Genomic DNA, 72,089 nt, shown 5'->3' with positions numbered 1-72,089 from the left:
TATATATATATATATATATATATATATATATATATATATATACATAGATAGATAGATAGATAGATATGTGGTGGTCGAGTACTGATGGGAAATCCTTCCCTTACCTTGTCTCCCAGATACGAGTCAGGTTCTTTTCTCTTTTGGATATCCGGTGGTCAGGAGATAAATACTTCAATGAAAGGGACAAAGATTGGTCAAACAACTTGATTTTATTGAGAATGCGGTAAGGATAGTTTTGGTAAGCCACCGCGCCACTGACCCCTTCAGCTCAATAGTAATGACAAAATAATGCGTCTGATCAGCATAGAGCACAATAGCATTTAACATATAACATACACCTGGTGAGTATAAGGCAGAATAACGATAACATCTTCAATACACATTGTCTAATAAGGCACACTGGTAATCACAGTTACTACTTTCACATTAACAATATCTGACTGGTGATGATGCAATAACCATCAATAATAACCCATCAAGACTCTTGCTTTCACTAAGCTCGCATTTCTATGATTGTGCGATTAAAACTGATGACAAAAAAACCTGTAAATTTGATGGGAAGATAAAATAATGAAGATTCCACTAACTAAATATATTAAAAAAATATACACAGTAGTTCCACTTTCATGATTATAGTTTGTTTATAATGTTATTTTTTTTTTTCAATTAAAATTGTGTGTGAATTTCAATCTAGCCTAGCAACAGTTAAAGAGATTTCAAAGTCCCTTCTTCAGAGTGCTACGAATCCTCCCAACAAATTGAAGAAAGAACTTTTAATCTATTGTAAACTGGCTAAAACCAGAAGCTATAATAGATAAACTTGATTTGGTCTAGGTCAGTGGTTCCCAAACTTTTGCAATTCGCGGCACCCTTAGAGTCTCCATAATTTTTTTAAGGCACCCCTCCAAAATAATTACTGAGCGGTCCTGTTTTAGAAGTAGTTGGGTCAAAAAATTGTAATAAGTATTTAGGTCAGGACAGAAATACTTATTTAGTTGTATGCAAAAATGCCCCCTCTGCTCCCAGACACTCTGCCCCCTCTGCCCCCAGACACTCTGCCCCCTCTGCCTCCAGACACTCTGCTCCCTCTGCCTCCAGATACTCTGCCCCCTCTGCCTCCAGATACTCTGCCCCCTCTGCCTCCAGATACTCTGCCCCCTCTGCCTCCAGATACTCTGCCCCCTCTGCATCCAGGCACTCTGCCCCCTCTGCATCCAGGCACTCTGCCCCCTCTGCATCCAGACACACTGCCCCCTCTGCATCCAGACACTCTGCCCCCTCTGCATCCAGACACTCTGCCCCCTCTGCATCTAGACACTCTGCCCCCTCTGCATCCAGACACTCTGCCCCCTCTGCATCCAGACACACTGCCACCTCTGCATCCAGACACACTGCCCCCTCTGAATCCAGTTCCTCTGCCCTCTCTCACGCTGCCCCCTCTGCCCACTCTCACGCTGTCCTCCTCCTCTGCACGCTGCCCCCCTCATCTGCCCTCTCTCATGCTGTCCCCCTCCTCTGTCACACTGTCCCCCTCCTCTTCCCTCTGTCATGCTGTCCCCCTCCTTTTCCCTCTGTCATGCTGTCCCCCTCCTCTGTCACGCTCCCTCTCACTCTGCCCCCTCTGCCGCATGCCAGCCATAGAAAAAACAAACAACACAAAAACTTACCAATCTGTGCGGTGCCGGGACCCAGCATCTTCCTCCGCATCTTGTCACTGAATGTCGATATTCAGTGACAAGCTGGGTGAGAGAGGAGGGTGCTGGGTCCCGGCTCCACGCGGATTGGTAAGTTTTTGTGTTGTTTGTTTTTTCTATGGCTGGCCCGCGGCACCCCTGTGACAGCGCCGCGGCACCCCTGGGAGCCGCGGCGTGCACTTTGGGAACCGCTGGTCTAGGTAATTAGGACTGGAATCTAACAACAGCTAGACATCCATATGGAAATTTAGATGGACACTTGAAACAGGTGAAATACAGGACAGCGACAGCTTTGGACTTCGAACCTGTCCCTCTCTCTGACATGGTTGAAGAGTAACAGATATGAGAGACACACAGCAGAACAATCTGTATCCAGAAAGGTCTACTACAAATTTTTCCCCTCCAACTACTAGTGTATAAGTGGATGGCTACAGAGACACTATATAATATATTTATAACAGTATATATGTATATATACGTGCCCAAACACAGAGAGAAAATAGATATATATCTATTACACAAGTTAACCCGTGCATGATACTCATGCATTCTAGTCAAATCAAGCTACTTAAGGTATTAAAAAGGTTCTTGTCATGCATTTGGGCCTAGCCCAGGCCTCCTCAGGGGAAGAGCGTTACTTCCCGACGCAAGCGCCCTTTTTTAACGTGGTTTTGTCCACATGTCACCACCTCATCATTTTTCTCCATCACCTCATCCTTCATCTTCATCGCCACATCCTTCATCAAGCTACTTAAGGTGTTAAAAACTCCCCACTGTCACCCCCGGCAACCACAACCACTCCCAACTGTCACTTCTCCTTCAAGAAATATATAGGTCAGTGTATAACTCTGCCCAGCAGGTGGCGCTGCAGCTTGGTTTTTATTTTTCACACACACCACTAGGCATTTATATAGTAGATAGGAAGAAGAGACAGCAAAACATTCAAGCTCAACATTCAGTTAGACAAATCCTCCTATACTAAGATAGGCAACTGAAAATGTATTCTCCTTTTCGCTGTCTAGATTGTAGATTAAACCACACTTTGTAGCAACGAACCAGATAGTAAATCCAAAGCAGTTGTAATAGTATTTTCCAAACACCTTCCTCTCTTGGAACCTTCAATACATATATTGAGCGACAAGGAAGTCTGATAAATGTTAAGCTCATTTATTCAGTTGGCCAACTGAAGTACCTTGTGATGATCTTGGAACAAATTGAGTCCCTTCAGGAGGGGATTTTGGATTGGGTGTTAGATCCCACGCTAAATGCATCAACCAAAGCCCCAAGATACCCCTTTAAGGAACATAGAAACGTTAGACTGCATGATCACAAACTGTTCAACACGTGAAGGACTCAACACATTGACTAAAGGGATTACATTTTCTTTTTGTACTTGCACAACACATACACTAGGATTGACTATTTTCTTATTGATCACCATTATTTACCTTTAGTGTGGGATACTAAAATATGTCAAGTAAGGTCAAACCGTGCCTCAGTTTTTTTGGAGACTCCTTTACCGGATTCCAACCCAGACAATGGATTTGGAGATTAAATGAGACCATGGTACAGGATACATAGTGTAAAGCACAAATTGAAACCGCTATAGAGGACTACATATTCTTTAATGATAATAATGACACCTCCAAAACTGCAGTTTGGGATGCTCATAAATTTGTGATAGAAGGAAAATGCATCCAATTGGGCTCCCTGCTCAAAAAGAAAAGAGAGCCAGAAACAATCTGTCAGGCTTGGCTGTAGGCTACAGATGGTCAGGCTCCACTAACCGGTATTAACGCCACTGAACTAGCGGGTACGGAGTCTAACATGCACCTGGTATTCACCAGGGACCCCCGCAAGGAGGTTTGGGTTTAGATGCACAGGGCATGCAGGTCGCGGCCCCACTAGCCAGTTGACGGTGTAGTGGTTAAGAGAGGTCAAACGGTCCGGGTCAGAAAACAATCAGGAATATAAAGAGCCAAAGGGTAATCCGAAGAGTAGCCAGGCGGATGGAGGTCGCAGAAACAGAACGAGGGCGAAATCCAAGAGAATAGTCAACAAGCCGGGTCACAGGAACAATACCAAGATCAGGAGAATGGTGAGGGAAGCCGGGTCACAACAGGAACAGTAAACAAGTAGGAAACGCTAGAGGCAGGGGACCTGATACTCTGGCACCCTAATGGTGTAGGAGGGCTAGGATAGGCGGAGGAACGATGGGGTGGTCAGACACGCCGGCCGCCGGATAGGAAGCGTCCCATTGCCGGGCAACAGGACGCATCAGAGCGTGCACGCCCGAGAGTAAGAGGAGTGAGAGGACGGACGGGGACGCTGCGTGCCTGTTGCTTGGCAACAGGACGCCCCCACCCAATTCTATCAGGCGACTGTCCCTGCACAACTGAGGGACAGTGGGGATGGCGCCTGACACAATCTCTCTTGGCTGATACACAATCAGAGCTGGCTGAGACAATGACATCACTTAAAAAAGAGTTGGCTGATAAGACAATACTAGCTGTCATGCTGCCTAGGGGCTTCATTTGATTTAAAATACATCTCTTGTATAAAAGCAATATAAATTTTCTCAGCATAAAGCTGTAGTAGTAGTTTAGATCTTTTTTTCAGGGATAGTAAGTCCTTTAGCGTTAAGCGCTTTTAATCACAATTTAACAAATTGTAAGGGTATCTAAGACAAAACTTTCAGTATAAAAGCGGATTCCTCTATATGACTCCCGTAAGATCGCTGGGCATGACCAGGATCTACAGTAAGTAACAGTAAGTGCAGACAGCGATGGGGGGAAGGGGTAGGAAGAAAAAATTACTGTAAAAAAAAAAAAACAGTTCTGTAAACATTATACCGCACATAAGAATCATGGGCTGAAAAACTACACCCATAATCAGTATCTATGGGGCAGATTAAATCACTCGGGAGGTTGAGTGATAACAACTGTAACTTGTAATAAAAAGTGTTTTTAATCATTTCTGATAACAACAATATAATTCACCAAAACTACTTAAGATAAACTATATGTAATATCTCAACAGTAACTTTATAGACTCAACATGCGATATAGAAATAGTTATAGAACTAGAAATACCATCCCATAGCCAAGCACAATGGTCTGTGACAGTAGGGCCTGTCATGGACAACTGTATTGATGGGTGGATACCGAAATAGCGAATGCAATAATTTCAACAAAAGTTAATTAGACATTAAAATGCCGAACGCGATGATAGTGACAGATAGAAAATGCAGACTTACCTAAAAAGTAGAGATGGACGGGCTTGGTTCCCCAAGATCCGAATCCATCTGAATTTCGCCTATCTGAGTACTGAGCCGAGCAGGATCGGTACTCTCCCGCCCATTCGGAATCGAAATCGAGGCAAAACGTCATTGTGGCGTATTCGTATTTCTGAGCTCGGTTCTCGCGAGATCTGAAAAGCATAAATACCCGCCTCCACAGCAATCCATCGCCATTTGACAGAGAGAGAGCAGGGTTAGGTCAAAAGCTGTATTAGCGCAGGAACAGAGGAATAATTGTACACCTTATTCTTTCTATTATTCTTTCATTTCGAATCTATTCAATTCTATTATTAATTCAAATTCTATTAGCAATTGTTAGAGCAGGAAGAGAGGAGGATAGAGGAGGCTTGTTTTTCAATTTTTTTCACTACAAGTGCATTGGGGTCTCCCATATTCCCCAGTGTTTTAGACTAATTTTTCTGGGTGTCAAAAGTCATATTTGTCAGCAGTATCTATCAAATACAATATTTTGCACTACAAGTGCTTTGGGGTGTTCAATATTCCCCAGTGTTTTACACTACTTTTTCTGGCTGTCACAAAAAGTCATATTTGTCATCAGTATCTATCTAATACACTATATTGCACTACAAGTGCTTTGGGGTTTTCAATATTCCCCAGTGTTTAACAATAATTTTTCTGTCAAAAAAAGGTCATATTTGTTAGCAGTATCTATCTAATACAATATTTTGCACTACAAATGCTTTGGGGTATCCCATATTCCCCAGTGTAAAAAACTAATTTTTCTGGCTGTCAAAAGTCATATTTGTCAGCAGTATCTATCTAATACATTATTTTGCACTACAAGTGCTTTGGGCTCATTAAAATGGGTTCAAAACAGTCCACATATGAGCAGAATCAGCAAGCAGGTGCTGGCACCAGTCCTCATGGTAGTGTTCCCAGTACGTCATCTGGTAAAGCCGATGTAAAATTACATAGTCTTTTTAAATCAGAGAAAAAACACACACCAAAAAAATTGACTGTGTTGAAGCGAAAAAGAAGTGTAACTGAGGAAAAGTTAACTGCCGATAAAAAAAAATTGCTAACATGCCATTCTACACACGCAGTGGCAAAGAAAGAATGAGGCCTTCGCCTTTCTCTATTAGTGGCAGATCAAAAAATGTTACGGAGCCTTCTTCTTGTACGGTCACTCGTGACCAAGCAAGACCAAGTAATTTGGAGTCTAAAAGTGGTGCACAACTACTGTTATGCGTCAAAGTCGAGCTGCAAGAAAACAGTAAGGCATTACAGGATAATGTATGCTCTGAATCAGAAATGACAACAATCCCTGTGGAGAGTCCATCCACCAGTGGTATGTCTAATAGTGAGCATTCTGTTAGTATACCCATAAAGAAGGGCCCTTTCAGCAGTTCTGCTGATGTGTGCCTGAACAGCCCGAGTGTAGCCGGTGATACACCAATTAAGGATGCCACTTTGGAAATAGAAGAGGATGAGGGGGAGATTTGTGTAGGCGATGAGGGCGCTAATGAGGATGTTGATGAGGATGAGGTTGTTTGTCTAAGTCCTGCACCAGTGGCAGCAGTTCTGGCACGTGACAAGAAAAAGGCCATTGTCATGCCAGGCCATAAAACAAAAAAATCCACTTCTTATGTGTGGAATTATTTCTACCCAAATCCAGACAACAGTTCTATGGCCATTTGTAGTGTATGTCAAGCCACAGTCAGTCGAGGGAGGGGCCTTAACCATCTTGGAACCTCGTCTATATTACGCCATTTGATGAGAGTTCATGGCAAAGCGTTGAGAAAAGCTGAAAGTTCTTCCAAAAAAATTACAAGCACTCCATCATCAGCTAGGACCCTTCGGTCACCGACATCCCGACGGCTACAAAATACACCCACAACACCATCCTCATCAATATCCTCAGTAGCGCTCGGAGTTAGCCCTGCATACCACTTAGTAAGGCTGGATGACTCCTGCACTATAATTGATTCCTCTGAAGAAAGCGTTAGTCCCACTGCTGCTGCTGTTGCTGCTGCTGGGGGTGAATCGTCAGCCCAGAGAAAGGCCAAGAAAAAGAGCAGTCCTACATTTCAACAATTAACTATGACAATCATTTGCTAGGGGAAGCAAATATGACAGCAGTCACCCAGTCGCCAAGCGAATCACAGACGCCATGGCTGCCATGTTAGTGTTAGTTCTGCGTCCAATATCCACAATAAACGCAGCTGGTTTTTCACAGTTAATTGAGGTTTTGTGTCCGCGTTACAGAATTCCATTGCGACACCATTTTTCCCGTAAAGCTATTCCACAACTATACCAAAATGTGTGTACAAATGTAGAGATTGCGCTGAAAAATGCCATTCTGCCCACTGTCCACTTAACCACAGATATGTGGACAAGTGGAAGTGGTCAAACCAAAGACTATATGACTGTGACAGCCCACTGGGTTGGTCATTCGCCTTCACCAGCAGGAACAGCAGCAGCATGTACACTACTACGTAACATTTGTCACAGGCAGGCCACTCTTTGTATCACCGGCTTCACTAACAGGCATACAGCTGACAATATGTTACGCAAACTAAGAGATGTGATTGATACATGACTTATACCACTTGGACTCTCCCCAGGATATGTAATTTCTGATAACGCCAACAATATAGTGCGAGCAATACAGCTGGGTGAGTTCCATCACATTTCCTGTTTTGCTCACACCATCAACTTGGTGGTGCAGAGCTTCCTAAGAAATAACCGTGAGGTGCAGGAGATGCTTTTAGTGGCCTGTAAAATTTCAGGCCATTTCAGGCATTCTGCCACAACATGTAGGAGATTGCAGCAGCTCCAAGAACAGTTTAACTTGCCCTGCCATCAACTTAAACAAGAGGTGGTAACTAGGTGGAATTTCACCCTGTACATGCTTCAGAGGATGGAGGAACATGGCAAAGCGTATTGCACAAGCCATGACATTTGGAAAGGAGGGGGGGTGTATTTCACTCTTGCACAGTGGGGAATCCTTTCAGTGCTGTGCAAGGTGCTGAAACCATTTGAAGTTGTGACGTGTGAAGTAAGTGCAGACTCTGCTAGCTTGAGCCAAGTTATTCCTTTAATTAGACTATTGGAAAAGCAGCTTGAGAAACTGAAGGAGGAGATGAAAGCAAGCAATTCCACAAAGTATGTTGGCCTTGTAGATCAAGTACTTAATTCGCTTCACAATGATCCTCGAGTTATTAAAATCTTGAACTCGTATCACTACTTTTTGGCCAGTGTGCTTGATCCAAGGTTTAAGACCTACATTGAGTCTTTGCTTCAAAATGACCGAGATGTGAAATTTTGCAAGGAGCTATTGCTCAGCATGTTGGCCGCTGAACTGGACCTTGGTTTGACGATGTGTCCTCCTTCAGTTTCTCAAGCAGCTGCTGCTTGTAAAAAATTAAATTTTCCAAAAAGAAGCAGGGAAGACGCAGGGGGCAGACCAGAACAGTTTAACATCTGGGCTGGTTTGAAGGATTTTTCAATAAAATGTGTGGCCTTTCCCATAACTCCATCCAATACAAGTATTAACATGCAAAGGATGGTGGAGGATTATTTTCAAGAGGTAACTGATATGGAAATGTCAGACAGTCCCTTTCCTTACTGGGAAGAAAAGCAGGCCATTTGGTAACCCATGTACAAACTTGCTTTGCAATACCTAAGCTGCCCACCCTCCAGTGTGTACTCTGAACGAGTGTTCAGCACAGCAGGGAACTTAGTCAGTGATCGCCGTAGAAGGTTACTTCCAAAAAATGTGGAGAAAATGATGTTTATAAAAATGAACTACATCTTCCACGAGGAAGGCCTTCACCATCAAATACATCCAAGCACTGACTGTTTTCTAATGGCGGATTCAAGCGGCGATGAATTGATAGTCTGTGATGATGACGTACACACTGATGAGGGTGAGGATGAAGTTGAAGATGATGACGATAACATCTTTTTAAAACTTTCTATTTAAGTGTAGGGTGCAATCTACCACCAAAGAGGAAAGGGACTTGGGGCATTTCTATATCACGTACCGTCTTGAAAGGCTGCTGTTTTGGCAATTTCTCATTAAGGGTAGGGTGTCATACACAGACTGACCCCAAACTGGCTTTGTCCATTTCAATTAATATTGTACAGTCTATAACGGCTGAATTTTTTAGTATTTTCTACAAGTGGACAGGGGCCTATAGAGACAGAAACCAAACTGCCTTTGTCCATTTCAATTTATATTGTACAGTCTATAACGGCTGAATTTTTTACTATTTTCTACAAGTGGAGGGGGGCCTAGAGAGACAGAAACCAAATTGCCTTTGTCCATTTCTTTACATAATTAACTATAAGTGTAGTGTGTAATATACACCCAAAGACGATGGCTGCATTGCCAATATGCATAGATGGAGAGGAAGACAATCTGGTTTGTGTGTAGAATTAATGACGGCTTACCAGGAATTAAACTGTTTTTTTTTATAATTTATTAGCTTTACAATTACATTACTTATCCAAGAAACAGGTGGAACACTAAATTCGGGTATTTTATGCCCAAAAACATTGGTTTTTAAACAAATCTGCAAAACAAAACCAAACAAAACAAAAAAAAACACGCAAGGGTGGTTTGGCAAAACCAAAACCAAAACCATAACACAACGGTAATCCAGATCCAAAACCAAAACCAAAACACGGGGGTCAGTGAGCATCTCTACTAAAAAGCGGCATGAATGATTTCCAACATGCCTGGGATAAATAGTGAAAGATCAAAAGCAGTATGCTAGAACATACTTGCCAACCTTCAGCAGCTCCCTTCTGGGAGCCTGCCAGTGGAGGTGGGCGTGAGTGGGGCGGGGCTGCCCAAATCTTGTCAAACGCCGCGATTCATCAGGGGAGTCGCAGCGTTTGGGACCTAATTCTGCCCACTTCACTAGGAAGTGGGGCACTTCCTAGTGATTTGGGCAGAATTCGGGAGATTGCCACACTCACCCGGGAGTCCGGGAGACTCTCGCAAAATGCCGGAGTCTCCCGGACATTCAAGGAGAGTTGGCAAGCATGTGCTAGAATTGTGTACTGATCAATTGGGTATCAGAAAGTGAAGAGTAGTGGCTACTAATTCTTATAATATAAATAGTTTAGACATTTGAACTATTTAGTGGAGAAAAACCAGGGTACTGTATGACTGAGCAGCACACCCTAAAAAACAAATAGATATCTTGCTTTTAAAATTCCAAGTGTTTCCAGCTGAATGCAATGATCTGACGGGCAGTATCAGTGACATCTTTAGAACGTTGCCAAAAAACAGGGTGTCCTTTGATTCTGAGCACCATCCCCCAAAAAAACAATATAAACATTTATAAGAACCAATTGTTAAAATTTGAATTATATTGTGGAGCAGTGTTAGAGGAATTGTAAGGTAACAATCCCTCACTTTCCTAGGAGTTTATCTGGAGAGGTGGCAGCTGCAATTAGATCTAACTTTAAGTAACATTACTCCTCGGCAACCAAGTGTAGAGATAGTGTAAGAAAACATGCTCAAAATCCAAACATTGTTTGTCAATTTCAAAGAAAACATCAGCTGTGTAAGGATAATGAGAGAAATTTCTGATGAATGTGGTGATTTGTCCAAAAAAAGGAAAATAGCTAACATTCCATACACCACCCGCATGGGTAAGAAAAGGATCAGACCATGCCCACTTTTTGCTTGTAGGGACTCTACTACTGCTGGTACACGTACTAGAATGCCCTGCGCTGGTCATTGTTGTTTTGCTGCCTTCCCCTTTGGTTTGTCTCCTGATTCTCCTGTGGTTTTGGACTTCATATCTCTACTCCGGATCCCTCTTCATCTCACCATTCCTACTGTATCTGCAGTACTCCTTGCAGCCTGTCCAGTCATCTCTGATATTTCTGTGCAGTTTGGTTCGTACTATAATTTGGTTCGTACTATTTATCTACATTTTGATTAATAAACACCTATATTCTTTATCTTATACTGGGCTCCATAGCTGTTACTTACTTTGAAGCGGACAGTATGACCAGCCAAAAAGACAGCTTTGGAGCCGTGTGACGATCCTGTTTCAGATTTTCTTCTGGGACTCTTTTGCAATTGCTTTTCATTTGTTTCCTCTTGCAACATGTCTGCCTCACTAACTACTGAACTACCATTGCTACAGACTCTACAAGCAGACATAATTTTACTACAATCTCAGTTGGCTAAGTTTTCTGCCTTACTTATGGACCCACTAAGGAGACTGGTCCGAGGTCCCAGCCTCTGCCTCCTGCTCGGAGGTCCCAGCCTCTGCCTCCAGTTCTGAGGCGCCGGCCATTGCCTCAGTTCCGAGTCGCCAGTCGCTGCCTCAGTTCTGAGTCGCCAGTCGCTGCCTCCAGTTCTGAGTCGCCAGCCGCTGCCTCTGTTCCTGAGCTACAGCCTGCTCCAGAGAGGGTGCTGACTCCACAGACTGCTCCAGAGAGGGTGCTGCCCCTACAGCCTGCTCCAGAGAGGACCCTGCCCCAAAGACATTGTGTCAGAGAGCTCACGAATAGATGAGTGAGATCCTGTTGTCTCAGTAGGAGTTGGCTAGACTTCCCTAGAGGCGCAGAGTTTAACAAGGTGGAAGGTATTCACCAGAGACTCCCGCAAGGGAATTTGGGCTTCAGCGGCTTCCACCCTGCAGATGGCAGCCCTCTAGGAAAGTTCCCAGTGAGACAAATGGAGAATACTTGATAACAGAAGAAATCCAATTCGGACATCAAATGGTGATAATAACGATTACCACTTTATTGTAAAACATAATACAAAGTTCACTGAAGGTTAAGTAAACTGTAGATGACTATAACAATAATAGAATAGGAACCATCAATGAAATTAAATAATGCAGACTGAAGGCTAATAGCAAATCACCACTATACCACTGAGGAGTGAAACATAATACAAAGTTCAATGAAGTACTGGAGATGAACAGTTCAATGAATCCAAATGCAGCAGCGATGAGTAACAGCTCACTATAAGGATGTCAACAAGCCTGCATAGACAACAATGTAGATGACATAATTAGCAAATGTTCCCACGGGTAACCGCCACAGGATGATAGAACAAAGCAGGAGTAGTGAGTATTGCAGGCCGAATAGGTAGCAGATGTTGATCACGGTAATTACCACAAGTAGTGGAACTGGTACACAGAGAACAGCAAAGTTCAGAAACACACAGCAGCGATGAGTCACAGCTTACCACAAGATGTGGAACGAAACAGCAGCAATCAACGGTGCAGACAAGATGATTAGCGAACGTTGAACATAACGATTACCACAGCAGTGGAACTGATGTACAGCAATTAGCAAAGCCATATACAAACAGCGATGAGGCACAGCTTGCCACGAAGATGTAAAAGACAGCAGCAGGAGTCAATGGTGCGGACCAGGTGGACAATTGAAGTTGATCACAACAATTATCCGGAGATGTAGAACATAACAGTAGTAGTCAGCGGTGTAGGCTGAATAGGCAGTAGATGTTGATCACAGCAATTACCACAAGTAGCGGAACAGAAATGTTAAGATCAGCAGAGTCCAAACACACAGCAGCGAAGAAGTACAGCTTGCCACGGGGATGTAGAACATAACAGGAGAAATCAGTAGTGCAGGCCAAGCAGGCAATGGATGTAGATCACAGCGATTACCACTAGTAGCGGAACAGGTACGTTGAGATCAGCAAAGTCCAGACACACAGCAGCAAAGCAGTTCATCTTACCACGGAGATGTGGAACACGGCAGTAGTAGTCAGTAGTGCAGGCCGAGTAGGCAGTGGATGTTAATCACAGCAATACCACAGGTAACCAAACCGATGTGTAGAGGTCAGCATAGTCCAGACACCCAGCAGCATAGAAGCATGATCCACAGAGATATAAAACACAGAGGAGGCATCAAAATCAGGTCAGGTATGACTTGAAGAACCAGCAATGCACAGGTGAAAGGAGGGACCTTATAAAGAGAGACTGACCAATAGCAGAACTGACCAACACACAGGTGAACTAATCACAGATACAAGGCATAGCTGACAGCCTGTACTAAGAAGAGAGATTTAAAGTGACAGTCAATGTTTAGGGGCTCGAGTAGAGACACACGGGGAACGGAGTGTGACACATTGCCTGTTAGTACGGTTCAGCCCGAGTTGCCACTTAATGCGGTTCAGCCCGAGTTGACACTTAATGCAGTTCAGCCTGAGTTGACACTTAGTGCTGTCCGCTCTGAGGCTTTTCACAGTGCTGTCCAGTCTGGGCCTCCTACCGAGTCGTCCACCCAGTCCGGGCCCCCTGCCGTGTAGTCCATCCAGTGCGGGCCCCCTGCTGTGTCGTCCGCCCAGTGCGGGCCTCCTGCCGAGTCGTCTGCCCAGTTCGGGCCCTCCTCCAAGTGTGCCCAGTCCGGGTCCTCCTTCAAGTGTGCCTAGATCCCAGGGACCACTCGGGCTGGACACCCTCGGCAGGAGACGGCTCAGACTGGGGACACTTGGAGGAGAGTCTGGACTGGGCACACTTGGAGGATGCCCTGAACTGGGCACACTTGGAGGACGGCCCGGACTGGGCACACTTGGAGGACGGCCCGGACTCGGCACACTTGGAGGACGGACCGGACTGGGCACATTTGGAGGATGTTCTGGACTGGGCGCACTTTGACCAGACAACACTGGGAGAAGCCTTGGACCGGGCAACACTGAGAGAAGCTTCGGACCGGACAGCACTGGGAGAAGCCTCGGATCGGACAGCACTGGGAGAAGCCTTGGACTGGACAGCACTGGGAGAAGCCTTGGACCGGAGAGCACCATGTAATAACTCGGGCTGAACCTCCTCAAGTGGCGACTTGGGCTGCACCGCCTTGAATGGCGACTCGGGCTGGACTGTATTGACTAGTAACTCAGGCTGAACCATAAGGAATGGCAACTTGGGCTGAACCATATTGACTGGCGACTCGGGCTGAACCATATTGACTGGCAACTCGGGCTGAACCGTATTTACTGGCAACTCGGGCTTGACCATATGGGACTGCCAACTCAGGCTCGACTGTATTGACTGTCAGCTCAGGCTCGACCACATTGACTGGCAGCTCAGGCTCTACCGCATTGACTGGCAACTCGGGCTGAACCGTAAGGACTGGCAACTTGGGCTGAACCGTATTCACTGGTAACTTGGGCTGAACCGTATTCACTGGTAACTCGGGCTGAACCATATTGACTGGCAACTCGGGCTGAACCGTATTGACTGGCAACTTGGTCTGAACCATATTGACTGGCAACTCGGGCTTGACCGTATTGACTGGCAACTCGGGCTTGACCGTATTGACTGGCAACTTGGGCTCGACCTTATTGACTGGCAACTGAGGCTCGACCGTATTGACTGGCAATTCGGGCTGGACCGTATTGACTGGCAACTCGGGCTGGACCGTATTGACTGGCAACTCGGGCTGGATCGTAACAAGTGGCAAAATTTCTGGAGTGGGCTGGAGGGAGAAGGCCCCCTCTGGAGAGGACTGGAGGGACAGGACCCCCTCTGGAGCGGAATGGAAGTGCAGTGCCCCCTTGAAAGCAGGCTGTAGGAGCAGCGCCCTCTTGGAAACAGGCTGTAAGGACAGTGCCCTCTCGGAAGCAGGCTGTAACTCAGGAACTGGAGACAGAGACTGGCGTCTCGGAACTGGAGACAGCGGCTGGCGACTCGGAACAGGAGACAGCGACTGAAGACTCGGAACTGAAGGCGTCTCGAGACAGGCAGCAGGAACTGGCATCTTGGGACTGGCAGGCGAAACTGGCACCTCGAGACAAGCGGCTGGTACTGGTACCTCTGGACTGGTGGCCGGAACTGACATCTCGATACAGGCAGCTGGGACTAGCACCTCTGGACTGGCGGCCGAAAATGGCACCTTAGAACAAGCAGCCGAAACTGACGCCTTAGGACAGGTGGCTGGAACAGGCGCCGCAGGACAGGCGGCTGGACCTAGCACCTCTGGACTGGCGGCAGAGACTGGCGTCTCAAGGCAGGCAGCTAGAACTGGCGTCTCAAGGCAGGCGGCTAGAACTGGCTCCTCAGGACAGGCGGCTGGAACTGTCAGGCTAGGCCTCATTCCGGGGAGCAGAACAGACAATAATGTGAGAACAGGAAGTGAAGCGCAAACAAATCCAAAATGAGGAGGGGAATAAACAGTCGGTTCTGTAGGTTGTCGTGGTATGCGGAGAGGAGATTATTGTAAAAACTGTATATCACTGGCACAGTAGAGACATAATTTATTAGTTCTCCTGCGCCGCCACTCCTCTTCGGTCAGATGGAGGCGTGGACCACCTATGAACCTGGAGTTTGTTGCACCATAGTTCATGGTAAGCAGTAAATTTGTAGCAGCACTATTAAAAGATGATGTTTGCACTAATTCAGCAGCAGGGACGGTTGGTTGTGGCAAATCAACAGTATTAGAATTGTGAGAAACAAAATCTAACAATCTCCTGAATGGGTCCATAAGCAAGGCAGAAAACTGACCTCTGGTGAACAGAGGTACTGCCAGATAACATAATAAAACAAGTTCAAGGTCCTGGAGGCAGGAGCTGCTAATAAGCAGCATGTGATGCAGAGGGCTGCATGCAGATCATCATTATCATCATTTATTTATATAGCGCCACTGATTCCGCAGCGCTGTACAGAGAGCTCATTCACATCAGTCCCTGCCCCATTGGAGCTTACAGTCTGAATTCCCTAATATAGACACACACTCACACACAGACAGACAGAGAATGGGATTAAGAAGAGTACGTTTTACAAAGTTGTCTGTGAAGCAAGCGTTTGAAAGAGAAGCCAAGTATGACAGTCAGCATCATGTTGCACAGAGGATCACTAAAGCCATGACAAGTATGTTAGCATTGGATTCCAATTTCCAGCATAAAAGCTACAGGTTTTAACTGATTAATTGAGGTCATGTGTACACGCTATCAAATTCCATCTAAATTCCAGTTTTCCCAAACAGCAATTCCTCAGTGTACAGGGAAGTTAAACAAAAAGTTATTCAGTCCCTAGAAAATGCCATTGTACTGACTGCCCACTTAACTATGGATATGTGGACAAGAGGTACTGGTCAAACAAAAGTTTGCATAATCATGACACCCCACTGGGCAGGTGTATCCCCATCAGCAGCACCAGCGCCAGTAGCTTCATCATCCTCCTCCTCATCTTTTCAGCATAATAGTGCTAGCAACAATGTTAGGTCATTCATAGGTTAGCAACTGTCTCTATCGCTGGTTGCACAAAGAAACATACATGTCAATCGGAAAAACTCATGAATGTCATAGCAAAATGGCTAAATCTGCTAAGACACTCCTCAGGATTCCTCATTGGCAATAATGGAGCGAACACCATATGTGCATAACGACTGTGCAAAGCATGGTATGTGTTAAAATTCATCCACACAATAGACTTGATGGTGCAGAGTTTCTTAAAAAATGAGAATCAGTGCAGTAGATGCTGTCCATAGCCCATAAAATTTAATTCAAAAGACTTTCAGCAACCACATGTAGAACATTGCAGCAGCTGCAAAAAATATATTATCTGCCATGCACCAACTGAAGCAAGGGGTAATACCAAGGTGGAATTCCACACTTTATATGCTTCAGTATCACACACCCGGCCCGCCGTTCTTACGGCCGGGTCCCGGTTTACCTGCTCTCCATGTCTCCTGCTGCTCCTCGGTGTATATCGCCGCGGTCCCTGACCGGTGCCATGTTGGAATCAGATCCGCAAATTCGTAGATCAATCCTTTAAAAGCTCCTATTCCCTTCAATTGGTCGGCGCCCTCTAGTGGCCACAGTATTAATTTCAGTCAATTCATTCATTGGATTGTCAGTTCTTTTGTGTCTCTCTACCTGTGCACACGTGATTCCTAAATCTCTGCATTTCCTGTTAATATTCTCTCAACCAGCTCCTCTGCTGACAGCACTTCTGGAAATCAGTAATAACTAGCCGCAGACCAATGCACCTTGACGCTCCTGTTCCTGTGCTTCCAAGCACTACTAGGACTAGCATGCAAACTACCGCTGCCATTGCTATATTCTGATCCAGTTCCTCTGCGGTCAGCACCTCTCAACCTTAGCAACTATTAGCTGCAGACAATCGCACCCTGACGCACCTGTTACTGTGCTTCCAAACACTACTAGGACTCTCGTGTAAACTGCTGCTACCATTGCTATATCCTGATCCAGTTCCTGTGGCGTCAGTACCTCTGGACCTCAGCAACTATCAGCCGCAGACTATTGCACCCTGTTGATTGCATTCTGGTGCTTCCAAGTACTACTAAGGAACTTCTTGTAAACTGCAGCTGCCATTGCTACACTCTGATCCAGTTTCCCTGCTGCCAGAACTCCTGGACCTCAGAAACAACCAGCCGCAGGCTATTGCACCGTGTCTCTATCTCTATCTCTGCTGTCTCTCATTTGGATTTTGCTTAGTACCGACTGGGAGAACTGCGACCAGCGACACAAGAGCAGCTAAGACCATATTCCCTTGCAGGGGTCACTGGTGAACACCTTTCGTGTTGTTAGACTCCGAGGCCTAAACTAGGCAGATTCAGAAATAAGGATCCTTTTGACCATTGCGTTGTTACATTCAGCGACTAGTGGAACAGCAACAAGCTATCAAAACCTATATATGAAGCCATGAGAGAGGAGGAACATGTCTCTCCATCAAATTAAAGAATCCTTTCTGTTTTATGGAAACTACTCAAACCACTTGAAATTCTAACAAATGAAGTGAGCTCAGACACTGCCAGCCTGAGTCAAATCATACCCCTAATCAAACTAATGGAAAAGCAGTGGGAGAAGCCAAAGGAGTAGATTAAACCAAAGTATGTTGGCCTTGTAGATCAAGTTCATTATTCACTTCGCCAGGACCCAAAGGTTTGCAGCATCTTTAAATTTGATCATTACATTTTGGCCACAATTATTGATCCTAGGTTTAAGTTATATGTATTGTCTTTCTTTCCAACTGACACAGGTGTAAACAGTTGCTTGTGAGCAAGCTGTCGGCTCAAAACACACATGAAATGTCTCCTGCTTCAATTTCTCATAAAAATAGTACTGGCAGAAAAAGATTTTCTAAGAGTCACACTTATGATGACTCAACAGAACACACCAATGTCAAAGGTTATGACATCTGGTCAGGCTTAAAAGAAATCCCCAAACATATTGACACCTCTACCGTGTCTCAATCTGATGCACTTTGTATTAGTAGAATGGGGGATGATTACTTTAATGATAATGTAGAAATTACATCTCAGACAATCCCTTTGAATTCTGGTAGGAAAAAAAGGTAATTTGTAGTCCTTTGTACAAACTAGCTATGGTGTACTTAAGCTGTCCACCCTCCAGTGTGTACTCGGAAAGAGTGTTTAGCACAGCTGGGTGCACTGTGATTGATCGTTGGAGAATACTTCCCAAAAATGTAGAAAAACTGGTATTCATCAAAATGAACTACAAATTATATGAGGAATACTGTTCTTGCCGCCAATTACAAGGCGAACCTGTAACGCTAGATTCCAGTGGCGATGAACTAATATTGTGGGATGATGATCTTAACATCAGTGATTAGGATGATGATGAGGATGATGACATTGTCAACAACATAGATGAAGATGACCACTTAGTAATTTGTTAAAATCCCTATCTATTATCCAGTTCATCAGCCAAAAAATTAAAATGTGGGGGGCCCAAACAAATCAAGCACTTCATCCACAAAAGTTGCAGTCATTATTGCTAAACTACTTGGTTTGTTAAACTACGCATATCCTTTTTATCATATGGATGGGTGGGTGGGATGCAGTGGAGATCCGATTTCGGATCTTCACTGCACATTGAGTGCATCAGCTGCCTAGCGTTTTGAGATAGTGGCATCAATCACAACTGCAGGTGAATCTGTGTTCCATCTGTTTACTGTCCGGAAGGGTAAGCTGTCTGCACTCGCTGTTGGTTACAGTGAGAGCGAGCGTGTTCATTCTATGTGACTGTATACGTGACAGAAAATTGGGCTGGCTTTTGTGGATGATTATCAGCTACCAGTGTGGGTAGTAGAAGGAATAGATTGTTTACCATTTAGCTCTGTGAGGTGGGTGCATACTTTGCCATCACTTACATCACAGTGTGCCTTCTGCTATCACTCTATTGACCTGGACTTCATTTTCAAGTGTATCGATGGTCAGAGAATAATTGTTTCAGCTTAAAAAACTGTTACTAAACAGACTGTTTAGTAACAGTTTTTTAAGCTAACATAAGTTTATCATATCTTATAGGAGGATATTCGTGTATTTTCCTGATTGGTGACAGAAAAATATGTGTCATATAGCAAATTAATATTTATTTGATTTGATATAAATATATACATGTGTATTTTTTAAGGAAATATAAATAAATATATTTTGTTTATCTGTGTTGGTGTTTGAAATATAATTAATATATAGACTGCTCTCAGTGCTGTGCCGTTCTTCCTTTTCTGTTTGTTTGCGTGTTATATACTAGAGTGGTCACTCTCCCTTGGATTAGCAGCTTGTCATTTTGATTACTTGGATATAATTATTTTTTCTATTTTATTATTTTTAGGATTGTGAGGTCTCATTTTTATTTATTTTTTTATTTTAATTGAAGACTAGACATTCATTTGGTCGATATTCAGAACGTCGACAATATTAGGTCTACAATTCAGGTATCGACAGTAGTATTAGGTCGACAATTTTAAATACCGACAGTATTATATAGTTAATGTTAGAGTTAGGGATAAGAAATGTGTTAGGGATAGGGATATAATTGCCAACCTAATAATACTGTCTACATTTGAATTGTCAACCTAATAACACTGTCTACATTTTGATTGTTGACTTAATAATATTGTCATTATTGTCAACTTTCCAATCCTGTCTACATTAGGGTGTCCACCATACAAATGTCTATCATGTAACTGTCGAACATCTGTATCACACCCAGGTGGGAGGGCCCAAGTACAATTCCAACTTCCACCATTTTACATTATGATCTTGGTCTATCATCACCTGTTAAATGTCTACTGATGCTGCTGTCTGATTAATGAGCTCTGATACTGCCGCTGCTGTAGCTCTCCAATGTATCTCTCCTGTCCTTCTCCAATGTGTCACACATGCTGCCTTACGGTTACCTACCTGGTGTATCTTCTTTTGTAAAATGTAATTGATCTAGACAACTGTAGTGAGGATAATGATGAGAGTGATGACATTGTCACCATTGAGGAATACGAAGACTGTTAGCCAATTGGCCATTATCAAATTGTTGAAATCCCTATCTATTTTCCGGTTCAACAACTAACATTTTGGCTTTTGTGGGGGCCCAAACAAATGAAGCACTTCAGCCGTAAAAGTGGCAGTCCCTGTTCCTGAAGTGATTGGTTTATTAAACTATGTACATGTTCTTTTTAACATATGGGTGGGCCCAAAGTCAATTCCTTCTTGTACTATTTTACTTTTATTTTGGCCTTGGTCTATCATCTTGTGTAAAATGTCTACTGATGTCGCCACTGTCTGTCTAATGAGCTCTGATTACTGCCTCTTCACTTTCCATGATGCATGCTGTCTAATGTAAAAATATAGTGTTGTTCTCCTTCAGACCCCATCTCTATCAGTAATGGCACTTGTCAAGACTGTCCCCTCTCCCTCTATTTTTCAACCCTCGTCATAGAGCCTCTTGCAGCTATCAGGGACTCCCTGGATATATGGAATGTGGACACGGGGGAAAGCAAACTATCTTCTATTGACCTTTTACATTTACCTCCCCCTCCAATGCAACATGGCTTTACCCAGGTGCAAAGTTACTCCATTTTTATGCTTTGCTTTCCTTAATGACTCAGGCCCGTAGTCTTCTTCACTTCACTTCCTGAACTACCTCCCGAATATTCTAACCATCCCATCACTGTTAACTAGTACACCAAGTTATACCTCCCTTTTCTTCTCTCGCCTCTGGCACTTATAATGCCCACTACTCCCTACATGTGACAACGACCACACCCGTTTTTCCCCTTCCCCCACCCTTTGCCCTTCTAACATATTACATTTGTATTGTTTCATGCTTCAGTTTGTGCATATTTGTTTAATTAACTTACTTTATATGACTTATCACTGTGATAAACTAAAAGGGGCAGGTGGCTTACCATATATTTGCAAATGTGTGCAACTGAGATTTATGCATTTTTATGTACAAGTAGAAATAGCAGCTCCTTTACTGGTTATAGCAGTGTGGTTGTGAGATTGTTATCTGTATTTGTTCCTTCCTTTTTGGATAACCCCACCCTTCCAAGCACCTTCTAGGAACCTACAAATTAATTGAGCAACTTCCACTTCTGTATTGCTTGTTTGAGAGGCATTTTTGGTATCAGTTGCTGATGCTGGTGCTATATTGTAATTTGAAGGCTTTTGGGGTACCTCATGGTAAGTTAGCGCTCAATTTAGAAACACATATGTAAGGCCCAAAAATAGGCACTCTCATTGTTTAGCATTAGGACCACCGTAGTTTAGGCTATTTGTTCACACTATTAAATTCTATCTCGATTCCATTTCTCACGAACAACAATTCCTCAGCTATTCCAGGTGGTTAAATAAAACGTTAATCAGTCCCTGGCATTGCATTGACTGTCCTCTTAACTACAGATATGTGGACAAGCGGTACTGATCAAACAAAAGACTACATGACCGTGACAGCCTACTGGGTAGGTGTATCACCATCAACAACAGCAGCGCCGGTAGCTTCACCATCATCCTCCTCCTCATTTCAGAATAGTAGTGCTAGCACACAATGTCAGTTCATTCACAAACAAGCTACTCACTGGTTTCACAAAGAAACATACCAATGTCAAGCTGTTGGAAAAGCTCAGGAAATGTCATAGCAAAATGGCTCACCCCGCTCTCCTCAGAATTCCTCTTGCCAATAACAGAAAGAACATTGTGTGTGCATTATGACAGGGTGAATTTCAACATATACCATGCTTTGCACACACAATAAACTTGGAGATGCAGAATTTCTTAAAAATTAGAGGTCAGATGCTGTCTGTGGCTCATAAAATTTGTGGGCAGTTTCGGCATTCATCGAATGCATGTAGATCATTGCAGCAGATTCCAAAAATATTACCTGCTATGCCACCAACTGAAGCAAGGGGTAGTATTCCACACTTTTTGCACATTGCTGTGCCACTATGTTTCAAATGGATTGTATCTTTTATTAACCTGATATATTTGTGCCGCTGCTCTGTCACTAATTTTAGCCAGCCAGTTCGCTGCAGCCTTTGGCCAAAACATTTTGACAGTTGTGAAGAAATCATTAGAAAATAGACTGTAAATGAATTGTAAAGCTATAAATAGTAATATAGGAACAATTACAGCTCAAAATCACATGATTTTACCTATTTTTGACAATATTTAATTAAATCCAAAACCAAAACACATTAGGATTTTTGGCCTAAACGAACATACGAAAATGCGTGAAGAAGCACATGCCCAATCACAGGAAGCTAGTGGGCAGAACAGGACACCAATGGACAGGCAAACACCCAGTCACAAGAAACTGGTGGGCAGCCTGGTCCCCATACATGGAGACCTGCTGGTTGTGGGCTCACCCACATATTTAGGATTGCTGAGAGTTTTTCATATTTCTTCTATAGCAATAGTTGTAATAAAAAAATCACCAGCTAGATGAGGAACAGGATGGCTCTGAGAAACATATGAATGAGTAAGTAGAGTATCTACTCTTGTGTTACTCTTTCTTTAGCAGATCAGTGGCACACAATCTAAAATCTAACATCTAGTCCTGGTAAAGCTAAGAATAGGCATTTTCTATTAGTTGTGCCTAGTTAGTATTTTATTCACCAAAATAACCACACAAACTCTGTATGTTGTGAATGCGTTTTTTACTGAAAAATCATTCATAAATTAATAAATATAAAAATGTACAAACACATAAGACAACAATGCAATGGCATTTTTTCTGGTATTTTAAATCAGCACATACTATGTGAGCAGCGTCAATAAGCAGAACACTGCCATCTCTGGACAATATATTAAACAAAGGCATAAGTAAATGTGCAGCTCTTTGCTGTATAAATAACCCAGGACATGACCTGCAACCATTCAGTAGAAATGTACCCAGCTTTGCCCTTTTATATAGACCCCATAGCATCATGACAACTGATCTATGGCTTGTTTTAGCATTGTGACCTCTGCTGTACCAGGACAGGCTCATGACACTCTGAGCTGTAGTGAAAATTTTGTGACTCTAGCGTTTCTGTGTTTTTATATATTCAGCTGGCTTTCTAGTTAATTTATCATGTTCCACCTCTAGCGGGGTAGCATCGCTGCAAGTCAGGCAACTGAAATATAAAATAGCACTAGTAGAATGCATAGGCTGTAATCTATAGGTACCAGTAATATATTGGATAATGTCTTCAATATATGACTCCTACTCTGTGCAGGATGTAGAAAAACATGTTATAAAATAACAAACCATTCAATAATAATAATACAGCAGTTAAACAGAAATCATTCAACTGTAAAATTAAAGAAACACAGGGAAAAAAAACACAAAATATACAGTTAACATGAGAAAATGTATGTCACAATATGACATCTGCCAGACCCAAATCAGAGTTCAATGTAAAGCTATGTTATTATAAAGCACGTTTAACAAATATAAACTGCTGTTTTTCAGGACGTATTTTCCTGATGAATGGACAAAAATACTGATAGTTGGATTGTGAGTTTTGTTCATAATGCCTTAAACAACTTACGTCCCCTTAGAGATCTCACATTATATGTAATTTTTAATACATTCTTTATAAAAAAAAAAAAAAAAGCACCAACTTCCAAATTTAGAATGCTTTGTAGCAAAGAAAAATGGACACAGTCATAACCACAAATTGTATGATGGTAACACAGTCATTAACTTATAAGGAGCTTTTCTTGTGATACACACATAGTAGGTGTTTGCCCAATTTTTGCTTCGATATCCCAAAGATGGGCTTTAAGAAAATACATCTGATTTGGGTCCTCTGTCAATAGTGATTCACCTGTTCAATTCCATGTCAAATAAAGTGTCTAGCTCAGAAGTATTGCAAGATTTAAACTTCAATTTTAAAAACTAAACATAAATGCAGTGAAAAAACTAAATAAAATTATATATACACATCTCAGATGTTCATAAAATAAAACTTACCAACTGTGTCAAGGGCCAGTCTTGCTCCTTTCATCTTAGCTGATAAGAATCCCTACAACAAACTGAGGCCATTCACACTTACTACAGAAGGATCATTTGCCCAAGTATATTAAAAAATAATAAAAATAATTTAAACATTTAAAAAAATATTACACAGTGATTGTATAAGGCAAAATAAGGGGGTGTCCACTGAGAGAACACATAACATACACACACTCCCTATCTCCCAGAATTCCCTGCTTCTGAAGAGAGATAGGGCTCTGTGTTAATCTTATGCTTACAATCAGCCAGGGCTATCTTTTAAACCATTATTTTGGCATTGTATCCTCTGGGGAAATATGGCTTCATTTAAATAACAATGAGATTTCTGGGGCCGGGAATCAGGACAAAATACCATGCTCTTGGCATGAGTATTGCTAACAAGGTAGATCTTATAATCACATTAATGATTATATAATGCATTATAAAGTGTAACACATAATATTTTCAGTCTGTAGAGCCAACAACATCACATTTGCACAGGCCAAGTAGCAACCAGCTTCATTAAAGACTTGTCAGCAGTTGGTTAGTAAGGAGAAACACTGGTTCTTCATGCTAGGTTACTGGTGTTTTAAATATTGCATTGTTAACTGAAAAGCAAAATTTGTTTCATTTCTTTATCAGAAACGGCAACACATGAAAAGCTACCAAGGAACTAGCTGCAGGAATGCTCAATCCAGGCACCTTAGCCCTTTCTATTGTAACACAGCTGTGGCATAGTACACACACATTTTGAATTGACTGAATGTGAAATATGTTCCTTTGAACAAACTTAATCATACATGCCAACACTCCCGGAAAGTCCGGGAGACTCCCGAAATTCGGGTCAGTCTCCCGGGCTCCCGGGCAAGCTGGCATTTCTCCCGCATCCCAATCTCACATAGAATCGCGTCATTTGACGCGATTATCGGTGAATCACGCCATTTTGGAGGGCGGGAGGGGGTGGGACGGGGCCAATCGCATCATTTTGGCCCCGCCCCCGCGACGCAAATTACGGTTTTGCGGGGGGGGGGGGGGGCCAAAATGACGCGATTGGCCTCGTCCCGCCCTCCAGTCACGCCCCCTCTCCCGGAAACAAGTTTCCGGGAGTTGGTAAGTATGCACTTAATAATCAATTATTGGGTCCCATTTATCTATAAAACTTGAATTCCAGCCCAAAGCACCTGGCAGATGACATTCTAGAAACAAACAAGAAATTTGAACACGTTAGAAGCTGGAAGTAATTGCACACAATACTGTCTTCTGTCACCGGGGATCCGAATACAGGAGGAACATACAATTCTGAACCCAGCATTTCATAAGCAGCCAAGTAAACAGGAAATGAAGATTATTTACACCAGCACTTCTTTAAGAAGTGATAAATATCTGCACATATTGCATCTCTATATATACCTCTTTATACTTCAAGCAGAAAATAATCAGGAGACAATATTTGAAGAAAGTGTTTGATCTCATTAAAAGACAGCTGCCTCATGGGTCTTGTAGATCTTCAGTGAATGTTGTGTTAATGGCAGCCAGCTCTGAATTGAAAGCAGCAAGGAATAAACACATAGCTTCACCATGCCAGACCTCAGTCCCAACACATTGACAGATCTACAGAAACCTTTTTTCTATTGTTCTGGACTGATGAGAAAATCCTGTGGAATTGCTCTCTTGGCTCGATAGATGCAGAGGCAGCAAGTTCTCCACAACATCTAATAATCATTCACCAGAGCCAGCTCGGGAGTCAGATCTACAGTAATGTTTTTATACAAAGCATCATATGTGATATTCGGGGAGTAGTTCAGGTTATTTAGCCCGTCCATGCTTTGGCGCTCTTTTGATCTTCTGAGCAAAGCATAACTGAGGGTAAAAAAAACACAGATCAGAAAGTGCATTTGCATAATGATATATTTAGATCATAATTTAACATTAATATTACTGATAATTGCAACACAAACAATGGATATTTTAGTAATCACAGTGACGTAAAGCTCAGGACATGAACAGTGTATATTTCAGTGATTACAGTGCCACAAGGCTCTAGACATGAACAGTGTATATTACAGTGATTACAGTGTCACAAGGCTCTGGACATGAACAGTGTATATTTCAGTGATTACAGTGTCACAAGGCTCTGGACATGAACAGTGTATATTTCAGTGATTACAGTGCCACAAGGCTCTAGACATGAACAGTGTATATTACAGTGATTACAGTGTCACAAGGCTCTGGACATGAACAGTGTATATTTCAGTGATTACAGTGCCACAAGGCTCTGGACATGAACAGTGTGTATTCCAGTGATTACAGTGTCACAAGGCTCTGGACATGAACAGTGTATATTTCAGTGATTACAGTGCCACAAGGCTCTGGACATGAACAGTGTGTATTCCAGTGATTACAGTGTCACAAGGCTCTGGACATGAACAGTGTATATTTCAGTGATTACAGTACCACAAGGCTCTGGACATGAACAGTGTATATTTCAGTGATTACAGTGCCACAAGGCTCTGGACATGAACAGTGTATATTTCAGTGATTACAGTGCCACAAGGCTCTGGACATGAACAGTGTATATTTCAGTGATTACAGTGCAACAAGGCTCTGGACATGAACAGTGTATATTTCAGTGATTACAGTGCAACAAGGCTCTGGACATGAACAGTGTATATTTCAGTGATTACAGTGCAACAAGGCTCTGGACATGAACAGTGTGTATTCCAGTGATCACGGTGTCACGAAACTCCGGACATGAACAGTGTACATTTCAGTGAACACAGTACCACAAAGCTCCAGACATGAATGGTGTATATTTCGGTCATCACAGTCCTGAAATGTTCCAACCATGATCTTCCTACAATCAGCACTTCATGTTAGAAATACAGGTAATTATCCTGTCTGAAGAGAAAACCTATAACATAATCTCTTTATTTAACTGGTTTACAACAGCCTGCATTGTATCCGCATAGGCACGGTCGGCTCATGATCCAAACCTAATGTCAACAGTGCTGATGTGTTCAGGCACCACTAACAGACCAGGACAGTCTGTGACCATTTGATTTGGTTCATGGCCTCTCAATTATCTAAACCCCAGGAATTATTTTAAAACATTGGTGACTATGTTCTAACTTTAATATGCCTATATGCAATCCATGAATTTAGATTTAATGGAAATATGTTACATTAACAATGTTGGAATTAGAGAACAGGAGGCCTAGGTCAATCTTTTTGTTCTTACACCCCTCCCCTCCCCCCATCACACAGAAACACACAATTACCTTCAAAAACAAAAATAGGGGATAACAGGCACTTCCTTCGCTCTATACTAAGGGAAGCAAACAACCACAGTATAGATGATACACAATGGAACAAACAAGATCTCCACAAGAGGGTCTGAAGATAAAAAAAAATGAGTGGTGGAATCCAAACAACATAAATAGTATTAAATCAAAGGTGGTAAATAACAACAGCATAAAACAGTCTTCAGAAATAAATATCCATATATTTATTATGGGTTTAATGAGTCTTCCTATGGGTATGGATAATGGAATAACTCTTAACAACCCTATCCCCATGTGAATCTACTTACAAAATGCAGAGTAGAATCAAATTCAATGAACAGGGTAATGCTGATGTCTTGTTGTAAGTTGATATATTTTTTCTTCCAAGAAGTAGAACGCCAATATTAGGTCACAATGTACAATAGAAACGAAACCCGATGTGTGATCTACATTCCCTCGAGAGCCAAACGAAGGGAAACAGAGACTTCCAATCGGAAGCAGGTGTCAGGTCCTCCGATTTTGTTCAATACAAGGGGAGAAAGAGCGAGATACACATAGCGTAATACTGTCTAATGAAAACAACTGATTTTATTCATGACACACATTGTTAAAAACATATAAAATTGTGTATAAATATATGGAGCTTATGCAACAGTGATCTCTGTGATTTGCACCAGGGGGCATATTTAAGACCCATCACAAAATATGAAAGTTAGTATTTAATCCTCCTCACACTGCTAAGGATGGAACTAACTTTCATATTTATTAAAAAACATTCACACGAACAGCAGTTCCGAACTACTGTTACAGTGAAGTGCAAAACTTTCACTTGCCTCTTCTCTTCTTCTCCCAAGCGATGCTGACTGTGATGATGTTTCCTCTTTTCAACCTCTGTGCGCATTCGCTGACCGAAAACCTCGGGCATGCGTACAGAGATCCTGGACTGACAGAAGGTGAGTCATGTGACAGGGAGGGATCACATGATCCCTTTACACATGCGCTGTGCAGCTCTGCTCTTCAGAGCAGAGCTGTCTTCAGTGAAAGTTTTCAATTATGTTAATTACAGTAGGTAACGAGCGTTAACAATCAGCAGGCAGTTAACGCCCGGACTGAAGCTGAAAACTGCTTAAATGCTATGCTTCCTTCACAGATATCCGCTTCGCATAATATCTGCTCAAACAACAGGTGTTTGAGCCAGATATTACTATGCGAAGCGGATGTCCGTGAAGGAAGCATAGCATTTAAGCAGTTTTCAGCTTCAGTCCGGGTATTAGCTGCCTACTGGTTGTTAAAGCTCGTTACCTACTGTCATCTGGTACGAATCACAGAGATCGCTGTTGCATAAGCTCCATATATTTCTACATTTTATATGTTTTTAACAATATGTGTCATGAATAAAATTAGATGTTTTTATTAGACAGTATTACGCTATGTGTGTCTCGCTTTGTGTGTTCTCTCCTTTACTAACAACCACATAAAACAAAAAATAGTTTTCAATCCTTATCGCATTGATATATTTCTCATATTTCTGAAAAAACTTCAGCAGGGACAGCAGTCAGGATAAACTGCTGTCCCTGTGAAGTTTAACACTTACCTTTTCACTGCCTGGCCACTGCGAAGAAACTTGCGATGCCGGCATCTTCGTTGAACTTCATACCAGACCGAAAGTATAGGGCATGTGCACAGAGACTATACTAGCGAGGAACTGTTATCATGTGAAACGGAGGGATCACATGATCCCTCCACACATTCGCTGTTCTGACAGCAATGAAAGTTTTCAGTTTCAGCTGGCGTACATTAACATAACAAGTTTACGAAAATTACTCATTTTCCAAACGAATTAGATTGCGTTAGTGAGCAGTCCCCATACTATTTTATGGGCACTGCTCAGAAAACGAAATAGAATGCAAAGCAGCAGATGTCCACGATATTTGCTGCGATGCAACAATCATAAATTTGAAGGATCACGGTATAGGTCCTTTGGGGACATTACACTGCTTGTAAATAGGCCGCCTTGTATTGAACTAAATCGGAGGACCTTACACCTGCTTCTGATTGGAAGTCCCTGTTTCCATTTGTTTGGCTCTCGAGGGAGTGTAGATCATCGTGCAACACACATCGGGTTTCGTTTCTATTCTACATCTTGACCTAATATTGGCGTTCTACTTCTTGGAAGAAAAAATTGATCAACTTACAACAAGACATCAGCATTACCCTGTTCACTGAATTTGATTCTACTCTGCATTTTGTAAGTAGAATCACATGGGGATAGGGTTGCTAAGAGTGATTCCATTATCCATAGGAAGACATTGAACCCATAATAGATATATGAATATTTATTTCTGAAGATTGTTTTATGCTTGTGTTATTTACCACCTTCGATTTAATACTATTTATATTGATGGAATTCCACCACTAATTTTTTTGTCTTCAGACCCTCTTGTGGAGATTTTGTTTGCTGCATTGTCTATCATCTATACTGTGGTTGTTAGCTTCCCTTAGTATAGAGCGAAGGAAGTGCATGTTACCCCCTATTTTTGTTTTTATGTAATAGGTCAGCATTTTGGTGTTGCTGCTTGGGGTTAAGACGGGCAGCATCCTTTTTGGGTACCTGTTGAGACTCTTTGCCATTACCTTAGGCTGTAAGCAGACCCACTTCCTTCTTCCACTGGTTACATATATAAGGTTTACTTTTAAATGTATTAGCTACTGTCTCTAATGAGTAGTTTTCTAGTTTTCAAAATTGTCCATAGATGCTACTAGATGCTATTACTTCATTTTAAGAGAGTATTTAAACTGTGATACAATTGAATATTGAAAAGCTATATGCATAGTCATACGGTGTATTAGATTCCACACCAGAGGCAGCAATGTGATCCCTAAGAAAACTTTGTTAGGTGTGGTTGGGATCATGGGTGACATTTGATGGACTGGGATTGTTTAATCTTTTGTGTCTTACATAGAAACATTTTTTGATCAGCCCTGGAAAGAATCCGTACCATTTATCTATGCTTAACACTGTATAAAAGGACTACTAAGCACAAGAATGACTTATTTAAGCTCCCTATCACAAAACACCCATCCTTATACTTACTGGGAAACATATTTTATCGACAAAGTACATTGCAGCCCCATGACGTAGCTGTAAGAGTGGGAGAGGGACCTTACAGTGTAGTAACAGTCTGATACTCCGAACTAGGCTCACTCAGTAAAAATATGTATTGTGATTCACTGTGAAATCTGACCAGCCCGTGCTGACAGCGTAGGGGGCACAACACACATGTGATGAGGTTACTGTTCAAGTATTCCTTCCGCATACTGCCAGGTTTAAAAAACATACTTGCTTGGTGAAAAAAGCACCTCACAAATAAAAGGAGTAGAGTGATAGTAAGAGACAGAAGGAGGCTACTGCGGCTCAGGAATTATAAAGGAAAATTGCTGTACAAAGTTTCTAAAGTTCAGCAGAAGCATGGTGATTTTATATATATATATTATATAATATTTCTATATTCAACAACACACTTACCGTCCAAGAAACTGGACTTCACCTCGATGATGGTGGGGAATAGACTTGTATTTTCCAATATCCCCTTCAGGCCGCGTTACAGTGTACCCTGCATATTGCACCCTAGTGTTAGATAATAATAGTACTCATTAGTGATATTGTACTGTTGTAGCTCTGCCGTCCTACTTATGCTCTGTACAAATGTGTATGTAAATTTGTGCATTTCAGTTCTACCTCCCACCACTTGGAATTGAGACCTCACAGCAGTGACTGCCAATGCCAGCCCAATGGGTTGCTGACACTAAAGATTCCCCATTTATTACCTATTCCAGAGATCGTCATCTTCGCCACCCCAGCCCCAGAATGCATTGGGGAATCCATTAATTTTATGAAACTGCTCCACTGTTAGGCCACTGACTCCTCCAAAGAACTCTTTGTAAGGCAGCCTGGAGACAAAAAGTTAAAAGAGTAATTAGCATAAATGTAAACTAGACAGATAGGAAAACACATTCACCCTCAGGTATAACATGATTTATCTCTTGGACAGCCTTAGAGAGCACATTGTGGAGCCAATAAAAACTCCCTTAAGTGAGAAAGATAATCTGTCATAATCATATCCTGTCTAGTGATAGATCAATGTGTTATTACAGGGCGTTTTATAGCGGATGGGATCTGTGTGGCACAGTCTAGAACTATATGCTTTATCTTTTTGTCATATGATAAATGAAGGGTATTTCCATTAAACAGATATGAAATAAAGCAGATGCTTACTCTGGCATTACTACAACTGCCATCATGTATATATTTATTCCCCCTACTGCTGTCAGCGGCTAACAATTTACATGAGGATTGGCAGTGAGATGTGACGGATATGAAACCAACTTACAGGTACATGTATTTGTCCAGCTTGGCTGCAAAATGTCGTGGCATATTTTGACAGCCATAATAGTTGCGGTCATTCTCAGGGATGTGATCGATGTCATGAAATATCAAACAGTCCCAGTCCAGATCCTTCATTGCTTCCATAAAGCCGACATTAAAGAGCATTGCTCGATTAAATGGCTGACTTCCGGCCTGTAAATACAACATAATATGAAAGAAATTTAATTTTGACCAAAAATAGAGCAATATGAGATATTTGTCATCTACTGCTAGATGAACTATGCATCCTATGATCCTCTGTCAGATGCTGCTGAATTAGAGCTCCTATAATTCCTTCAATTGTTGAACTACAATTCCCTAATCTTCTTTCAGATGCTGGTATACAAATCTCATAATCCTCTGTCAGGTATTGCTGGACAACAGAACCCATCATCCTCTGTTAAATGCTACTGGACAACACACACCATAATCCTCAATCACATACTGCTGGACAACACACCCTATAATCCTCTGTCAGACACTGCTAGACAACATACCCCATAAAGCTCTGTCAGATACTGCTGGACAAAACAGCCCATAATCCTCAACCACAAACTGCTGGACAACACACCCTATAACCAGACACTGCTGGACAACACATCCCATAAAGCTCTGTCAGATACTGCTGGACAACACCTCCATAATCCTCAATCACATACTGCTGGACAACACACCCCATAATCCTCTGTCAGACACTGCTGGACAACACACCCCATAAAGCTATGTCAGATACTGCTGGACAACACATCCCATAATCCTCTGTCAGATACTGCTGGACAACACACCCCATAATCCTCTGTCAAATACTGCTGGATAACACATCTCATAATCATCTGTCATATACTGCTGGACAACACCTCCATAATCCTCAATCACATACTGCTGGACAACACACCCCATAATCCTCTGTCAGACACTGCTGGACAACACACCCCATAAAGCTCTGTCAGATACTGCTGGATAACACATCTCATAATCATCTGTCATATACTGCTGAACAAAACACCCCATAATCCCCTGTCAGATACTGCTGGACAGCACACCCCATAATCCTCTGTCAAATACTGCTGAACAACACATCTCATAATCATCTGTCATATACTGCTGGACAATTTATCTCATAATCCTCTGTCAGATACTACCTGACTATACACCCATTAATCCTCTGTCAGATACTGCTGGACAACACACCCCATAGCCTCGGTCACATACTGCTGGACTATATACACAACATAATCCTCTGTCAGGTACTGCTGGACAACACGCCCCATAATCCTCTGTCAGGTACTGCTCGTCAACAAGAGCTGCTGGCCGATCCCTGTGCATTTCCTATTCACTGCACATGTTCAATATAGATGGCCCAGAAAAATAACATCCAGATATAAGAAAAGTGGGATGACAGGTTTCAGCATGCCCACAGACCTAAATTAATTACATAGGACCTGGCTGCACACTTTGCTGTATTTTCAATGGCTGGTCATTATGTGATACATTGGCCAACTTGCTGTTTCACACCAAAACTACCAACATTATGGAGGGATCCTTGCTGAAGAACTTGTCAAGAAAGAAAGTGTCCTATATATCCAAATTCTGAAAGAGATCCCATTGGTCCAGCAAGGCTGTATAATCCCCTATATAAAACAGGGCATGAATGAACTTTGTTTAATCTAGGTCCTGGCTGGTTGTTTTATTAATGAGGCAGGTGGAGTGGGTATCTCCACTTTGGTGGCTATGCCAAAATTTTAAAAAATACAAGTAAGCATCAGCCAATTCAGCTCTAGGATATCTGTGTAATATGAAAAGGTACAGAGGGACGCCAGCCTATTGCACCATGGCCTACAAGGAGGTAGTATGACCCCTCACCTCAAAATCAGCCCTCTTCAACCTAGGCTCACAATCCCTACCATGATTCAGGGAGATCTTCGACATGGGTTCCCTTAACCACTAGGGCCAGTATGTCCCCTCATACTTAAGGAGCCCTGTAGCAGTGGTTTCCCTAACCAATAGGTGGCAAAGCCTCAGTACAAAGGCTCTACCAAGTTACACTGCTGCCAGTAGTAGGGTAGTTAATGGGATCACCTTAGAGGTGGCAGCAATGCAGCTTGCCATAGGGAACCTGTGTAATGATAAAGGGGTTCTTGTTTAATTGCATCTCTACAGGTATGCCCACACAAGCGGTTTCTCTTCAAATGGAATGCAACGCATTAAAAAAGCGCTTGCAAATTAATGTAGGATATAGATCAAATAATTCCCATCCTACACTATTTCAATTCCTCATATTTAACAATACAGTTTTTGAGGATCGTTGTCCTTTAAGAAAAGGGTGCTTTGGGTTCCTTACAAGGTACAAATACATACTGGGAAATTAAATGGCTTCTAACTTAATTTCCACTGTGCAATTGCTGTGCAGTAAGCCCCACTGAATATGTAAACATTTCCTGTGCAGCACAACGTAATATGTTGGTGCTAAAAAAATAAATAAAGGTTAAAAATGATGTAGCAATAACACTAATCATTCTCCAAAACAGACTCTCCCAGCACTACATTTTGCGGAATATTGCCAACCAATCAGAAGTGTGGACCTGGGTTCAAAACTGTAGGCCCTTGGCTCACATTTTGAACTGGCTGAATCAGGGGTGCCACTGCTGAACGGTGCCTACAGATATTTTCCCTAATTCCAGTGAATGCAGCCTCACCAGGACACAGAAAGGTATACAACAGCAGAGGGATCCAATGCCTTTTTAATAAATAGTAAACTGGAACTTGCAATGAGCTAGAACCATTTTTTTAAGATATTGTTTGGTAAGATTAACAACATTAATGGGAAAATCTTCATCAGAATTTTGTAAACTTTCTTGTATACATGACACTCAGAAATAGCGTTTTCTGCGTATATGACAACAGGTGGATTGTGGATAAAGACACAGTTATGTGGGTAACTGACCAGCAGATGTCCCTGTTGTTCTATTCATTTTTGGACAACCCCCCTTAATTCTATATTTGCCCACTGCGTATAAAATGTGTAGGAAATAGTCAGTCCACACTGTTTATGTGTCGTTAGCTGCTGCGGTTCACAGTGTAGAAAAGGATTATTTTTCCGGTCTTATTCAGCTACTCAGATCTGTTTTAACTAGGTATGGAGGAAGAGAGTCATCTTGCAAGGCAAGCCACAGCATATTTACCCCTAAATGCAGGTGACTAGACAGGGGGAGCAGAAACTCTTTAAAAAACCTTTACATACATTGAATGTAAAGTACTTACAGCTAATTTAAGGAGAATTCTAACATAAAAATACTATTTATAATAATAATAAATGCTGACTACATTCACACAACCCATTATTGCAGCTATTCAGGGGTAATGTAGTTTTCTACACTGGAGCACAGACCCACAAGTGAAAGGAAAAATTAGACCCCTCTCTAGAGAGACACTAAGGGGAATTATTGCAAGAAAATATGTGGCTACTCACAAACCTCCCTGTTTAGAGCAAGCAGAAAGTGTACTGAGGAAGCAGGTATTTTACACATGTCCTATGTAGGAGCAAGACCTTGAATCACTCACCTGTTCAATAACATAGAATGCAAACTGCAAGCGCTGACTCTGGAGCATTGGGATGAGGTGCTTGAACAGAAGTGGGAGGTGCTCATGTCGATTTCGGAATGGGATGAGAATAGCCACCTGGACAGACAAATACAATGGAAACAGCTGAAATTATATTTTTATACTTATATATTATTTTCCATTGCAATTTCTGCTGTTATTTTGTTATGGTAAAAATCTTGGTTCTAAAATATAAGGACAACTTGTATTTTTAGTATGAACAACAGTCAAATAAATCATGCAAATTCCTATTTGTGCTCAACGGTTGTGTTAGCACCAACTAGTGAGAATGGGCCTGGTTCATTAAGGAAAATTAAGCAAAAGTATGTAAGTAAGGCAAAACCATGTTGCATTGGAGGGAGAGGTAAATTTAAAATGTGATGGCAGATTTATATTTGGGGAAGGGCATGTCATAGATCAACTTTAAATTTCAGTGTACAAATAAGCTATCAAGTATTTGTGTGCTACATGAAAAATCAGAAAATTTACTAATTTTTTTGCTTAACTTTCCTTAATGAATCAGGCCCTATATCACTAAACCATGCATGGACAATCTTTACCTTCCACCGTGGAATGCAATCAGTCGGCTTCCAGTGACCTCCCATTCTGATGGAGTCTTTAGCAAACAGCTGGTGGACGTCACTCATCTGCACTTCACTCACGTTCACGTCTATAGGGCCTTCTAAATATGAAAAGAAAAAGAGTATCAAATTAGGAGCAGTCTTCCAGCAACATAATCTGCTCAGACATCCCATCTTCAGGGAAATCAGTATCTCCTTTCAGACTCTATTATGATCAAATGTCTCAGAAAAACATAATTATTTTTTTTACATGTTGCTCAATGAAACCAAAGTTATGTTCCAGCATATAGCAAATCATGAGAGATGAAGACTAAGTTTTATCATGCATGGCTTCTGGTCTTCATAAGAAGTGCAGGAAGCCAAGTATTTTTAATGGTAGTTTTCAATGTCCCCGCAGATGGGTTATCTAAATTAAAGAGCAGTAACTTTATCTTAATGATTTGACATTGTCAGTCCAAATCATATTTACCAGATTAATGTAATGCTGATAGACTGATTAACCCTTGTATTCGTAAGTAGACACTTGCACTGTGCTCAGAAGTCAGACAACACGAGTTTACTACAGCAGCAGTAGAACCAAGGTATCCCTCCTTGATTGATCTAAAACAATGTGGAGTGTCCCATCCGCGCTCGTGGTAACTATACACAAAGTGGGATATTATCTAATCAAGTATTGACCTACATGGGCCGAAGTCCTAATACAGACACACCTATGTATGAATCAGTCCTAAACATCTACAAACACACATAACATTTATAAACCATGATATATAGCGAATCTAACATTAATTAATATAATGTAAACAGAAAGGTAAATGTCCCAAGAAATGTGCACTGATATAAAGGTAATGGTCCAAAATAATAAAAAAATTAGTGGTCTGAAATGAAGGAGTTGGATGAATCACTACTGTTGAGATAATCCTAAGGTCAAGTATCGCAAATGTCCCAATGGAGGATTGTTGTGAACTATTCCTTATGATGTTCTATAGTAAGTGCACGTTGTGTGTTCATACATCTCATGGAATGCTGTACGTTGGATGTCCAAAACCCTCAAAACAAACAAATATAAGGGTCAGAAGGCCCAATCAATACAATAAGGAGTAATTAAATCGTGCAGTAAATAATCCAATATGAATATGTCAGCTGATATGGATATATGGCACCAAATGAAAAATCTGATGTTCAATATCAATTGAAAGGGCTTGTAGTTTCACAACACCTGGGGTGCCACAGGTTAGCCAAGCCTGATATAGGGTAACCACATATGCCTTAGAATGAACAAACTCCATTTTGCACAAATGACCCAATTAGGGATGAAAGACAAGTATTTAACATAGTGCATTATGAGACCTATTCACCCTTGAAAAAGTCTCCATTATGAGATGAAACGCGTTGGTGCGATACAATCTTTTTGACCCTCCATCTATTTCATAATCAGGAAGTGAGACGCATGCGATCCACTGTGAAACGCACACGACCTGCTGATTCTCTTGAGGTATACCGAGTTTGTTGAGATCTGGGCTCTGAACATACAGTTTGATAGTGTCAGTAGTCTACCACCATATTTCCTTCTGTGTTCACTTTTTCTTGAGCCCATTTTTGTATGACAAATTGCCTTTATTATTGATATGTTTGGTGATGTTCTGTGTATATTAAAGTTATTTCAATTGATATTGAACATCAGTGCACATTTCTTGGGACATTTACCTCTCTGTTTACATTATATTAATTAATGTTAGATTCACTATATATCATGGTTTACACTTGTATGCGTACATGACTTACTCATGGATGGAAGACGTTCCGGGCATTGGAAGTGAGGGGAGTAGGTGAAGTCTTCAGGAAGGAAAGTGGTTGTCTGAAGATATGACTCATTGTGATTAAAATAAATAGGATATTCTAAAACGAAAGGAGAAAAAGTGACATCAGGAACAGAAATATAGACTAAATTGAGCTAGAAGAAATATCAGTATATAAGCCAGTGATGGAAAAATCCAAGCCACAATCTCCTCCCTTATTATCCGCTGTCCAGAATGCCCCCCCTTCCCCCCACAACAGGCTGCCTATTACCATTTAGAGTTGGTTCCCATGCACAGTATTCCTGCCTCTGTAATAGCACAGTGTTACAGTATACTGTGCATGGGAGGCATTAACAACAGAAAGTCCTGATCCCTGGCTTTGCCATTAGTGGTAGTGGTGGGGGCTATATTTTAGTGCACATTCTGTGGGGACTGAAAGCGAGTATAATATAGGCATAGGCTCGTAAATGTGTGGAGCACAGGCAGATATGTGTAATGGCACTCGATTGGTGCAGTGTTTTGGAACACAAGCTGGTAAATGAATATGTGGCATGTAACTGGTACGTTATGTGTAGGGCACAATCTATTATATTCTGTGTATGGGCACATATTTTGTGTAGTGTAGTGGTCATAAACTGGTAAATTAATTTGTGGGCAAAAGACTGGTATATTATAACTGGGGAACAGGTTAGTATATTCTTTGTGGGACACAGGGGTGGTGCAGTGTGTGTGGGGAATTCTGTTAAATGAATATATGTGCATATGACTGGTAAGTTATGTGCAGGGCACAGACTGGTATATTATGTATGGGGTACATGAGTGGTACATTGAGTGGGGGCACAGGATCGTAAATTAATCTTTGGGCACATGACTGGCATGTTATGTGTGGGAACAGGTTGGTATGTGTATGGGATACAGATGCAGTGGGTGGGGGCACAGGCTGGTAAATTAATCTATGGGTGCATATGTCTGGAATATTATATGTGGACCACAGGCTGGTAAATTATCTGGGGGGCCCATGGTGGTGCAGTGTGTGTGTGCACAGGCTAGTAGATTAATATGTGGATATAGACTGGTATGTGTAAGGGCACTTGGTTGGTTCGGTAAGTGTGAAGCACAGGCTGGTCAGAACAGTTGCTTCGTGGTTAGCACTTCTGCCTCACAGCACTGGGGTCATGAGTTTGATTTCTGACCATGGCCTGTTTGGAGTTTGAATGTTCTCCCGTGTTTGCGTGCATTTCCTCCGGGTACTCCGGTTTCCTTCTACACTCCAAAAACATACTTGTATGTTAATTGGTTGCTATTAAATCGACCTTAGTCTCTCTCTGTGTTTATGTTAGGGAATTTAGACTGTAAGCTTCAATGGGGCAGGGACTGATGTGAGTGAGTTCTCTGTACAGCACTGCAGAATAAGTGATGCTCTATAAATAGCTGATGATGTTGGGCAATGGTTGGTACAGTGTGGTGAGAAAATGACTGGCATGTATGGGGCAAAGGCTGAAATTTGTATTAATCTGGTGCACGTTAAGTAAAGTATGGGGGCACTGGCTCGTATATTATGTGTGGGCACAGTCTTGTAAGTGTATGGGCACACAGCTGATAAATGTATCTTGAGAACATGATTGGTATATTATGTTTAGGTACATGACTGGTACATAATGTGTGCGGCACAGACTGGTAAGTGCATAGATGTATGGTTGATGCATTCTTTGGTATATTAAGTGTAGGTTCATGATATAATGTGTAGAGCACGAGTGGTATGTGACACTGATTGGTATGTGGGGGTGGCACAAACTGGTATGTATATGGGCACATGGTTGTTCCAGAATGACAGCCACTGGCTGGTATATTATGGGGCTATAGCTGATTCAGTGTTTGAGGGCACAGGCCGGTAAATTGATCTGTGAATAACATGGCGGTTATAATACTTCCTGGTATATAATATATATGAGCTAGCCTGAAAAAATGTCTTGAAAAGTTAGGAGCCATCACATTTATAACCAACTATCTATTAGTCATGGTAAACCTTTTAGGGGTATAGAGATGCAAGACGATAGCTAACAAGCCTTAACAGTGATCAGTCTAAAATTGGGGTATTTATTATTATTATAAATATTAAAGTGAATATTAAATTCAAGTAAATTGATTGCAGTAAATACACCATCTCATCAAAAGAAATATATACATACAATGAATCACTTGGTGTATATAATGTATATCACTAACTGTGTTTCTCATCCCGTTTAGGATTCCCTGCTTACTTGTGAATTCTAGCTCTGTCCGTCAGTGACATCATTAGTATGCTGACACTCCATAGCACTGCCTATTGAGGTATTTCCATGTCAATGCTGTCAGTCATGGTGTTGTCACACAGTAGCTCCCCCTCTATTATCTCAAAGGAAATTCTCCACCAATCACAACCAATGCTCTCAAATGTCTAAGTCTGAATGTGTAGTTTAGGAAGGAAAGAGATTGCTAGTGATTTGTGGAGGGACATCCTTTCATGTAATGAAGGGGAAGTACTGTTTGAGCAATTTTTCATGATACATCATCACAAATAAATCACACTCAGTGCCCCATCTCATAAATAATGACTCCAGCTGCCTCATCATTCAATAATCTGCTTTGTAAAATTAAATCTTGTTTTTGTACAGCTCAGCAAAAATAGGTGCACCTATTCCATACTTAGCAAGGTACGCCTTCATTCCATCCAACGCTTAACATCTGCTTCTCACAAATGCCATCTTGCCCCATAAAAACATGCCTAACTGTGGATATATAGGTGCACTTGCACAAACATTTTGAGCTTTCCAAAAACTGGTTCTGCAGAAACCTTGCATATACGTAGTCAGTTGGTGCATGTACCGTATTTAAAGTCATGTTGATATAGGACACATTGGCTAAGCATGGCATACTCTTATTTTTCCAAACATTCCACACTCTTGTGTTTGCAGAGTATTTCTGCTTCAGACACTCTAACCCCAAAAGGTCCTAGGGGAATGGAATGTATATGATAGACACAGTTTTATGTTTTATCAATATGTGCAGGTTAAGAGCAAACTCAGAGATTTGAGTCTGTTTGCTTGATGTTGGGTCTCTGGTACCCCCACTGACATTACACTCTGTCTCCAGTGATGTCATAATTGTCACAAACCCACATCCACACCAGTTATTAACAGTATAAATAAATAAATACCCCTGAGTAATGGCTCGGCACTATGTACATACCTGTGTCATTAATACTGCTATTTCGCCGCGCATACGCTCCACGCACCACCTGTTCGTAAACCTGTGCTCCTATTGTCCGCATATTCTCTCGGATGAGGATACCATGAGCTTGCATCATGAAAAGGTAAGTGTTTACTGTGGAGACACAACAAGGATAGATCATCTACTAGCATGCAAACATATTTTTACTATTCAACTGTGTCAACAAAAGTGAAAATGGAGCTACATTTTACCTGCAATCTGTTACAATGTAATTAAATGAAATGTGATGTGTGCATTATTTGGGGAACTTTGTGCAGCTACAAGATAATAAATAGAAGCTAACCACAACATTGACTGTGAGGTGAAGTTACTCATGACACTTTACAGAAAGGTATTACAACCTATGACATTTTATTTGATCTCTGTATATATGGATAGTAGAGAGAAAACTTTTAAAGGGATTATAACAAGTCCCTTCCAGACCTCATAACGGTGATGTCATCACTGTCCAACAATAGAGGACATCTCAATGGCTCTTCTTCTAGAACTGAAATAGAAATTCCCAATCTCTACTTTCATGTCATACCTCTTATAAACCTTAACTGCAGTGCCTCTCTTTCCTTCTATAATATCCCTATATTGGCTCCCCAATAAATGACCCTTGGCTGCTGCCCATTTTAAAGGTCCACCACGAGTGAGCCCAAACCTAAGGACGTCCTGTGAAAAAATAAATGTGTATGGCTGGAAAAAATATTGTTATTCTGCAAATATAGACGCTGACCTACACGAGTACAGATCATAATGCACTTTTATCAGACATTGCAAAACCCCAAGTTATAATTGTAAATATATCACTAAAACAAGCAGCATATTCCCCATAGATAATATAACTAGTTGGTAAAAATATAAACATAAAGTGAGAAAAGGGAGTAATGAATATAAACTACCACACACTACCATTGATGCAATGCACCAGGGTAGAGAAGGTGGAGCAGTGACCTGCACAGCTCTGTAGTACTGAGGTGTTTCATGCACAGGCAGGAACTCCTCAACAGCCTCTGCTATGCTCTGATTGGCTGATTGACATCACACGACCCCTACCTACACTGCCAGAACCAAGGAGGAAGCTGGAGGCAGGTATAGCAGGAAGAGGTAAGTGTGTGAGAGATTGAGCGTTTGTGTATAAAACAGAGGCGAAATGTGTGAATGTGAGTGTATGGGAGAAGGAGTGTGAGTCAGATTATTATGCAACTTTAATAAATATGTTTTGTATGAGAGCAGTTGCCCTATTTTTCTGGGTCTTTTCCCTTTCTTTGTGTTTTTTAATATATATATATATAGTCAAAGCAACATTCACACGAATGTCAGGACCCAAACTTTCCCAGCAGAACATTGCCCAGAGCATCACATTGCTTTCTTCCGATAGTGCATCCTGGTGCCATCTTTTTCCCAGGTGAATGATGCACCCGGTCATCCACTTGATGTAAAAGAAAACACGATACATCAGACCAGGCCTTCTTGTTTCATTGCTGCCTGGTCCATTTTCTGGCACTCACATGCCCATTGTAAGCCCTTTCGGCATTGGACAGGGGTCAGCATTGGTACTTTGAACGGTCTGCAGCTACGCAGCCCCATACGCAACAAGTTGCGATGCACTGTGTGTTCTGACACCTTGCTGTAATAGCCAGCATTAACTTTTTTAGCAATTTGTGCTAGAGTACCTCTTCTGTGGTATTGTACCAGATTGACTAACCATCACTATCTCCACACATAAATGAGCCTCAGGCGCCCCCATGACCCTGTCGCCAATTCACTGGTTGTACTTACATGGACCACTTTTGGTAGGTACTAATCACTGAATATGGAGAACACCCCACAAGACCTGCCGTTTTGGAGATGCTCTGACCCAGTCGTGTAGCCATCAAAGTTTGGGCCTTGTCAAAGGCGCTCAGATCCTTATGCTTGGCCATTTATCCTGCTTCCAACACATCAACTTTAAGAACTGACTGTTCACATGCTGCCTATCATATCCCATCCCTTGACAGGTGCCATTGTAACAAGATAATCAATGTTATTCACTTCACTTGTCAGTGGTTTCAATGCTGTGTGGAGTTTTAGCTGCAGGGGCCCCCACAACTCTTAATCTAGCACTGAAGCGAGATGGCATTAGAATGGATACAGATACATTTGTCTATAACACCTAAGAGACATTATATTCCGAAAAGTTTCTGGATTCTACATGTCAGGAAACGTATTGTAAAGTGACAGTAACTGGACCTTAGAGGTTGTATCATAATCCTCCTCTATTACCCCAAAGACACTGATAGACACAAGGGATTGCACAACATAACAATGGAAATTTGCTTCGAGGACACAGACCAAGGCTGACAGTCTCCAGAGAAAACCTATCCTTTTAGTGTAATCCCACAGCTGTGATTATCCACCTGTTTTCCAGGATTCACACAACATAAAAAACGGAGCTAGATAGACTACGGAAAGCACTACACCTATCTAACCAACATCTATTTTACCAGATTTCTAACCACTGAACACTTTTTGCTGGCACCAGGAGGTTACATACTTCAGAAAATTTCTCCAGATGCGATAGCTTTAACGACTGACAGTCCAGATCAGCATGCTGATTCATGCGTGACTCTGTAAACTCTATGGAGATCTGCCTACACTGCTGGTCGTGAGTACATACACAAATCAGAATTGCCGGACATTGTTCCACTGTTCATAGTGATTTTTAGTCAGTTTATAAAATCAAATCAAGTGATACAACGTGTTTTGGCATTGTGGGACTGTACACACTAATGCGATATCGGATCGGTTGTTTATCGTGTAATTGGCACAATAATCAGGTGAAAAAACTGTAGTGTGTATTGCTTTAGAATGACAAATTAGTCACCCCCTGAGTTTGGCATGGAGTTAGAGAGTAATTATCACTTGTCTCTTTTATATCACCGTACACATCAGCTTCAGAGTGGACACTGTAGATGGAATTATACCACCACATTGGAAGTAAAAAAAAAGATCAACTTAGCACCAATAGAGACACATAAAGCAAATCGTGACCTGGACCAAAAAGGATCTATCACAACATCAGAATACAATAATGTAAGAAGATAAACAGCTTTCTAAAACAATTACAACAATTTGGTCCATGTGAAGGGTCAAAAAAGCTTAACCCTTCACATGTTCATATAAGCTTACTTTCAGATGCTATATTTGGTGACCCATAACAGAAGTGTCTACGGGTTAAAGGAACCATTAAATCTGCTCTGCAGGCAGATGGGAAACTACCATATTAAACTGGCTATACTAACAAATGTGCTCAGGATATGCAGCTGCAAATCAGAGCACATACATAGCAATGTGTGGTAACCTTTCTTCCTGCACTTGTCCATTATTACTGGACCCTGTTCTTACCCATTGTTTCAACCACTGCACTGTGTGGCATTAAAAGGGACCCTCCGCTGCCACCAATATTAATGACCCCACCTACCTCTAAAGATAGATCCTTGACAGGGATGTTTTGCAAACATACAAAGTCACACTGGAGACAAAATTATGTATATGAGAGTTCATCTAATAACATGGGCATAATAGGTCACTGTAATCATTGGCTCTACCTTATGACATCACTCAAACTAACCCAGTGAAATATATGAGTGATGCTCTATGTAATCTGCCTTTACAGCTTCAAAAGACCTCTAGAATGTTAAGCGAGGCCATTTTAGCTGAGGGCACTTAAAATGCATGGATTATGTTTTTCAGGCCCTTACCCATTCGGGGTTAAAGTTGTTTCATTCCCAGCCAATAGAATCCATGGGGAGTGGTTTTAGTCACCTCATTAGGAACTCCCATGGATTTCTAGATCTTTCCTTCCCGCAATTTCACGGATGCCTCCCCGCCCACCCAACTAGTAATTTGTTTGAGTCTAACAATGATTTCCCACAGAGGAGGCGCAGTTGATGGGAGAGCAATGCAGTCAATGACTAGTCACAACGGTGGTTAGGATATTTGGCCGCACGTCACTGCCCCTTTCAAGTAACATTACTCTTGATCCTTCTGAGTGGAGGATCCCTTGGCGTGCTTTGCGTGGCCGTCAATGTTGAGTCCAGAAGGGAGCAGTCATGCTGACGCCTGTTTAACACCGGCCAATGGTAAGGGAGTATTCCTTGGTTAGTTTGAATGCTATTTGGGCATTGCAGTAGTTGGTTAGATGATTAGTTGTTTAGTTGGCTGCAGTTTGCTCTCGCCACCACCAGGTGACTTTCATTTAATTGGTTCATGATTAATAAAAACTGCGACCTTTTGCCAAAGTAGCTATACGTGTCTGTGTCTTTATTTCATTAGTTTAATGTTACACTTTTAAGGTACGAAGGTTGGTAAGGTGCGTGAAGGAAAGGACATTAGCCATATGCATTTTATAAACACAGTTATAAAAGTTGCTCCTGGAACTTTTTTTTATAAACATATACTCATCGTTACTTCACAAATAAATACACTGCTTGTAACAAGTATTACAAGCTTGCAATACCAAAGACAGATCAAACGGTTAAACATGACACAGCTGCTTATATATCCAGTCAAAGAAGAATATCTTAACAGCTTTGTGGGGTCTTGCATCAAAGATCTGTATTACAGATTCTGGAACCATATTTATCACCAACTATTTCCCTTTGTTAAGTACCCTTATACATACTTGCCAACTTATGGCAAGTATGATCCGGGAGCCTGCCGGTGAAGGTGGGCATGCAGGGGGCGGGGCTCCGAAAATCGTGTCACTTTGGCCCCGCCCCGTGAGGCAATGACGCAAAACGCATCATTTTACAGCGGGGACAGGGCCAAACGCCACGATTCCCAGTGAATCGCTGCGGTTTGGACCTAAATCTGCCCACTTCACTAGGAAGTGGGCAGATCCGGGAGATTGCCACACTCTCCCAGGAGTCCGTGAGACTCCAGCGAAATGCGGGAGTCTCCCGGACATTCCGGGAGAGTTGGCAAGTATGCCCTTATATGTTACAGAGAACAAAAGTTATTGGCAATTACACCAAGCATAACAACGAATTTTGGGAATTGCATGCAGAACAAGTAGTATTGTGACATTGTCCATAAACAGAGAATAAGTAGAGATACTAAGGGAGAAAGTCAAATAACCGCAAAGTGCCGGGGGAGCCTCGCACGATGTGCTCCTGTACACACTTCCAGGAAATATGGTACTCAACGATTTGTTTATTTTTGTTCGCACTGCAAAAATAAGTTTTAGGCCTGGCTTCCTCACTGAGGCAGTTCGCTACTAATTAATATACCCTCTTCTACTTATACCAAGCTAAAAGAGGAAAATAAGTGGTACTGAGCAACTACTGGATGCTAAAATAGTCAAAAACTGCCCAGCACATCTTTTTAAATAACAGAATATACTGAAAATAGGGACTATTGGTAACTATACGTACTGTAGTGTTCTGGTGTGAGGATTTTAGCATCCACTCACTGACTCATCGGTTATTAATTCACAAAACGTCATGTTTGAAGGTCTTCCAGAAAGCTGACGTCAGTGGAGCAGACAGGCCAGCAATCTGCAGAATATTAATCTGTTTAATCTGCCTCATGAAAATGTCCAAATCAATTCTGTGAAGGTCACATTTCATATTACCATATATAGTAGTTAGCTTAAATCATATATATAACAGAGAGCTAACACTAAACTTCAAAAAGTTTAATCACTATGGAAAAAGAATGGTGGATGTCAACATCTCTACCCATAAACGTACTCTCTGTCACAATTTATTTTTTTAAGGACACATGACATTGTGAATGCAAATTTTGAATGCTCTAATCAATAAGACATTGTGCAACCAATCACTTGAGGATCTACACTTGCAAGAATTGGGACTTGCTGTAACCACATAGCAGCCTCTTTGTATGGTAACATCGTAGCACACATTTCTTTATAAACAGTTATTTCAGAAAAGACAGCTCATGGTTTCATCATAAGGCAAAGTTGCTCATAAAACAGTCCACCAGATTCAATATTACCAGCTCACATGTAGTTTACCCAATGGTTAACAAAGCACAGCAGGATTACAATATGGATCAAATGAATGGATCACCACTATGCTCTGAAAATCATGGTCTCGGCCTAGATAACACTTCAATGACATAGATAATATTCTCTTGGGAGACCTCCTTGTTGAGATTTTACACTGGAAAGGCTGATTTGACGCAAATAGCTGATAAAAGATGGTGCAAAAGTTGAACTTCTATTGTATGCTAAACCAGAGAAAAAGACTAACATGTTCAGTGGCGCACGCAGGGGGGGGTTCTGAGTCTCTAGAAACCCCCCCCTGCGCTAACTAAGTGGCCACTGTTCTATACAGCAGCCGCGGCGCTGTCAAAGAAGCGTCCGCGGCGGTGCTGTATTGTATACAGCACCGCCGCAGACGCTTCTTAGACAGCACCGCGGCTGCTGTATAGGACAGCGCTGGCGAAACGGAGCTGCTGCGCATGCGCAGCAGCTCTCTCTGGGTTTTGTTGTTTTTGGTTTTTTTGGGTCGGCAGGGGGAAACTCCCCCCCCGGACAATCCTCTGTGCGCCGCTGATGTTACCCAACTGTATCTCAAAAGGGTGTGACACATATGTTCGACAGTTACATGATAGTCATTTACATGGTCGACACAAATATAGGCAGAGTTGGAAGGTCGACAATAATGACATCAACATTATTATTAGGTTGACAATTCAAATGTAGACAGTATTATAGGATTAGGGATATATATATATATATATATATATATATATATGTGTGTGTGTGTGCGCGTGTGTGTATATACATATATATATATATATGCATATATATTTATATATATACAGTTTGCATCATCTCGTTGTTATGACCCTAGTCACATCATCAAGTCGGGCCCCCCACCCTGCTATGACACCACCCTCCAAATCTCCTGAATGGACATCTCAAAAGTTGACAGTTATACTAGATATAGGATTTTTGGACATCCTTTTTTTAACTTGGGGACGAAAAGGGACTTATAAAATTTCTGCATTTTATGGGTGGGATGCTTTTTTAATTAACAAGTGGGTATAATGTGTATATTGAGATTAATAATTATAATACAATTGTATAGTAATGTTAGTCAAAGCCAGATTAAGACGCCATGAGGCCCTAGGCAGCATACTGGTCAGGGCCCCTTTCCTCCTCCATTTGTCAAAAAAACCCATAAAAACGGGTGATGGTAATCTGGGCATTTCACACAAGTTATGCCACAATCACTAGTGCAGGTTTGTTTCCCGAAACAGCGTGGCTGAAAGGAGAACAGCTGTGGCATCCCCCTATTACTGACCCAGAATCACCATATTGTGCATGAAGAAGGGGATTCCAGCTCTGGCAGGACTCCCAGTGCCATCGCAAAATTGAAAGTTTTATACATATTGAGTAAGTGAGCAAGGTCCAAGTGGCCATTATTAAAAAAAATGGGTCACTGTTCTTTAGGAGGGGAAAAGTGGGTAGTAAAATGAGCATTGTGATATTGCACCATGGTAGGGGTGAATGAGTAGGGCACTTCTATTTGGGAGGGAGCGCCCTAGTATTTAAACAAGCATTGTGATTTTGCATGTAGAAAGGGTAAACTGAGCATTTTCTCAGGTGTGTGTTGGGGGGGGGGGGGTGAGAGAGAAAAGGAGGGGTGGTTAGAGAGAAAGGTGGGGGTGGGTGGGATTTAGAGAGAAAGTCAGGGGGGAAATGGGGGTAGAGAGGGGAGTCCCACAGAGCGAGATCTGGATAAAAATTTTAAAGCTGCAGTACTAATATAAAGACAAGGTTACTACTGTCATGTGATGTGAAAATGCTGTCAAGTAATCAAAGTTATAAGACGATTAGTATGATGACCTGGGGGTAAATGTATCATACTCCGGTTTCTTCAAGTCGCCGGAAATCGGCGAGATGACAGCTAAAATTTAAAGCGGCGCTGCCTTGTAAACGCAAGTTTCCCTTTACAACTCAGCGCCGCTTTAAATTTTAGCTGTCATCTCGCTGATTTCCGGCGACTTGAAGAAACCGGAGTATGATACATTTACCCCCTGATGTCCATTCTTTCTTAAGAGGTAATTGTGTACCGCTCGCTACACTTGCTGTATCTGCATAACATCCTTCTCCTGTTATCTAAACTGCATGTGCAGGGACACCTACAGCTCTGCTTCTATTAACATTATTAAATGTGCAGAGCTCCACATCTAGTAATATTATAGACAGTATAAAATGCACAAAATGATATAGTAATGTTATAGATAGTATATAATTCACAGAGCTAGTAATATAATAGACAATACATAATGCCCAAGGGTGCACATCTAGTAATATTGTACACAATATATAATGGATCCTGAGGTGGAAGAGCCTGAACTACTGATATGTGGTTGACTCAAGAATACTACAAGGTATTAGTTAAGGATAACACAATAATAATACCATCCACCCATCCAGGCAAACAAGGGTTACTCTGTGTTTTAAAGCTCACTGTATGCTTCCTGATTCATTTAAACACGATAACCACAAACAATTAAAGTGGTATTTTGAAAATCATTTTCCAAATGGGACATAATCCAAGTGAAAATGCCAATGATTAAGGTAAAACGAAAAACAATGGTTTATATGCATTTTACAAATGTTAAAACGAACTTAAAAAAACAGCAGTGGATCTGAGGCCTAAGTCATCATCGAGCTTCTCTCTGGTTGATATGGAAACCAGCAAAAAGCTCTATAAAACAGCACTCCCCCCCCCCCCCCTCCCACTGATGTAAGGTGATTCCACCTGCCTGCGCAAACAGAAGTTGAAGTTAACAGTTTGAGTTCTGTGACACTTGGTATGATATCGCAGTTGGTGGCACTGACTTATACACTGGAGGAATTGCTGGTTATTCATCCTGTTAATAGTCTAGGCAGCTTCCAGTACCTGTCCTATAACCTGAATTACACAATGAGGCCCCTGCGCTGCAAGTTGGTAAATGCAGTAGAACTAATCCTACATTTCCTCAAGGTTCTTGTATTTTCTGAGAGGTATAAAATACAATGTAAGTGCACTGAAAACATACTATTATAAAATTAACAATAGAGTAGGGAAAACAAGAAAACATTATATATAATATAAAAGTATTTTAAGTGTCAAATATGACAGGTAGAAAATATTATAATGGAAATATTAAGCCAACTGCACAGAAATGCTGTGTACCGTCTGCTAACCAGAGCGCTGGACCAAGGTATCATCAGGGTGACTTCCCCAGGCGTTTCTCAGAATCCACACCACAACCCTCCCTCCTATAGCAATCTGACACCTTGCAGGAGGCAGATATATTGTATACGTCAAAATGACACTGGCAACAAGCTGTATTATACCAAATGTGAATTTAGTACAGAAGCCTTCCGGCACTGAATCCATTTACTCTCCCCCCCGCCCCCTCCCCAACCAGGGGTATCTATTGCAAGTGCCTAGACACCTGCTGTAATATCAGTCCGGAAAGACATTGACATATATCCAATGCCATCACCTCTCTAGACATTTACAACATTATATTCCAGAGTAGACATAGGGTGGAGTATGACTGGATTAACCACAATGGACATGACATTGAACTTATAGTGTTGAGGAAGAAGAGATAACAAGCAATCACTGATGGTGATTGAGGAAAGCTGAAAAGATCCCTTCATATCTACAGCTTCATACAGAGGAGACTCCCATCCCCCTCTATGAGAGAGAATGTCATTCCATGGATGCGTGTACCCTGCTAACTCATGTGTAATATCCATTACACATCACTTTGCAGAGGAGCTCTCATTAGTCTGACAAGAGATCCCTGCAAGACCCCCCCCCCACCCCCGCCAAAAAAAAGTATAAAATAATAGTATAAAATGCCCAAGACTGCACCTCTAATAAGATTATGGACAGTATGCAATTTAAGGCCTCTACATCTAGTAATGTTATACAACATACAATGCCCAATGCTGCACATGTAATATTATATACAATATATAATATACAACACTCTAGGTTATGTAATATTATAGACAGTATGTAATGCACAGGACTCTACCTCTAATATTATAGAGAGCATAAAATACACAGGGCTCTAAGTCTAGTAATATTTCAGACAGCAAACAATGCGCAGGGCTCTACATGTTATAGAACATATATAATGCACAAAGTTGCAAGTCTAGTAATATTATAGACAGTATGTAATGTGCAGGGAGTCTAATAATATTGTACACATTCTATCATGCACAGAGCTCTACGTCTCGTAATGTTGTACGAAATGTATAATGCGCAGGGTTCTATGTCTCGTAATGTGGTACACAATCTATAATGCGCAGGACTCTCAGTCTTGTAATATTGTACATAATTAACAATGCGCAGCACTCTTCGCCTAGAAGTATTACATGCAGCATACAATGTGCAGGGCTCTACATCTAATAATATTGTACCCAATAAACAATGGGCATGGCTCTGTCTCGTAATGTACACATTCTAATGCACAGGCCTCTAGGTCTAATAATATTGTACTGAATCTATAATGCTCACAGGTCTGCATCTGGTATTATAACAGGCAGTATCTAATACGCAGGGCTCTACATCTGGTAATGTTACAGGCAATATCTAATGTGCAGGGCTCTACATCTGGTAATGTTACAGACAGTGTATAATGTGCAGGGTACTACATCTAGCAATATTACAGGCAGTGTTTAATGGTCAGGGTTCTACATCTAGTAATATCACAGGCAGTGTATAATGTGCAGGATTCTACAGGCAGTATATATTGTGCAGGATTCTACACCTAGTAATATTGCAGGCAGTGTTTAATGGTCAGGGTTCTACATCTAGTAATATGACAGGCAGTATATAATGTGTAGGATTCTGCATCTAGTAATATTACAGGCAGTATATAATGTGCAATATTCTACACCTAGTAATATTACAGGCAGTATATAATGTGCAATATTCTACACCTAGTAATATTACAGGCAGTGTTTAATGGTCAGGGTTCTACATCTAGTAATATAACAGGCAGTATATAATGTGCAGGATTCTGCACCTAGTAATATTACAGGCAGTGTTTAATGGTCAGGGTTCTACATCTAGTAATATTACAGGCAGTGTTTAATGTTCAGGGTTCTACACCTAGTAATATTACAGGCAGTATATAATGTGCAGGATTCTACACCTAGTAATATTACAGGCAGTGTTTAATGGTCAGGGTTCTACACCTAGTAATATTACAGGTAGTATATAATGTGTAGGATTCTACATCTAGTAATATCACAGGCAGTATATAATGTGTAGGATTCTACATCTATTAATTTTCCAGGCAGTATATAATGTGCAGGATTCTACACCTAGTAATATTACAGTCAGTGTTTAATGTTCAGGGTTCTACACCTAGTAATATTACAGGTAGTATATAATGTGTAGGATTTGACATCTAGTAATATTACAGGCAGTATATAATGTGTAGGATTTTACACCTAGTAATATTACAGGCAGTGTTTAATGTTCAGGGTTCTACATCTAGTAATATAACAGGCAGTATATAATGTGTAGGATTCGACATCTAGTAATATTACAGGCAGTAAATAATGTGTAGGATTTTACACCTAGTAATATTACAGGCAGTGTTTAATGTTCAGGGTTCTACACCTAGTAATATTACAGTCAGTGTTTAATGCGCAGGGTTCAACACCTAACAATATTACAGGCAGAATATAATGTGCAGGGCTCTACACCTAGTAATATAACAGGCAGTATATAATGTGCAGGATTCTACATCTATTAATATTCCAGGCAGAGTATAATGTGCAGGGTTCTACTCCTAGTGATATTACATAAAAAAATATAATGTGCATGGCTCTTGTCTGCTTATATCAAACACAATTTTTATGGGCAGAGATCTCATGCTGTCAAGTACCACCATACTCCGTATGATGCACTAACTGTTATGCTATAAAATAATATTAAGCATACTGTGCTAAAATGTATCTATTTATGTCAACACTGTAGAGAAAATGTAATACACATGGCTATTACCTATGCCTGGAGCAGCGTAGATAAAATAAAGGAAGGAAGAAGACAAGGAGAAGAGAAACAGGATGGCTAGGAGAGAACGATTTGGAATTCGGAGGTTCTTCCTCATGGCAGGGAAGGGTATTTAAATATGTGCAATTTATATGGGAAAAGTGCAGTTCCTAGAGAGAGGGGAATCACATCCACATATCGGGCAATAGTTCCACAGATCACGGGGTTCCTGATATGAAGTAGGCAATTTCCACGAATTAAAAGGGCTCCTGATATGAAGGATGCTAATTCCGAGGAACACAGAGGGTTTTCTGAAATAAAGGAGTGTAATTCCACGGATCACACGGGAGCTCCTGGTATTAAGGAGGGTAGTTCCACAGATCACAAGGGAGCTCTTGGTATTAAGGAGGGTAGTTCCACAGATCACAAGGGTGCTCCTGATATTAAGGAGGGTAGTTCCACAGATCACAGGGAATTCCTGGTATAAAGAGGGTATTTCCACAGATCACAGGGGACTCCTGATATGGAGGAGGGTAGCTGCACAGATCACAGGGGGTTCCGCAAATGAATGAGTGTATTTCCACAGATTACAGGGAGCGCCTAATTTGGAGGATGATTCCACGAATAACAGTGGGGGCACCTGATTTTAAGGATGGTGGCACAGATGACTGCAGACGAGAACCGAATAGCGGATGATCCCAGAATAATATGCAAATGGGGTGGATCCTCAGCAGACTAGCAGTAAGTGACACGGTGGTGACCCCTGAGATTTGCCTTGGGGAGTGGGTGCTAGGAAGGTGGAGGCGTGAGAAGAGGGGGCTCCCCTAGTGCCAGGCAGGGCTTATCATGAATGGTTATGGAATGACAGAAGCAGGGAGGGTGAAATAGGAGGCAGATGTAGGAGGTGCGGCCACAGTGAAATGGGCGTGCCAAGGAGGCAGTAGATATGGGTGGTGGGCGTGGCTAGAGGCGATGTGGGCGGGCTCTCCTATGTATTACAATTAATCACAAAGACAGGCGACTGGCAGGGAGTTTCTGCAAATTAATAACTGCAGCAGATAACAGGAACTGGTCTGAACGTAAGAACACTTCCATTTATTGCTAATGTTACCTACACGGTGCCTATGACTTTGTTTTATTATCTGTTATCTTTTCTGAATGGAACTGGTGTGTAATTACAGACCCGACTCCAGCAACTTCTCTTTCCATAATGATTTATTTATAACATAGTGCAAATCTGCAATATGACATTTGCTTTCGTTAACTGACTTGCACTAGACAGATGAAAACTGATGACTGGTTGTTATGGGTTACTGTAGCTTGCACCATGTTAGTAAGTTACTGCCTGAGCCTTTGTCCGAACACGAAACCCTGCAATATTAAGGTTAATTACACACAGAAACTTTGTTCACCCAGTTATATTAGCCAAAGTAACTCTGCACATAGATGGCGTATGTGTTGGACAGAAATTACACACAGGTACACCCATATTCAACAAGAGTATCTCAAGAAACCTTAATAGTTGAATATGAGTATAAGTACGCTCTGCCTATATGGCACTTGCAGTATCCCGATAGCACAATGCATATGCATATATAGTTCCATCAGAACACACAGATACAAATAAAATGATTAAATACATACAAAAATAAAATTATAAAATACCTTTATACCTGTTAATAGTATAGGGCCTGATTCATTAAGGCAAGTAAATGCCGATCCGTGTTGTATTTTGCGTAATAAATCGCTCTGTGCATGCCCAGAAACAAACACCAGAGAACGCAGGAATGTGGAATTCAACTTCAAGCGCAAAGGACTCTTACTATAGGCTACAATTTCAGGGGCGTAACAGGGAAGGGATTGGTTGTCAATGTACAGTAAAGACGTTCCAAGCTCGAGTACACGCAGCAACCTCCAATTCAAGTGTTGGGCATCTCAACGGTACATGTATTTCTATCATATCGCTACCACCTGTTTTGGCTACAGGTCTAATGTAAGTGACAATTACTAGTGATGGCGGTTGTATATGCATGCTAGAACATGTGTTTGCAATCAGGAGCAACTGTAAAAATGCATTTTATATAAATTAATAACATTCTAATAAATGTATTATTTGGGGAAAAATGAAAAAAAAAATTGTTACATGTTTTGGCATTAATGACTATATTATTAACAGGTGACAATAATTGATTTTTTTTTCTGTGCTTTTGTGGCTTTACATTCCACATATGTATTTGACGTATCCTGCAGTATATTGCCTGTTAGAGCAGAGCGAACCTAGACCCGTATTCATCAACAGACGTATCTTTACATTCGCTTCTTGTTGAATAAGGATGTGTGTATGTCTGATTTATCTGCGTTTTAAAGAAAAAAATATGTTCGTTTTGCGTACTTTAAGGAATCTGGCCCATAATCGTTACTCAAAAACATTACATTTTTTTTATTTATTTTTTTACATGAAATTTATTTATTAAAATGTTATTACTTCCAGTATATGTCTACTGTACATAAATTGCATTTTTACATGATTTTTCTTTATTGTAAACACAAGTTCTAGAATGCTTATGCAACCGTCATCACTGCAGTCAGCAATTATACCTGTCCTAGCTGGTGCAAGAGATACGGGTAAAAATCACATACCTGAGAGACGCCCCGAGTTTGAATCGGGCAGATGTGTGTGCGCTCTACCTCTGCACGCCCTTACTGTACATTAATTAAGTGCATACGCCCCTTCTCTCGACCGTTTGCACGCTTGAAAATTGTAGGCTGTCAGAAGTATCCTTTGCGTTCAAAGATGAATTGGATATACTTTGCGTTCACTGGCATATAGTCCTTTCAGAGCATGCGCAAAATATGGCATGTATTGGTATTCACATTTCTTAATGAATCAGGCTCATATAAGTGTGGAGTTTCCTAGACCCATGTACAAAGCATCCGTGTTCCATTAACCTTAGCATGAGCAGCATAATAAAAAAGTACATGTGTAAATACAGGACAAATTGCAGTATACAACTGATGTACCAGCAGAAAAAGTGGATACTCATAAATATGTCTGTGCACCTAGTAATTTTCTGTGTTTTATGCCTGAGTTCTGTATGCATATTTAAGGAAAACAGTACACTACCAGTTCTCTTATTCTATATGTTGCATGTACGTATCAATATTTGTGCCTATTATGCATTTATAGACTGCTGCACAGTAACACTCCTTTTGTTCTGTGTACATGGTATAATTCTCACTATTTTACTATATTTTGTAAGTAGAGACAACTGTATAATACCACTGCTTTTGCTCTGTATGCTGAATGTAATCCTCCTTACCTGTTCTTATTTTGAATATATATACAATGACTGTATGCTTCAGTCATTATTAAAATGTATTGTCACTCTGAGCATTATTTATGATGCTGAAAATGGCCATGACACAGTGGAAAATCCTCTTTGGTGACACTGTATGCCACTGATTTGCATAGGTGTGCCTAGATTTCTGCCAAAGGATATGGTTTAAGGGAGCAAGATGTTTATGGTGTTTACAAAGGAGTAGGAGTTAGGCAGAGTGAGTGCATTCCTTGCTAAGTATGAGGCAGAGCACCTAGTTTTGTGGAGCAGTCCAGAAATGAGATTTCCTGATGCTCAACCAGATACCTTTAATGAAATGCATCTTGTGCCTTCCAATTTCACTTAAATGATGCTAAGCTGAGCAGAATTTTAGCTGAATAATGGAAATGTTTTACTTAAGGAGTGGTTCTAAATTGGTAGACTGTTGGTCTTTGATGCAACATTTACACTTTTGCACCATGGTGTTTTGGGGCGTGCACCAGTGGGCTTTGTAACATAGTAACATAGTTGATGAGGTTGAAAAAAGACACCAGTCCATCAAGTTCAACCTATTTTGGATCTTCTGCGATCCTGCACTTATATTTTAAATTGATCCAGAGTAAGCAACTACCAATCTGTTTCAATTGTGAAAATCCCCCCAGACTCAATATTGCAGTCCTATTTTTACCCTATATCCACCACTACTATCCTTCATTTTAATTAGCGGTTGTATCCCTGGATACACTTTTCCGCTAAAAATTTGTCTAACCCTTTCTTAAACATATCTATTGAATCTACCATCACAACCTTCCCTGGCAATGAATTCCATATCATGACTGCCCTTACTGTAAAGAACCCCTTCCTTTGCTGGTTGTGAAATTTCCTCTCCTCTAACCTTAGGGGGTGACCGTATGTCCTGTGTATGTTGTACAATTGGACTTCTGTGTTTATGAACCAGTGCACCTGGTACATGAGGTCTTCTGTTTTATACAGTGCTGTTCTTTTTGTAAAATACTGTACAGTAGTACTGTGTTTAGATAAATTTAAGCCAAAAGATTCTAGATACAAGGGGCTCTATGTACTAACATAGAATGCAGTGCAGTTCCAATAGCTGATCAATCCGTTTGCCATGGGTGCACGCTGTAGCCCCTCCCCAACATCTCAAACCTCAAACCAGAAATACATCTAAAATGTAAATTATTTTTGGACGTTTATTAAGCACAGACATCTGTAGTTTCTAATTGAACTCAGTTCCTGTCCTTCTTCCCTTATCTAAACCACTGACCTTCAATCCATTGAGAATGCAACATATTTTACACGTACAGACACATCAGAGCAAATTATATTTACTTTTTTCTCTGTAAAATAATATAGATACTTTTGGAGGGCAGACAGAATCAAATGAGGCCAAATTCCTTACACATTTGAAAAATGGTATGTAAATATCAGATACTGATCACTACATCCAGCATACAGATCACAAAAAGTGGTACTGTAGTTGTACATATATACAGAATAAGAGTAGATACTGAGCAATACAACCCTCATATAGAACAAGCAGGAGTGGTACTGAGCTTTCATACTTTACCCCCAGCACAATCATCTCCCACAAACAATAAAAGGCTTTAGATATTTCTATATGAAATGCTGAAAAATAATTAACCTTATTGCTTTTAGGTTCTAAAGACAAGAAGCTCTCCTCCAAAGTGCTGCATAAAGACAGATTGTATCAGATGTTCATTGTCTGGGTGAAATATCTGTTGTTTTCTGTACATAAACATATTTGGCTCCTTCAGACTACATTTTAAACAGTAAATATTATTTTTTACCAAATCAAGAATCTAATGTGTGAAAACTACAGAGGCGCCGATTGGGTCACCTGAGCTTCAAATTCAGATTTCATAATATGGGATATGACTGTAATAGTAAAAATATATTTCATAATAAAATGTCATGAATGTAGTGTAAACAGGTGTATATTAAATAAAATGAATGAAACCTATGGGAATTTGTGTAGTTTCATCTCAGTATTGCATTCTTATCTTGTAGTGACTCATTGAATAAACAGGTGAGTTTTTGTACAGCTACAATAGTGTGTTTGGTAATATGAGGAAAAGGAAATTACAGGTCACACATCTTAGTTTCTCTGTAGAAATAAGCAGTCAGGAGAGTTACAGTGAGTCATATCTGTTCACCTTCTTCTAAACCCTGACAGAATCAGCACAGGACAAACCCCAGACTTAATACATTAGTGGGGTAGGTTCTATAGCCCTTAAGAAAGCTACACAAAGGCTGATCCTTACGCTTGATTCCAGTGCTGTGCAATTGGATTAGAGATGGGCAGGCTCGGTTCCCCGAGAAGCGAACCCACCCGAACTTTGCCTATCCAAGTACCGAGCCGAGCAGGCTCGGTACTCTCCCGCCCGATCGGATTCCAAATCGAGGCCAAACGTCATCGTGACGTCGTCAGATCTCGGGGCTTGGTTCTCGCGACAATTGAAAATTTTAAATACCTGCCTCCACAGCAATCCATCGCTATTTGACAGAGGGACAGAGCAGGGTGTAGTCACAGGCTGATTAGAGCAGGGACAGAGAATATACCTTATTCTTCATCCAATTCTGATATCAATTCTGATAACAATTGATAGAGAAGAGAGAAGGATAGAGGAGTCTTTTTTTTTCAATATTTGGCACTACAAGTGCTTTGGGGTGTCCCCCATTCTTTTGCATTAATATTTCTGGCTGTCAAAAGTCCTATTTTTCAGCAGTCTCAAAAATTTATTTTTAGCACTCCCAAGTGCTTTTGGGGTGTCCCCCATTCTTTTGCATTAATATTTCTGGCTGTTGTCGAAGTCAGCAAATTGGATAAAGTCATTTCAATTAAAATCGAGCAAACTTGGTTGTCTTTGTTTGAAAAGATGAGTACGGCATGCTACGGCGTGGAAGGGCATACACAGCTGCAACACGTGGCAACAACAGTATTTAGTCTTTTACATACATTCGCAAAAACACACACACTTGTAAAATAGTACACATTAATGGTAGTTGCAACACATAGTCATTTATGTCGAAATATATTAGTATTTATGTGTAATATTATAAGTTATATGCATATCAGTAAAACATATGGTACACGTTGAAGGAATCATGTCATGTGTGGTGTCATACTAATCCCCTTCACATTTGCGACTGTCCGATTCACTCTGCGAAGGGATCGCAGAGTGCATACGCAAGTTATTAATGTTAAGGAATTATGGACTATTGTGATTAGAAATCTTGGCGGGAAGATCAAAACCCATCCCCTGGAGAGATGACCCCCTCCTTTGGATTCCTGAGCTGAAACTAGCCTATTATCTGCAACCCCCTTGCCCCTCCTGATGCCTGGACCAATAGAAGCAAGCCACACCTTTGCATTGTTTTACTGTATCTCTGTTTGCATATAAGCAGCAGCTCCTCATCTAGTGTTCAGTCACCTAGACCACAGACTTCAGGACTGAATGACTGTTCACTGGATCCAGAGCGCCTGCGATAAGTAACGGCTGTACTTATTATTATTTCGCTTGAATTATTCTGCTACTTTTTGAGAATAAATATTTGGTTGTTGGAAACACAAACCGAGATTCGACAATCGTTATTGGATAGCGACAAAACGCTCATAACACTGTCAAAATTCCTATTTGTCAGCAGTCTCAAAAAATTATTTTTAGCACTCCCAAGTGCTTTTGGGGTGTCCCCCACTCTTTTGCATTAAAATTTCTGTCTGTCAAAAGTCCTATTTGTCAGCAGTCTAAAAAAATTATATTTAGCACTCCCAAGTGCTTTTGGGGTGTCCCCCATTCTTTTGCATTAATATTTCTGACTGTCGAAAGTCCTGTTTGTCAGCAGTCTGAAAAAATTTTTTTAGCACTCCCAAGTGCTTTTAGGGTGTCCCCCATTTTTTTGCATTAATATTTCTGGCTGACAAAAGTCCTATTTGTCAGCAGTCTCAAAAAATAATTTTTAGCACTCCCAAGTGCTTTTGGGGTGACCCCCATTCTTTTGCATTAATATTTCTGGCTGTCAAAAGTCCTGTTTGTCAGGAGTCTGAAAAATAATTTTTAGCACTCCCAAGTGCTTTTGGGGTGTCCCCCATTCTTTTGCATTAATATTTCTGGCTGTCAAAAGTCCTGTTTGTCAGCAGTCTAAAAAAATAATATGTAGCTCTCCCAAGTGCTTTTGGGGTGTCCCCCATTCTTTTGCATTAATATTTCTGGCTGTCAAAAGTCCTGTTTGTGAGCAGACTAAAAAAATAATATATAACACTCCGAAGTGCTTTTGGGGTGTCCCCCATTCTTTTGCATTCATTTTTCTGGCTGTCAAAAGTCATATTTGTCAGCAGTATCTAAAACAATTTGTAGCAGCTCAAGTGCTTTGGGCTCATAATGGATTCAAAGCAGTCCACATATGAGCAGAATCAGCAACCAGGTTCTGCCACCAGTCCTGATGGTAGTGTTCCCAGTACGTCATCTGGGAAAGGCGATGTCAAACTACACAGTCTTTTGAAATCAGTAAAAAAACCACACACCCCAAAAAAATTTACTGTGTTGAAGCGCCAAAGAAGTGTAACTGAGGAAAAGTTAAGTGCCGATAAAAAAAAAATTGCCAACATGCCATTCTACACACGCAATGGCAAAGAGAGAATGAGGCCTTCACCTTTGTCTATTAGTGCCAGATCAAAAAATGTTACCGAGCCTACAAGTGGTACACAACTACTGTTACGCATCAAAGCCGAGCTGTAAGATAACAGTAAGGCATTAGAGGATAATGTTTGCTCTGAATCACAAATGACACCAATCCCTGTGGAGAGTCCATCCAACAGTGGGATGTCTAATCGCGAGCATTCTGTTAGTGTACCCATAAAGAGGGACCCTTTCAGCAGTTCTGCTGATGTGTGCCTGAACAGCCCGAGTGTTACACAAATCGAGGATGCCACTTTGGAAATAGAAGAGGATGATGAGGAGATTTGTGTAGGCGACGAGGGCGCTAATGAGGATGTTGTTGAGGATGAGGATGTTTGTGTCAGTCCTGCACCAGTGGCAGCAGTTCTGGCACGTGAAAAGAAAAAGGCCATTGTCATGCCAGGCCATAAACCAAAAAAAATCCACTTCTTATGTGTGGAATTATTTCTACCCCAATCCAGTATAGCCATTTGTAGTGTATGTCAAGCCACAGTCAGTCGAGGGAGGGACCTTAACCATCTTGGAACCTCGTCTATGTTACGCCATTTGACGAGAGTTCATGGCAAAGTGTTAGGAAAAGCTGAAAGTTCTTCCAAAAAAATTTCAAGCACTCCATCATCAGCTAGGACCCTCCGCTCACCGACATCCCGACGGCTACAAAATACACCCACCACACCATCCTCATCAATATCCTCAGTAGCGCTCGGAGTTAGCCCTGCATCCCACTTATTAAGGCTGGATGACTCCTGCACTATTATTGATTCCTCTGAAGAAAGCGTTAGTCCCACTGCTGCTGCTGTTTCTGCTGCTGGGGGTGAATCGTCAGCCCAGAGGAAGGCCAAGAAAAAGAGCAGTCCTACATTTCAACAATTAACTGTGAAACAATCATTTGCTAGGGAAAGCAAATATGACAGCAGTCATCCAGTCGCTAAGCGAACCACAGACGCCATATTAGTGTTAGATCTGCGTCCATTCTCCACAATAAACACAGCTGGTTTTTCACAGTTAATTGAGGTTTTGTGTCCGCGTTACAGAATTCCATTGCGACACCATTTTTCCCGTAAAGCTATTCCACAACTTTACCAAAAAGTGTGTACAAATGTAGAGATTCTGCCCACTGTCCACTTAACCACAGATATGTGGACAAGTGGAAGTGGTCAAACCAAAGACTATATGACTGTGACAGCCCACTGGGTTGGTCATTCACCTTCACCAGCAGGAACAGCAGCAGCATGTACACCACTACATAACATTTGTCACAGGCAGGTCACTCTTTGTATCACTGGCTTCACTAACAGGCATACAGCTGACAATTTGTTTCGCAAACTAAGAGATGTCATTGATACATGGCTTATACCACTTGGACTCACCCCAGGATATGTCATTTCTGATAACACCAACAATATAGTGCGAGCATTACAGCTGGGTGATTTCCAGCACATTCCCTGTTTTGCTCACATCATCAACTTGGTGGTGCAGAGCTTCCTAAGAAATAACCGTGAGGTGCAGGAGATGCTTTCGGTGGTCCGTAAGATTTCAGGCTATTTCAGGCATTCTGCCACAGCATGTAGGAGATTGCAGCAGCTCCAAGAACAGTTTAACTTGCCCTGTCACCAACTTAAGCAAGAGGTGGTAACTAGGTGGAATTCCACCCTGTACATGCTGCGGAGGATGGAGGAACAGCGCAAAGCCATCCAAGCGTATTGCACAAGCCATTACATTGGGAAAGGAGGGGGGATGTATTTCACTCTTGCACAGTGGGGAATCCTTTCAGTGCTGTGTAAGGTGCTGAAACCATTTGAAGTTGTGACGTGAGTGCAGATTCTGCTAGTTTGAGCCAAGTCATTCCTTTAATTAGAGTATTGGAAAAGCAGCTTGAGAAACTGAAGGAGGAGATAAAAAGCAAGCAATTCTGCAAAGTATGTTGGCCTTGTCGATCAAATACTTAATTCGCTTCACAATGATCCTCGGGTTATTAAGATCTTGAACTCGGATCAGTACGTTTTGGCCACAGTGCTTGATCCAAGGTTTAAGACCTACATTGAGTCTTTGCTTCAAAAGGAACGAGATGGGGACTTTTGCAAGGAGCTATTGCTCAGCAAGTTGTCCGCTGAACTGGGCCTTGGCTTGCCGACGTGTCCTCCTTCAGTTTCTCAAGCAGCTGCTGCTCGTAGAAAATTGAATTTTCCAAAAAGAAGCAGGGAAGACGCAGAGGGCAGACCAGAACAGTTTAACATCTGGGCTGGTTTGAAGGATTTTTCTAAAAAAATGTGTGACCTTGCCCATAACTCCATCCAATATGAGTATTAACATGCAAAGGATGGTGGAGGATTATTTTCAAGAGGTAATTGATATGGAAATGTCAGTCAGTCCCTTTCCTTACTGGGAAGAAAAGCAGGCAATTTGGAGACCCATGTACAAACTTACTTTGCAATACCTAAGCTGCCCACCCTCCAGTGTGTATTCTGAACGAGTGTTCAGCACAGCAGGGAACTTAGTCAGTGATCGCCGTAGAAGGTTACTTCCCAAAAATGTTGAGAAAATTATGTTTATAAAAATGAACTACATCTTCCACGAGGAAGGCCTTCACCATCCAAGACATCCAAGCACTGACTGTTCTCTAATGGCGGAATCAAGCGGCGATGAATTGATAGTCTGTGATGATGACGTACACACTGATGAGGGTGAGGATGAAGCTCCAGATGATGACGATAACTTCTTTTAAAAACTTTCTATTTAAGTGTAGGGGGCAATCTACCCCCAAAGAGGAAAGGGACTTGGGGCATTTCCATATCACGTACCATCTTGAAAGGCTGTTGTTTGGACAATTTCTCCTTAAGGGTATGGTGTCATACACAGAGTGACCCCAAACTGTCTTTGTCCATTTTTCTTAATATTGTACAGTCTATAACGGCTGAATTGTTTGGTATTTTATACAAGTGGAGGGGGGCTTAGAGAGACAGAAGCCAAACTGTCTTTGTCCATTTCAATTAATATTGTACAGTCTATAACGGCTAGATTTTTTTGGTATTTTATACAAGTGGAGGGGGGCTTAGAGAGACAGAAAACAAACTGGCTTTCTCCATTTCAATTAATATTGTACAGTCTATAACGGCTGAATTTTTTGCTTTTTTATACAACTGGATGGGGGCCTAGAGAGACAGAAACCAAACTGCCTTTGTCCATTTCTTTACATATTTAAGTATAAGTGTAGCGTGTAATATACATCCAAAGACGATGGCTGCATTGCCAATATTCATAGATGAAGAGGAAGACAATCTGGTTTGTGTGTCGAATTAATGAAGGCCTACCAGGAATTAAATTGTTTTTTGGATAATTTATTAGCTTTACAATTACATTACTTATCCAAGAAACAGGTGGAGCACTAAATTTGGTTATTTTAGGCCCAAAAACATTGATTTTTAAACAAAATAGCAAAACAAAACCAAACAAAACCAAAACCAAAACAAGCAATGACGGTTTTGCAAAACCAAAACACGACGGTAATCCAGATCCAAAACAAAACCAAAACATGGGGGTCAGTGAGCATCTCTAAATTGGATACCTGTCCAATTTGACCACTCACACAGGTCAGATAATTTCCGGTCTAACTGACCACACCCAAACAGGCTGATAGTGGGCATCATTCCACTAGATTTGATAAGTTTTTATTGCTCATTGTCATTGTTGTGACACTTCTGACTCATACAGAGCTCACTGAAAAAGGATTGATATCCTGTCATTAGTGTAGGTGCTGCCCAGATCAACTTTCAGTGGAACTAAGACCGCCTGCTTAGCTGCAGGTATAGTCCCCAGCTAAACAGCTACTGAGATATCATTGCATTAAATTACTAGATAAGAGGTGTAACTGTGTTCACTTCCCCTACATGAAAATGTGAAGAAATATCTTAATGTCATAATGTATTTCTATTGCTGTTGCAATGCACCTTTTGCATATTATTGTATTGACATTTCTCATGTAATGTTTGTGTAATTCTGTGACACAGAATATGGCAAGTTAGTTGCGTATGTTGTGTAAGCATAGGTACTGGGAAGGAATCATCTTGACATACATAGTCTTTTGTTGAAAGGACTGGACAGTAAACCCCAGGGAGATTTCCTGTAAGAGTAGATTAGTATTTCAAAATATCCCAGTGGTGTACCAAATCTGAGTATGCATATGTAGTGTTTTGGGAATCACAAATTACTGTAAATTGTATTTACATCCTACTATTGGACATCCCATTCTTTTCTGTGCATAAATACACAGTGATACCAACAATTAATATGTGATAATGCTGTGTTGAAAGCTTTCCTTTTTGCAAGAGGAGACAACTGTCCCCATGACTAACCATGGCAGAAATGAATGGCACAAGCAGAAAGTCCTTATCCAATGGCCCAGTCAAATCTAGTCCATAGCTGCCTACTCTCCCGGATTCTCTGGGAGACTCCCAAATTCTTTGGAATTCTCATGGACTCCCAGGAGAGCAGGACAACCTACCACATCTTGCCCATGTTGTTGGTGAAATGGGTGGCGGTAAGGCTAAATGTAATAAGCCAAAATTGACACTGTTTAGCAAAAGGGCAGGACCTAAAGACTTGCACGGTCAGGGCCCCAAGATGCGTTATTGAGATCTATCCTCCCGGAGGTGACATCTCCAAAGTTGGTAAGTATGATCTAGTCCTGATTGGTTGATTCAGTGCAGTCTGTCCCCTCTCCCAGATTGGCCACCCTTATAACATTCCCAGCTATATACATCTTATTCTTATGCCCAAAAGTGTATATTTAAATAAATACATCTATATATATATATATATATATATATATATATATATATATATATATATATATACAAGTTAACCTGTGCATGATGCTCATGCATTCTAGTCAAATCAAGCTACTTAAGGTATTAAAAAGGTTCTTGTCATTCATTTGGGCCTAGCCCAGGCCTCCTCAGGGGAAGAGCGTTACTTCCCAACGCAAGCGCCCTTTTTTAACGTGGTTTTGTCCACATGTCACCACCTCATCTTTTTTCTCCATCACCTCATCCTTTATCTTCATCGCCACATCCTTCATCAAGCTACTTAAGGTGTTAAAAACTCTCCACCGTCACCCCCGGCAACCACCAACCACTCCCAACTGTCACTTCTCCTTCAAGAAATATATAGGTCAGTGTATAACTCTGCCCAGCAGGTGGCGCTGCAGCTTGGTTGTTTTTTTTTCCCACACACGCCACTAGGCATTTATATAGTAGATAATCCATTGACATTACAGAGAATGATGTATTAAAGTAATTCTATCGTTTTCAAATAAGCATTGCATAAGCGATTTGTGTTTCCAAGGCACAAAGTAATTTATTTTAGCAGATGCAAAATTTAACAATTCAATATATGATTATAATACAGTACAGCCAATACCAAAAATAAACATACATAGCGCGCCCGCATGCGCTCGCTAAGCTGCGCTCGCTAAGCTGCGCTCCCACTGGTACCAGCTGACAGTACTTCACTCCAGAATTCTGTGGTCAAAGAAGACTGAAGCCAGTGCCAGCACAGCTATATTATATACACTCAGTGTTACAGAGAAAATAATGCAGATGACGTGGCTTGCTTCTATAGGTCCAGACTTCAGGTGGGTCCAGTGTAAACAGGTCATAGGCTAGTTCAAACAACCCCCTCCAAGGCTGAGGGTCAACATTGCAGATGATTCTCCCACCCAGAAACCAGTGTAATCTAGTCTATTTACACATTACAGTCAGTATCACTTTAAGTATTTATTCCCTAACATCACTAACTAGAGTATGCAATGTGCGATCTCTTCGGCGAAAGAACCGGACAACTGCTGATGAATAGGGGATTAAAATGATACCAGACATGACACATTTCCTATAACCTGAACCTTAAATAACACTAAAGTGTACATATAATCATAATATATAAACTAATAATAAACTAAATACTATCTGCTCATAAATCACTGTAAAACGGAACCAATATGAATATGAATTATATAAATAACTAAATGTTGTAGTGCGAGTGTGTGCGTGCGTATTTTACTGCGTGATCGCGCCATGCCACGTGTTGCAATCGCACGATAAAACAATATTAACCAATATACTTTCGTTCATCCAATTATACGACTTCGACAGATGTTTCTGGCAGAAGGAGGACCAGACCAGTGTGATTACTGCATGTCAAGGCTAACATGTGCTGGATGTTATATTTTCTGGCATTTCAGCTCCATTTATATAAATTGTATACTGAATGTGTTAGGCAAAAAGGTAGATTATTTAGGGTCTCTTGTAACTTATTAAGGTCTTCCCTATTTAGAAAACTTCAGTTCATTATGCAATCAAATCAAATGGGTGCAAACTACTGTAATCTGTTCTGAAACATGCCAACAGAGTAAGTTTCATGGACCTCTTCAGTGAAACTGGACATACAGAAATCATGACTTTTTCCTGAGCATGCTGGCATGCCTATCAGGATTATTCTTGTATTTCCGGGAACAGTGCTCTGTTTTCTGTGTCTTCAGGTAGAGATCTTCCCACAGATCTGTAAATTAGTCATGCGGAGACACCTCCCTGATCTCTGGTTACAGTCACAATAACAGCCTCATGGGGAGAGGACTGCATGGTAACTTTATCTACACAGAGGGTTTTTCTTCTTTTTTGGTTTTATCTTTGTTTTTGCAGGTGTTGGTATAAATAGGAGACAGTTCAAGTAAATGAGCCTTCTATCCATCTACTTGCTCTATACTCTGTCTCGCTATAGAAATAGTAAAACATGTTTTTTCAGGGGGCTCATAAGTGGCCTTTGGTACCAAGGGGGGCAAACTGTGTTTCGAAGAGAAGCATTACATCATAGTATAACATAGTTTACTCGCCTGGAATATCTTGGAGACTCCTAAATTAGAGGGAGACCTTCCGTACTCCTTGGTAGACCGGGACATGATGCAAATTGCATCATGAAGTCACACCCACCTGAGTAAAGAGTTCGTGGCAGGGACGTTATGAGGTGAATTGTGTCATCAGTGTTTACTGAGGTGGTGGGACTTAATGATGTGATTGCCCAGTCAACTATATATGACCCAATAGTGCCATCATTTCTGGTCCACCTGCTCTTTTCCTACCTCATTTTCTCATCTCCTTGAAGTGAGGTAGGAAAAGTAGGCAATCACTCATTAGGAATATCTTACAGCATTGACACGTTGCTAATACACCCCAACCTACCACACTTTGCCCAGATGATGACTTTGTCTCTTTCAACCTCTTGACATGCAATAATCATGACAGTTCTGCAAAAATTAGGACTGTTCGAAGTACAGCCTCATGAAGTGTTTACTGTGTTTAAACAATTAAAGAACTGGTGAGACTACATCACCATTCACTATATTTAAACTACATGACTGCACTGTGCTCACTCTGTAACATTGTCATCCAATCACAGTCTAGCCTGCCACATAGACTGTCCGGACTCCCTCCTGGATTCCAGGTGGAGGCGGAGCTTGATTACACAATTTGCATAATTATGTCCCTGCTGCCCAATGTGGCATTGTATGACAAGGGGCAGGGCATCACCATGCCCTCATCGGCACTTGCAACTTAACCTTCCCTCTATTCTGATACATAGACTTGTTTGAGTGCACTGTTATTACCACGTTGCACTGCAGGGAGTGAAATACAAACTTCCTTGCATTCCAGCCAAATACTGCATGGCCCTGAATACTGCACACACAGTATTTTTAGACTGTATTTTAGATATGGGTCAGACTGCACCCCCTCACAATTCTAAATCAGTTTGTGCATTTTACATTTTATTCCCAACAACACACAATGGATTTTCCATATGCTCTAAACTCAGGCCACATTCCCTAGATTTCTAATTTATATTTCAACAGACAGCAACTACATGTGAAAATGCCAAATAATAGTGCTGTATGAATGGCACTTCATCTGCAAAAAAAAATCCAATCAGTACATTTGTGTTAGAATGTGGGCCAAGTAAAAATGTCAAATGTGTAATATCTGTAAAATGCACAAATAAAAACATCAAACTGTAAAACATTGTGATATCTGTACAGATGAAGCTTGTACCAGATGCATATGGTAAAAGTGTGCCTGCTTGTTTACCTACAAGCTCCATCAAGCTCCTACATATATTTGTAATAAAACGGTATCAAGCTGGATCTGCTTTTATTTTTTGATCTTATGTGCGGAAAAGGGAGGTACTGTGCAAGCTGATAAATGTCCATCGCCAGTGAAAGTCAGAAAAGAAGGTTGGACCTCATTCGGAAGCAGGCTCGGACTGGCCTGCAGGGCAGCAGGACTATCCACCGGTAGGCCCCACCACATTATAGCCACGCCCCCTCCATTGTTAGGGAGGAGCTAAGAAAACAGCTGACTCCCGACTTGCATACAATTCATCTTTTGGACATACGCGAGAACAGGAAGCGACAGATGCGTTCCACAGTGGAACGCAGGCACCTTCCTCTCCAACAGTAACAAGCACGGACCACGAGAAACATCCTCTGATTTCAGCACACTGGGTACCCGGCCACCATCTCTATATACATCGAAACTGCAAGTAAACAAAGTTAAATTTGAAAGCATCGCAGCAATAACCATGTGACACAGTGTGGACAGTGATCTGAATATTTATATTGCACTAGCAGAGACTTAAAGAAATACCAATTCCCATCTACTGGACTTGTATGCTATGAACATTATTTTATTGAGATATCAGTGACTGTGTTATATCTGGATCAATGCAGCATTTATACCCACTTCCATTTGCCTCCCAGTAGCTAGACTAGTCCAGGTCTATATACCTAGGTTTGTCTGATTTTTTATGTATGTTCAATTGATGCCATACCATATGTATGTATATAGAAATCAATGCCTCATAATATAAATACTGTGGTTTAATTGGAGTATTTTATTTGTCTATATAATGTATTTTTATGTATTTTAACCAGGATTCAATAAATTGTGATAAAACTAACATTAAATGTTATCCCACTAATTGAACTGAGCCTCTTGCTCACAGCCTAATACAAGATATAGAAAAATACGAATTGTATTCAAGATAAAAGAATACAAATTTTATTAATAGCATTACACTTGGAATAATACATAAGTCAATGAGCGATTAACTTTCAGTGTATTATTAGTTTGCAGGGAGGGATAACCTCTGTTAATGCTGCTCTTGCAACAGTAGGGGTAGAGCGCAACTCCTCCCCCCCCCCCCATTTTTGCCAAACACTCCCGTTAAACACACTACCACACAGGTGCAGAGAGTCCCGTCTGGGCTCTCTGAACCTGCGCGGTAGTGTGTTTTTCACTTTGAGCAGGGCAGATGAGAGTAGGAGTTCCGGATATCCAACCGCCCAGAGGAGCATGAGCAGGTTAGTAACTAAGTGCACAGTCAGCCTGTCATTTTAAAAGAGAAGGATGAGCACACTACATTCTTTATATACTACACTATGGTGCTAGCTGTCCTTCGTGGGTTGACCACTCCCCCTCTAGTGTCTGGTCTCGCCTCTATGATGGCTGGCCACACCCCCTCTGGTGGGCCCCTAGCGTTGCAGTCCCCCGGTGGGCCCTTCATGCCCCAGTCCGACACTGTTCGGAAGGAATTGCAGTGGGATTAATATATCCATTTCAGTGTGAGCATAATCACATAGGGGAATGGTAGAGGAAATGCTGTAAGAATTTATTATGGACATTACACATTTGAACTTTTTAATTGGTCCACATTTTCACACAAATGTACTAATTGGATTTATTTGTACAGTGGAAAATACATCCATACCCCGCTATTATATGGTATGGAGAATGTCTTTTGCTTTTTTAGTTAGTTCATCATTTGTGCCTTCCTTCCTTTTTATATCTTTGGGTATATTTTTTTGCTTATTTGCAAGCGCCTGACCCACTCTTTGTTTAATTAGCAATATTTATTGCAGCCAGGTGTTACTGACTTATGGTGAGTGTGGGCTGCATTAACTTGTCCGCCTGTTGAGTTTGAATTTTAAAAAAAATTTGAGGGTGAAAATAATCTGGCCCATGTTTAAAATCTGTCATTAGCAATATAGGAATATGGAAACATATTTGCTTGAATGCTACTTAAATATGAAAAATAAGAACAATGGTGTTACCTAGTACACTCAGTGAAATACTCACAAAGAAACATTCTGGAAATTTGAATACATTCTATATAAAGTTGTAGTTAGACTTTTTCTCCTCCCACATCAGGTAAATAAACTCCCCTTATTAACAATTCTGAGCTAGTGTCTTCCACCACCTGCCTGAATCAATGAAAGGAACATGCCCTGTGCATGAACACCTGTCATACAGCATTAGGACTGTCACACCACTGACTTATTTTAGTAGGTAAGACTGAGTGCACAACAGCGAGAAAGGTCTCTGCTCAAATATTGTAACATATGTTCTCATCTCATTTCCAAACTTCACAATCTGTGGGTCAGAATGTTTTTTTATGCAAGCAAAGGTGCCTGCTTGTTCACCTAGCGCATTACAAGATACATGCCTTTCTCACAGTTTTTTTTTAAATACTCCCATAAAAGAAGCCTGCACCTAGATTTGTTGGTTGGTAGATACTCCTGAAAATGCACTGGGTGATAATAGTAAAAACCTCACAAGTCCAGCCTACTAACACTTTAGGACCATGCTCTTCATTAATTTAAAGTTTAAAATGTTTCTCCAAAATATAGCTTGGTTTAACCCTATTTACATTTCAAATTAGACCAGGGAAAATTATGACTGTCTTTTTTTTCATGAGACACTTGTATGTACTCTACTGGTCAAAGTGCACCTAGAAATGCAATTTCCCTCAGACTTGCAACTGGAAGGTGCAGTA

General features: G+C 41.2%; 1 protein-coding gene across 1 annotated transcript; it reads right to left on the bottom strand.

Moving 5' to 3' along the window:
- Positions 1 to 25,309: 25,309 nt before the first annotated feature.
- On the bottom strand, positions 25,310 to 54,074 carry B4GALT5 (beta-1,4-galactosyltransferase 5). The gene is made up of 9 exons (XM_075176415.1): positions 53,189 to 54,074; positions 41,118 to 41,252; positions 37,876 to 37,989; positions 36,070 to 36,191; positions 35,471 to 35,587; positions 31,875 to 32,062; positions 31,312 to 31,434; positions 31,010 to 31,111; positions 25,310 to 26,062 (listed from the first exon to the last, which is right to left on the bottom strand). Exons 1-9 carry the CDS (start codon positions 53,292 to 53,294, stop codon positions 25,915 to 25,917), a joined length of 1,155 nt encoding a protein of 384 aa, XP_075032516.1. The 5' UTR covers positions 53,295 to 54,074; the 3' UTR covers positions 25,310 to 25,914.
- Positions 54,075 to 72,089: the final 18,015 nt, after the last annotated feature.

Source organism: Mixophyes fleayi, chromosome 6 (genome assembly GCF_038048845.1).
Source record: "Mixophyes fleayi isolate aMixFle1 chromosome 6, aMixFle1.hap1, whole genome shotgun sequence".
In the NCBI taxonomy this organism is placed as follows: domain Eukaryota; kingdom Metazoa; phylum Chordata; class Amphibia; order Anura; family Limnodynastidae; genus Mixophyes; species Mixophyes fleayi.
The sequence above is the reverse complement of the archived record's forward strand: the minus strand, read 5'-3'. Positions and strand labels throughout refer to the sequence as shown.

What these genes read in the sequence shown, in the direction of transcription:
- B4GALT5 (XM_075176415.1), bottom strand. Translation starts at nt 53,294, where the DNA reads ATGAGGAAGAACCTCCGAATTCCAAATCGTTCTCTCCTAGCCATCCTG. An exon ending in GGAACGTCTTCCATCCATGA is followed by an intron (nt 36,192 to 37,875) that starts GTAAGTCATGTA and finishes TTTCATATTTAG; the next exon opens with AAGGCCCTATAGACGTGAAC. An exon ending in ATTGCATTCCACGGTGGAAG is followed by an intron (nt 35,588 to 36,069) that starts GTAAAGATTGTC and finishes TTGTCTGTCCAG; the next exon opens with GTGGCTATTCTCATCCCATT.